Genomic DNA, 70,597 nt, shown 5'->3' with positions numbered 1-70,597 from the left:
TCTTGTTAAACATTTCATAAAGAAGAAAAATAATTCCTTATAACTGATGTTAATGCAAAAATTTTGAATACTATATTAACAAATTGTCTCACAACCAATTAAGAAAATGATAAATTGTGACCAGTTTCTGAAACAATTCAAGAATGTGGTAAATAACATAAAGTATCTTAATGTAATTTTTCACACTAATTAATGACAGAGAAAAAATCACAGAATTATTTCTATAGAAACAGAAAAATAATCAATACATTCAATAATAATTTGGATTTATTTCAGGTAACAAAGTAAGAATGGACCCATGTTTCTCTAACTTGGTAAAATATATCTTTTTCTGTTCAAAAATCACATAATGCTAAAAGAGGAAACAAACAAGTCTATTACAGGCCACACGACAAGAATACTCATTGTAACTAATTTTATTTAGCATCTTACAGGTGAGACTAGGCAACTAATTAAACAATTAAAACTTCTAAAAGTAAAACAATGAAACTTATGATTATACAGCTTAGAAACAGACATTTAAATGAAGAGCAGGTTGAACATTCCTGATCTGAACTGAAGAAATGTGCAATGCTCCACAATCTGACACTTTTCAGTTTCTATATGATTTCACAAATGAAAAATGTCACACCATGGGACTTTACTTTCTGCAGAAAATTAAACAGATAAAATTAATATAAAATAAACAATGCTGGGCCTGAGGATATAGCTAAATGTTGGAGTGCTTATTTAGCACATCAAAGATTCTGAGTTTGATTCCCAGCGCGGTAAAAGGACATTTTTACAGTAACTATATACAATGAGTAGAGTGTGTGTGTGTTTTAACTTATCCCTTAGCTCCATTGCAGCTACTTCTATAGTCTGTTCTGAATGCAAAGACTGAAGCTATCTTTTCTAAGCCTCTGGGCAGCTAGTTCCCATCTGGTTATGCAATAGATGGCCTGAGCACATTCCAGCTGTGAGAAGGAGAGGGGCAGACTGCCTCAAGTAGGTGCTCACAGGGTAGCAGCCTGGGAGGGCAGCCACGTCTCCTTTGTCATTATATAAATCAGTGAATATGCTTATTAATCCAGAAAGAACGAACATTATGATATATTAGTACATGTGTATCTCCTGAACCAACCTTCAAAGTATTAGGTGTGACATAAACGTAAGGTGAATGCCTGAATTTTAAAAATTATGATAGAGAAATTGTTATTAATTCCTCTCCAAATATACCCCCTTGCTTTGAGAACAGTCATTCCATCTTCCTTGCCACTTTCTGAAGCTATTCCAGATGTCCCCTTCCGTGACTGTCTTTAGTTGTGCTGTTGTGGCTCCCTTGATGTCCTGAATCAACTCAAAACATTTGACTTTGATGGTCATTTTGACTTTGGGGAAGAGCCGGAAGTCACCCAGGCCAGATCTGATGATTAAGGTGGACAAAGACACACCGTAGTATTTTTACGAGCCTGCCTTTTTGTTGGATGACACCGGGCTGCAGTGTTCACTGCATTTTTTTTTTTTTTTTTTTTTTTTTTTTGTCATTCCCAGTAGAAACACTGATGAAAGAGAACTTCCAGAACTGCTTCAGGAGCTGGAAGTGTAAGAAGTGTGTTTAAAGTAAGCAGGAGTATTTTGAAAGGAGTAATGATAATGTTTCTTTTATTGTAACTGTTTTAAATGTATGCATATTTTGATCATACCTAATATAACTCACCCTTGGTTAAATAGATTCCATAGCATAAAAATGCCAATTCTGTCTAGGATGATTTCTCAATTCAATATAATCTCAATAAAAATTGCAAGATTTTGCCCAGTGTGGTGGCGCATGCCTGTAATCCCAGCACTCGGGAAACTGAGGCAGAAGGATCGTTGTGAGTTTGAGGCTAGCCTCGGCTACAAAGTGAGCTCAAGGCCAGCCTGAACTGCACAGAGACACTCTGTTTCAAAAAGCCAAAAAAAAAATTGCAAGATTTTGCTTTTGTTTTGGAAGTAGATGCAATGATTCTCAAGATTATATTGAAAGAAAACAAGAAAACTATCTGGAAAAAGAATAATAAGGAAGTCTAGTCCTGTCAGATACTAAAATATGTTATGTTGAGCTCAAAAGTAATCAATTAGTTAGTCATTACTTAAGTTGTTTCCCTGATACACAAGTAGTATATTGGAACAGGCTAGACCATGAATAAATAGAACTAAAAACACATTCTATAATTTAGTATAAGATAAATAAGGCATCTCAAATCATCACGGGAAACATAATCAATAAGAGATAGTGAGAAAGGGGCTGGGGATTTAGCTCAGCGGCAAAGCGCCTGCCTAGCAAGCGCAAGGTCGTGAGTTCGGTTCCTGGTACCGGAGAAAAACCAAAAAAAAAAAAAAAAAAAAGAGATAGTGGGAAAACTGGCTAAGAGACTGAACATACTTTACTTCATATCCCAGAATAAATTCCAAATGGATAAACTTTTTAAATTTTAAAAATTGAAACATAAAAATTCTAAAAGAAAATCTGGAGTAAGAAGGCCTGTTGAATTGTGGTGCATGCATTAGTCTGGTTTTTGTTAATGTAATAAAATATATCAGGCAGGCTATTTAGAAAGCAAAAAGGGAGGCTGGGGATTTAGCTCAGCGGCACAGTGCCTGCCTGGCAAGAGCAAGGTAGTGAGTTCGATTCCTGGTGCCAGAAAACAAAACAAAACAAAATATATACATATACATATAAAGCAAAAACGTTCATTTAGCTTATAGTTTTGGATCCCAGGGAGCATAGCGCAGGCTGTGATAGGGTCTCACTGTAGGTAGCAGAAACTCAGGCAACAGAGAAAGATCACATGTCAAACAGGAAGCTCAGAGTAGGAGGGGGTAGGAGGGGCCTGGCTCAGGATCTTATAACCACATGCTCCTCTGAGAACTCTCTCAGGAAGATCAGTGTGACTTCTAAGACCAGTGCCCCCAATGATCTCAGGATCTCCCACTGTGATCACCTCTTAAGGGTTCCGTCATCTCCCATACTGCCATAATGGGGACAAAGTTCCCAGTACACAGACCTCAGGGGAGGGGAGACCCCTAAACTATATCCAAATCAAAGCAGCTTGAAATTCAATGTTCTTAAAACAGTTGATCAATTTTACTATATAAAAAGTTTCAGAAATTCTATGTGACAAAATAAAAACAGCACATTTGAGGGTAGAACACCAATTGAGGGGATATTTTTAATGCATATTATTTAGATAACCTTATAATATTCTTGATCTATAAAGAACTCTCAGAAATAGAAAGGAAAACAACAAATAATCCCAAAGAAAAATAGGCAGAAGATATGAATAGAAAGTTCACACAGCAATAGAAGAAATTGTTCACATAACAACTTCCAGATTTGTCGGAAGGCTCCAAAAGGATGTACGTAGAAAAACACAAAGGAAGCTAGTCCAGGTGATGCACGTCTGTAGCCCCAGCTACTTGGGAGGCTAAGACAAGAGACTTGCTTGAGCCCAGGAATTCAAAAGCGGCTTAAGCAATCTACCAAGACCATGTGTCAAGAATAAACAGCCATTACACATGTACAAAGATATATAGCTTGATGCAAGATAAATAAATAAAAACAATACTAAGACAGCATTTTTCAACTGTTAGATTAATTTCAAAAACCATATTAACAATATATTCTCTTGGTGAGGTTGGATAGAAGTGTAAATTACTAGGGAGAATATAATTTGATATACACTCTGTGAAAGGCATTCTGATAATATGGCTACTCTCTGACTTATGCTGGGGCCGTTTCCTTACAAACTTGTAAACTGGGACTATCTAAGGTCAAAAGCTCATTTTATCTCCTCCTGTGCTGAGCACTGAGACCAGTAGCACAGCACACTGAAGAGGCTGTGCTACGATCTTCCACTACGGAGTGTTACAAGAACAGATTGCATCATATTGGATATTGCTACCCTGAGAAAATATCAACATTCTAAATCTGAAGTACAGTTTCCATGGAACATGTATGCCTTTCACCTTAATAAGGCCAAACATCCAAGTCCAACGATAACACCAACAAAGGCATAAGTGTGTATACTCTTTGAACCAACAATCCTACTTCTAGGAACTTATCAAACTGGCAAATATGCTTGGTTACTAAAATGATCTAAATTACTGCAGCATTATTTGTAACAAAAAGTTAGAAACATGCACAATGTCCACCAAGAGAAGATTGATAATTCCAGTGCAGCTAATCTGTGGACTATCTTCTAATGCCTGAAGGACTGAAAACACGCTTTCCATGTTTTAAAGCTTTGGGATATACTGCTATTAAAATAAGGTAAAGAGGGTGTTTACCATGTGCAAGCTTTGGCATAGAAGTGGAGCTCTGTGTATACGTTCATACATATTTGTTTTCTGCCACATGCTCTGGAACAGCACACACAAAAGCAGAAGTGGCTATCAAGGTTGGGGGAGGAAACCCAACAGACGGGGGACAGGAATAGGAAGAAGATATTTTCTTGTGTACCTTTTTATATCATTTTTAAGCTGGCAAAATGTGACTTAACTGCCATGGAAACATTTGCAAAGTTAGAACAAAGACAAAGTGGGCTTAGGTCAGAGAGTGAGGTGTCCTGTATTCGAGCAGTGAACCTGTGCAGACCCCTGGGGTTCTTGGCCTGCAGGAAGGGGCTGACAGACACCGTCCCCATCATTCCCTGCTCTGCTGGAATAAGCAACTCTAGACAGCCCACAGCCCTGAGTCAGCTCTGGCCCTGCCTCTGCATGCACAGAAATTACTTTCTAAAGGTGAGTCCGTGTCAAACGTGCTCCTGGCCTAAGCTGACCCATCTGCAGCAAAACACAGCCTTTTCCAGCCGCCGTGGGAACCACCCAACTCTCTGTGGCCAAAGCCAAGGCTGTGTTCCAATCACAGCCAAGCAGACGCCCCGGGGAGATTTGCCTGGTCAGCTCAGCAAGGGAAGAGGAAGAAGAGAGTGCCCGTCACTTTCTAGTCAAGTGGGCCTTCTCTTCCCTTCCTGGGAACACAGTGTGGCTCAGGGAGGATAGTCAGGGCTTTGTGGTAGAGCTGGCAGCGTCCAGAGCTCTGGCAGGGCTGTGGTCCCACTAACACCTTCAAGGGTGCACCCGCAGTGACTGGAAGCCTGCCAAACTATACCATATCCCACAGTTTCTACCACCTCCCAATGGAGCCAAGGCTTCCACACACGGACCCGTGGGAACACCAGATCCCAGTGCGGGCAGTGAAGTGACTTGCACAGGGCATGACTTTGGTGAGGCACCTGAACATACAGCCTAAGCTCATGGCCAGTTCCATATGCAGCTGTTCTGCCAAATGGGTTTCTACATTAAGATCCCATTAACTCCCTTACTGTAGTTAAGCTGAAGTCCAATAGTGACAGAAAAATTCCAAAGTACTTTATGCAATATAAAAAAGTTTATTTCCCTCTGGTGTTCCAGGTTTCCAGAGGAGCCATTGTGCTCCTTGGCACCAATGAATCAGGTTCCTTCTTATGTTGCTTTGTATTGCACCAATGAATCAGGTTCCTTCTTATGTTGCTTTGTATTGCACTGGCTTACACTAAGGCCACTTTGTGGTCCATGTGCTATGGGAGCACCAGCCAGTGCCTTCCATTCTTGCCAGCATAAGGAAGAGGCAATTCATTTGTACGTGTATAAGAGTTATATTTCCTGGAAGGTTTCACTCCTTCTACCGTAATTAGATCCCATTAGTCAAAACTTAATCACAAGCACTTAGCCACTTAGGAAGGGGAACGGGAAACGTGTATTTTGGCTGGTTATGGCTTTAAGTGTAATATCCTTTTATGGAGGATGAAGAGGAGAATGAATGGATACCAGCCATTCTTTCTTAAGTGATATGGGCCTACAAGAAGGGTTCAGGCTAGGGATTCATCTGTTCATTGTTCATTCAGTTATTCATTAGTTGAGGCATTCAGATTAACTGAGACAAACAGTGTCTGCCCCAGGTGCCAGCTCCCAGGCCAAGTGGGTGTCTGCCCTTTTCCCAGCAGGGCCTTTATGACTTCAGTGAGCTGTACCTGTTCCCTGAAGTTTCTCATTGCAGAGCAGCTGGATTTTGTGATTAACAGGAACCTCAGCTAGAACATTCTCTGATGAGACGCTCTGAGCTTGGAGATGGAAATCTGGATTCTGTTTCCTGCTCTTAGGGACAGCAACCGTAAATTTGCAAGAAATCCCTTAAGTTGGAGACATTGCTGAGGAAATGCTCTGCTGATGCCTTCTGGGAATGAAGATATATTTCTTTAAATATCTGCCTGTCACTCTGCTAGGGAGAAGAATGCATCCTTGGCTGGGAGAGGCAAATTCACATGGGACTTTGGACCATCCAGATGATGTGGGGCGCCCAGAGTCACCAAAGGTCACTACCACTCACCCTCGTGGTATCCCAACTCCAGGCAACCTTCTCCAACCCCAGGATAAGTGTTTTTGTGGCTCTGTCATCCTGTGTGAGACTCTCTGCCCTCAGTTTCCTCAGGCTTAAAATTGCAATCACCACAACATTGCCCTCCTGAGTACATCTTGAGGGTTCAGGTATGGACAGCCCTTGGAGGGGCAGGGCGCAGAAAGTGCAGTTAGTGTAAGCTATAATTACAATGATTGTTCCTTTCTATCCTCTGAATCTCCTTAACTGGCCTGACTGTCCCGTCCCTCCCTCTAGCAGTCAGTAGGACAGGACCTGCTGCCTTGATAAAGAATGTCACTGGATGGACTGACAAGAGCAAATGTTGCTTCCCAGGCTTGTTGGAAGGAGCAGAGCTGAGGTACCCTGTGACAATGTTTTCTACCCACAGTGCAGCGAAGTCCAGTAGTAAAGATTTAAAGACAAAACTGAAACTATTAGTCTTGGGTACGTGAGTGCCCTAGTGTAAAAAAGGGAGACTTCCTTTGGTAGGGGGGGGAGGGGCAGTGACACTAACAGTCGCTCCACCCAGCAGGCAAGTTGGTCTAGAGACACCCGCCCCAGGCCAGAGGCTCCAAGTGTCTCTGCGTGCAGACTGCGTGAGGAACAGGGCAGACGAGGGGTACGTGACCCAACACACAGGCAAGCCCGTGCACGGCGGCTGGCTGTTGGAGGAGTCGGCAAGACACCTCGTTTACCAGGCTGCCAGGAGGACAGAGCCTGTTCCAGCTCTGCACAAGAGCAGCTTGGCCCCAGCTGAGAAGTACTGGAATGAAGAAATACCCTGGGCCTCCCTCTAGGGCGGGGATGACCTTAGGCTCCTATAGAGCCTGGCCTACCTTCCAGGATATGCCTGCTCCAGGGATGCCTGAGCTTAGGACCTTGCCAGAAGAGCCTCTCTCCAGACTCAGGGCTGGACCTGAGCTCTGGGCCTGCTCCTCCTCCCACTCCGCCACTGCTTCTCTATATAAAGGGTTTTTGCTGCACATATTTGCAAGCAGGTTCTCAGTTTCGTGGATAAAAGGCCCATATAGAATATTTCATTGTCTTTCTGGCACAGTGTAGAAAGGGGCTGAGCAACAAAATTAGGTGTTGTCCAGGGCTTGCTTCTAATCACTACCAGGAAACCCCTGGCACAGAAAAGCCTGCTCATTCCAAGTGCCTCGTGTCTGTTTTTCTCATTCCTTTTTTGTCTGTTGAGTTTCTACTGAACCCTCCCTCCGCCTTCCCATTTCCCTCTACCCTCCTCCCACCTGTAACACCAAAACTGGTTCTGCGAACCTAAGAAAACAATCCAGAAATAATGGAATGTGATTGTGCCCAGATTTGGGGATTGTAGTCAGCCAAGATTTCCTAGGAAAGATGAGGTTTAACCCAGTGGGCTGGAAACCAAAGACAGCGATCCAAGCCAGCTTCCCTCTGCCAATGCACCCACCCACCTGCAAACTTTTGCTAAGCCTCTGTTGCATGCAGCCAGGCTCAGGATGCTGGGGTGATACTGGCCACCCTGGGAGTCTGCCCAGAGAGCTGTCACTTAAGAAGAGAGCAGATCTGGAAGCAAAAAACAAGGTTTCAGTGTGAAATAATCATGCCAGAAAGCCTTCAGAATCACCATGGGACAGATGGAGGTTAGGGATGTCACTCACAATGGCAGGATGGAATGAGGGACTTGTATATGGGTCTCAAAGATCAAATGATCACAAAACTTCTATATGCGCATCAGGTAGAAGTGATTTGCACACACACTTTTCCTGCTTGCTTTTATCTACTCCCATGAATTTGCAGGCTTCTGCCACATGAGGAATGCATTGAAACTGCCCCTGAGAATGGAGTTTGGCCTTCCCCAGTTGTCCAGAGAAACAGAGAAAGATCTTGCCCAATGCTTCTTGGGAAATTGTCCTGTATCAATTAGCTTTGGTAGAACTTTCCAGGCTGATAAACTTATAGACAAATAGAACTTTCTCTGTTGATGGAAATATGTGCTGGCCAGGTCACATGAGTTATTAAGTATGTGAAATGAGGCTAATTGTTCACTGAGCTCCATTTTATTTAACATAAAGCCTGGCTGCATGTGGCTCTTGACTATTGTATGAGAGAGCAGCTGCTCCTCCTTGTCACTGTATTTCCCATCCATTTGCTGCACTGTAACGCCAAGCACCGGTGCTCAGCTCCTCTGGGGATGGGGCTGTTCTGCAGATGTGGTGGGTGGACACCTCAGACCCTGAAGTCAGGTGTGCAAGAAATACCTGCTATGGTTTGTATATGATTCTTCTCCACCAAAACTCAGGACATCCATAATTCCTCCATGCAGTGTTGGGAGGAGGGGCAGAGTGAAAGGTCTTTTGGTCATGGGGGTGGAGCCCACAGTAATAGATTATTGCACTTTTGTAGGAATGAATGAATCTCGCTCCTGTGGAACCAGATGAGTTACCTCTAAACCAAGTTGTTATAAAGCAAGATTGTTCCTCTTGCTCTTGCTCTTCCTTTCTTCTGAACATACCTGCTGCCCTCCCATTTTCAGCTGTAAATTGGAGCAGCAGGATGCTCTCACCAGATGCAGCCTCTTGACCTTGGACTTCCAGCCTCTAGAAACATAAGCCAAAATAATTATCTTTGCTTAGAAATTACCCAGTCTCAGGTGTTTAGTTACAGTGACAGAAAATGGACCAAGATAAACCCATTTCTTTATCCCCTTTAGATGAGTGAAGATGTGCAGCCCCCACTTTCCTGGCTCAGTGAGAAAGTCAGCCTCAGCCATGAATGAGAGCCCCTCTCCCTTGACCAGTGTGATGCATCCAGGCTTTGTTCTGGAGCAGTCAGCATTGAGCAATCATAGGTTCCCACAGGGTCGGGCTCTACTGCCTGTGCCCCCAGGGTGATTGGTGAGGACACTGCAGCCATCCAGCTCCCCAAGATACCCCAGACCCTGCCCCACCCTGGCACAGGGCTCCCCCCTCTCCACCTTCAGATTTTCCTCCTTCCCTTCTGGCACTGTTGGCACAAAACTTTCAACAAATGCTTGCTTTTAGCAAAAACAAAAGCCAGCAAGAGCCAGGTCTTGCTTTGGGCTCAATATCTGTGCTCTCTGGATGAGGCTTCTACAGGGCCCCCACTAAAAGCAGCAAGAGTACCACTGAGGCAAACATTCCCCTTCCTCAGAGGACTGCTCACCTGCACGTGGAGAATGTGGGGAGGGGCCAGAAAAAGACATCTGTAGTAAAAGAACAGAGTCCTTCCAGGATCCATGGCCATCAGCTTACTGTGCAGCCTCAATGACAAAACAGTGACATGGTTTCCCAAGAGCATGTTGTACAGTTACTTCTTAATGTATCCACTTTGAGAAAACGGAGGACTCAAAAAGTTAGGGATCAAGGTCTCCTAGGACTCAGCCCAGGTTTCTCTGTCTAGAAGCACCAGGGCCTGCAGCCAGCGTGGGAAGAGATGATGTCACTGAACAGGAAAAGGCAAGAGAAGCAGCCCTTTGCTTTGGAAGTGGGGAGTCCCAAAGGTGAGAAAGCCAGGCCTCAGCCAGAGGATGAGTCAAGGGAGAGGGCCTGGGGTCTGACTCATCAAGGTGGCTCCAGAAATCTAGAAACCAAGCCAGTTTGCTTCCTAACATTGGCCTATCACTGAACACGTACACCTCTTGGCTTCTATTAATAATCAGCCACAGGAAGTCTCCCATGGATACTCACTTAATGATTAAGCACATGATCACAGCTTTGGAGAGTCCAGGCCCACAGTGACCCACTGGGCAGGGAAGAGAGAAGGTCACTTGTCTCTCTTCCAGGAGGCGTATGTGAGCTGGCATGGTAGGTAGAACAGGATTCCAGGTCCTAAAACCTGAGAGGTCTCAGGTAGGGCCAAGTGCAATTTCTATGGGTGAGATTGTATTTGCTCCAAGCATTTTCCTGCTGACATTGCCTAAGAGAATTGTGCTGAGGGCCTTTTGGCACATAGTGGGAGTTACTACAGTTTTGGAAAAAGAATGTGGCTTTGGGGCAGAGGATCATCCAGATGTAGTGGACAGGAAAAATGGCAGAATGTAGGGATGCAAATCCCAGTTCTACTCACTTGTGAGGATATTTTAAATAAATGACTTAATTTTTTTCTGTGCTTTATTATTTCTGTTCATAAAGTGAAGATGCTAAACACAGTACCTACCTCTTGGAGATGGGTAAAGATTGTAAGTACATGCAAACACACAGGGAGGAATGATCCCCTATCCCAGATATGTGTGTGTGACAAACAGCAATGGCACCACTATGCGAAAGCATTTTTCTCCAAGGACATTTCTGGAATAACGTTCTTTCTCTAGACACCACTTAATGATAGTCATTCCATAGGACCATCCAGAGATGTTGATGGCACTGGATCTTGTCAAAAAAGGCAGTTTCTTGGGAATCACCTGAGCTTGTCAGTCTTCCCGGCAGTAAGACCTTGACCAAATCACCTCAACCCTCTGATTGCTTTGTTATGGTGAAAATGGAGATTGTAATACTTGCTTTGCAGAGTTTTTGCAAAATTCAGAAATAAAGTGCATAAAAATTATCTTATACAGAACTTGGCAAACAATACATGGTAAACAATTACTAGTTTTTAAACAGAGAGTTCATAATTCTTTTCCACTTTCATTATTCTTTCATTTGCTAAGTCCTTGTCAGCAGAGGGATAGAAGGCTTAGAGAAGGGAGCGACTTAGTATAGATCTCATGGCTCCTGAGTAGGAGAATCAAGGACTTTACAACCACGTCAAATTTGGCTTTAAGTCTGGGAGATGAAAAATGGTTCCAGACATGGAGTCAGAACAGGAGGGACTGGGATGAGAATTTCATTTCTCATAGCTAGGACCAGCCCTTGAGATGAGATATTTTGACAATAGGAACTCTCAGTTGTAATCCTTGGAGGCCAAGTATAAATATATGAAATCAATGATGTCATTTAGCTTCACCAGCAAAAAAACACAGATATTCCAAGATAACCGAGAGTCTAGTTTTCACCTGTCAGGTGGGCAGGAAACATGGAGGTTATACAAGCCTTGCACAGCGGTGTGTCCAGCCTGTCTACTGCGCTTTGGAAGGCAGCTTTCAACATTGTCTCAAAAGCCTTGAAAGTATGTATGCCCTTTGACCCAAAGATTTCCCTTCCATAACCTTACCCAAGGAAGCTCTTGAAAAACCATACACAGTGCTGTGCGATGCGATAGGACATTCACCCACTGAAGAAATGGAACTGCCCATAATGTCCAGCAATTTAAAATGCATTAAATAAACCGGTCCATCTGTGTGGTGGAATAAACACTGTGTATCCTTAGAAAAGACCCTATGGTCTCGGGGCTGGTGGTAGAGAGAGTTTCAGTGGTGGTGTGCTACTGCAGGAAGATGCTATACTCCTGGAGGTTTAATTTATAATTAATCCATTATTCTGTACACTGACATAGTATTCACTTTTGTTTTATGAATGTTATATTTTATAATAAGAAAATATAGATAGGTATTTTCTAAAAATTCAAAGACATTCATCATGTACATTTATGGAAAAAAGCATGCTTTAAATAAGTCAATATAGAAGGCTATGATCAAAAGATATATTTTAATTAAATATTATTTTAAAATTTCAATATACACACATACATGCACACTCACAGAAAATCATCTGGATGGACAAGCACAAAAATATTAATAAATATAATTTCTGGGTGGTGGTTTGTTTTGTTTTATTTTGCAGATGTATGTAGGTATCCACATGTCTATGTGAGGACTCAATGCTTATTTGGATTTTCCACTACAGTAGTTCTACATGAAGCATTTTTTTTTTTTAACAACTTTTCAAATTTATCATGATGAGTTTTTATGGCCTTTCTTGGTTTACAGTGTGCTAAGAATCAAATCATTGGTTGGTGCTCTGTGCCCACGTGCAGGAAGCAGTTACAATCTACTTGGACAAACAGAAATCCTGACCTGCAGTGAAGTGGGGAGTGTTTGTTGGCTTTAGGTGGATGGGGCAACTGACTTGGAGCTGCCTGCTTCTTGGATGGCGCTCTGCTTCCCTGGCCATCTCTGGCTGTGCCAGTCAAAGTCGCTTTCCTCTGGCATTCTCTGGCTTTGCTTCCTCTTCCCTGAACATAGCCATTGGTCACATGTCCTCATAAGGCCCTGGAGACTGATCCCATTACTGAATTCCTGCCCAGCAACTATAAAGTCCCTGCTGCCACCTTCCTGGGTCTGGCCCTTGGCTGTATTTCTCTGTGGCCTTGGTTTCTGCCTCTATGCACTCTCTTCACAGGCTCTGGAGCAGCGCTTCTCAGGAAGAAGACCAGGTTCCACATCTGCCCCCACGCAGAAAACCTTTGAGCCTAGCTGCTTCAAAGCGAGGTAGGGCCCGCTGCTTTCTGCTCTGTATCACCAACTCTTGCCTAGGAACAGAGCGATTATGCTTTAGCCTGTTTCGAAATGTGAAAACTATATGAACTGCCGTGTGTCCCAGCTACTGCCCCTGGGTGGCACACATTTGTTCTCTGAGTCCTTGAGCTGGCAGGGCGAGCACTCTGCCCATGTGGCCTAAGCTGCCTCTTCTCTGCCTTTGGTGCTCCTGGGAGTCAAAGGTATGTAGTGTGGGCCACCTGGATGGGGGGAACCTCACTCTGTCCAGAAGGAAGGAGCAGTGGTTCATGCAGAAACATAGTGGTCACCAAGCTGCAGGTTAGGAAGTTCTTAGCAAGCGGTGAAGCTGAGTCATTTATAGTTAGCTTCAGAATGCACTGCAAGTAAAGAAAAGTGGGGGCCCTGGACTTGTAACTGCAATAACATTAGGCAGAGCAACTTATTAACCAAGAAAGAACTTACCACCAGGTCCAGTGAAGGACCTGAATGTAATAGAACACAGGGCATGCAAAGTAGGGGACATACCTCCTGCAATCAGGCCAGAATAAGTTTTATGGTGGCTATGAACTCTCTCTATATTTCTTGGCCTAAGTCCCAGTGATGGTGGGTGAAGAACCTTCAGCCTAGAACCAGGTAGAAAATCCAGTCCAGAAGGTCTTACTGCTTTGCTAGCAAAGACAACCATTTGGTCTCGGAAAGTCAACAAGCACCTCCGTAGCTACTAAACCAGGGACAAAATAAGGGGCTAAATCATGAGAAGTATCAAAGAGCCATGTTATTTTTTCAACTTGGACCAGTGAGGGTAATTTTAAGATAATGTCTAAACATCCCTCCTTCTCTCCCTCCCATACTCCCTTCCTCTTCTTCCCTTCCTCCCTCCTTCCTTCTTTCTCCCTTGTCTCCCTCATACCTCTCTTGTTTTCCTCCTTTCCTCCCACCCAACCACCATAAATTAATGTCTACCTTGTGTGAGATGACACATTTCCAAGATGGAGGAGCCATTGCTCCTTGAGAGGGACTCCACCCTGCAGAGACACAAGCCCAGCACAGAGGGATGAGGTGCCAGCCTGACCCGGTGTACCAGGCAGGCAGGTTTGACTGGAAGGTACAGTTTTTGGTGGAGGTGGTGGAGGCAGATGGCCAGGTGGATCAGATGGCCAGGTAAGGTAAAAAAAAGAAAGGAAAAGAAAGAAGGAAGGAAGGAGGGAAAGAAGGAAGGAAGGAAGGAAGGAAGGAAGGAAGGAAGGAAAGAAGGAAGGAAGGAAGGAAGGAAGAAAGAAAGAAAGAAAGAAAGAAAGAAAGAAAGAAAGAAAGAAAGAAAGAAAGGAAAAGAAAGAAAAAAAAAGGTGGGCAGAGTATAAAGAGCTAACAATTTAGGAAGAATGACTGCCAGTCATAAGCAGGCTCCTCAAAGCTTACACAGCCCCTCAAAAAAAAGGAGGGAAACTTGTTAGGAGCCTGACTTCCACAGAAATAAGGAAATATCTGACTATTTGACCAAAAATTACTAGACAGCTTTATGATTTAATCTAGAAAGAATTTGCCTGAGAAAAAAGCCAATACCCAATAAAACTGATCGAGAACTGGAGCAGCAGAGGCCTGGTAATATAAGGTTTTAGTTCCAGCCATGCTTGAAGCCAACTCTCCTCTGAACTTTACTGCCACATAAGCCAATAAATACCACGCTCTCTTTATTGCTCAAGATATTTGAAATTATATTTATACCACGTATACTCTAAAGAGTTCTAAGTAATAAACAGAAAGGAGAACAGACCAGGCAGGGAGAGTAGAAGCTGGCAAGGTTGTGCTTACCCATGCTTATCCAAATGGGTCTCTGCATCTAATACCATTTTTATCCAGGGAACTTTGCCTGTCCTTACAGAGTAGTTAGATTCTTGGTCATTCAGTCTTCTAAGATCCTGTAGCCTTACTTTAAAATACTTCCAACAATTAGAGTCATGCCATTTTTTTTCCTTTTGTCATTTTCACGAGCACAGGAAATATACTTTTTTTGTTCATCTTACTATTTCTAGCACATCATACGGTGTGGTGGTAGGCTGCAAATTCTCAAAAATGTGTATCTGTATCGGTCAGGGTTTACTAGAGAAACAGATATAACACAAGATATACAAATGTACAAGAAATTATAAGTTTGGCTTACAGTGGTCAGCCACAGAGTTGGATGAGGAAGCATGCAGAGGGTGTCTGCACATTGGAGACTGAAGAGCCCAGCCAGGGCCTGGAGCTCACTGCAGTGTCCTTTCTAGTCCATATCAGGAGGTTGATGGGTCTGCGACAGAATGCTGAAGAATCTATGATGAGGGCCGGAGAGCCAACACCAGAAGGCTGAAGAGTCCCAGGCGGAAGCCAGTCTGCACCAGAAGCCAGGAGACGACCAAGCTGAAGGCGAAGGCTGGAGCTCCTCCGAAGAACCAGCAGCCAGTCCTTTCTCAGTTTCATTCTTTTGTGCTGCCTACCTGCCCTGGGGACATGGGGGTGGTCCTCTACACCCACAGCCCCTGCATGCCTTCCTCTCACACAGGCTCAGGATGAATACAAAGTAAGCACCCTGGCTCCCTGCTGAGTCACTTAGCCAAACCTCTAGACTCCCCAAGTTGACACAATGTATCAACCATAACAGTATCAAAATTTTTTAAAGACTCTAGTGGTTTACTAAAGAGTAGGCATTGTGTAGGACCCTGAATCAGCAGGGTTGGGCTGTGTTAGGTAAATCTTAGTGACATAAACTGGAGGTGGAGCTCAGTGGTGGAGTGCTTGCCTAATAGGAATGAGACCTCAGGTTAAACCTCAAAACTACAAGACAAAAATCTTAATCACCCATAGCAACAGGGCTACTTCTTCCCTGTCTTAGTTGTTTAGGCTGCTGTAAGGAAACACCATGAAAGGACCAGCTTATAAGCAACAGAAATGTATTGTTCATACTTTTGGAGGCTGCAGTCCAAGATTAAGGTCCCAGAAGATGTGGTATCAGGTCCTAGACAGCTGCCTTTTGCTGTAAAATCATAAGCTAGAGGGGCCATGTGGCTCTCTGGATTTTCTTTTATAATGTATCAGTCCCATAGGTACAAGCAGGGGCAGGGTCTTCCTGGAGGCTTTGCTGGAATGAGGGCCCTGCACCAACCCCATTCTTATGCACCCATGTACCTCTCAAAGGCCCCAACCCCTTCACATCTTCACATGGGAGACCGGGCTTCAACACATGAATCTGAGGATAGGGACACTCGCATTTAGATCACAGCGTAAGAACCATGTGACATGTCTTTGTCAGCTGGGACTCTACTAGGTCTCCTCCCTCTTCCTCCAGGTCCCAGGGAAGGAGCCTTCACCTTCAGATTCCTGGCCCCTGTGTCAGAATTAAGGAGGAGTGGTGCACTGAGGCTGCCTCTGAAAGTCCCATCTGGAAGGGACCGAGGTCATCTCCATGCACCAGTCAGGCCTGTATGCCTAATAGTGAAGGGCAGGAAGCAGAGACCCAAAATGGTAGGAATGACTCTTGATGTTTCCCACTGCAGGGTGGAGGGGACCAGCAAAGCCCCTGGACAGGGAAAGGACACAGTGTGCTGAAAGGTCAGCATAAGGGCGACAGTAGTATTTTCAAGGAAAGCAAACCCTGAGTAACTCAGGGGCAGAAGGAGAAAGTGGAGTGGATGAGAAAAGCTGTGCCCCTAGATGATGCCCACCCTGCCATCAAGAAGATGGCAGGCCACAGGAACTACAAAAGGTTTAATGAGGCAGAACACAGGATTTAAGTTTCTCAGGGTGACAGTAGCATGGCATACAGTAAACTGCCGGGGAAGAACACACAGTGGGGACAGTTGTAAGGGACCCAGCATGAGCGACTATAGTATCGCAAGATAGCAGCATCATCAAAGCTGCCCTGACAGGCCATGGAGGAGGTCTCCCTGCAAAGATATTGCAAATATTTGCTAAATACATGTTAGCCACGGACTGGGTTGACTCTGGGTTGAATGGCCCCCTCCAGTGTACATCCAACTAGAACTTCAAAGTATTACTGAACCTGGGAATAGTATTTTTGCAGGTGTAATAAGTGAGACAAGACAAGGTCACACTGGATTAGGGAGGACCTTCACCCAATAGGACAGAGAGCATTTCTTCTAGATTCTTCTCACCAGAATACCAGACACACAGTCATAAGATAAGGACACAGGTTGGCACAGGCAGAGCCTGGATCACTGCATCTGCACGCCATGGGACACCATGAACTGCCAGAACTGACAAAACCCCAGAAGCTGGAAGAGGCAGGGGCAGGCCTTCCTGGAGACTTGGCTGGGATCAGGGCCCTGCAGGCTCCTTGATGTTGGACTTGTAGACTCCAGAGCTAGGAAAGAATCAAGTCTGTGGTTTCTGAGACACCCAGCATGGAGGACTCTGTCATCACTGTCCTAGGAGGTACATGCAAATCAGGAGTGAGGAGAAACTGATTTCCTTTGGACCAAACATGGTCACCACTTCATTCCTGCTCAAATGGTTTTTCCACACCTTGCCTGGAATCTTACATCTCGCCTTGTTTAATACTGGTCTCCTTTCAGTAATGGTTTTTCCATTGCTGGTCTTATCCCAGAAGACTGGGATTATTTACCTGAGTATGAATCTTCAGGTGGAGAGCTACAGGTAGAGGCCTGAAAGTGCACTTGATAATAAAGCAAGCAGAAGGGCTTGAGTCCCTCTTGAGAGTCCAAGCAATAAGACTGAATAGGGGAGACCTGACAGAGAAACACTCGCATTGGCTTGCACCTCAACCAACACTGCCTGAAGACTGTATGCATGCGGTACTGTGCAAGACGCCAGGAGGGACAGAAGGAAACACTGCTGCTGCCTATGGCCAAGTAGTGGTGATGGTGACAGTGGTGATGGCAATATGGTGGTGATGGTAGTGCCTGTCTCACAATGACTCTGAAACACTATTACTATGAGTTCCTTGTAGATAAAGAGGCCCAGGCAAGAAATTAAATAGCTCACCCAGGAATAAATAGCTCTGCAAGTGGCAGAAGTAAAATACAAATAAGTCTCAGAGAGACGATATTAATGGCTTCAGGGGACAGGGTGGTAGGAGAGTAGGGGATGAAGGTTGTTGTTTTCCTGACAAATGCTACAGAATTATTCAACCAGGTCTAAGAGGAGCTGGCTAAATTACACACTGCAAAGGAAAGGAACAGAGAATGAGCAAAGGGGGCTGAGTGTGCAGATGCCTGTTCTGAGAAGTTTGGAGAAGAAAGGGTGGGAGGAGTGGGCCTTAGTAACTGGTAGGCACTTGGGATCCCCACACGGTGGTCTAGGATGAGTCGTTCCTTGCCGTGAATGTTTTCGCTGACTGGAATGATCTAAATAAGATAGAGAGATGGATGCTAGAGTAAGAAGGGGACCCTGAACAGCTGGGTTTGGGAGCTGGAGAGATACTGACTTTTCAGGAATAGTTTCTCATTTTATGAAGCAGGAAAGGCATATAAGACTACATCAGCTGGGTAACAAATTTTAGTCAAAGCATCTAATGATTTCTTGCACTGATAACCTTCATGTACAAAAAGGTGTGGTGACTTGCTCAAGTCAAGCTCACTGCATCAGTCAAGTGCTCAAGCCCAGTGCTCAAGTCAAGCCCACTGCTTATCCCAATCCTCTGGGATAAGACCAGCAATGGAAAAACCATTGCTGGAAGGAGACCAGTATTAAACAAGGTGAGATGTGAGATTCCAGGCAAGCTGCGGAAAAACCATTTGAGCACAAATGAAGTGGTGACCATGTTTGGTCCAAAGATCTGTACATTCTTCCCCATGGATTCAAAGTCCCCCTTGGGTCTCTCTGAACTCCCTAGTTCCCACAGATTACAAGAAAGAAGGCTGAGAATAGATTTTTCCTACAGGCAGTTTAAAATCTAAGGTGTTCCCAAATAGAAATTTCTGGTGGACATTAGTCTAGAAAATCTAATCTTTGTTCTGTTGATAGCTTTGCAGGGCATGTGCATTTACTGAGCAAATCTAATTCTGCTGACCAGTGAGAAAGAGAAATAATTTCAACAACTCATTGTGGCTGCACCCACTTTCAGCTCCAAGAGCTTCTGCTGCCTCAGCTGGCGGGGGCCAGGGATGTGGATGTGCAGGCAGTGCTCAGCTCCTGGAGCGGGGGACTTCTCCATGTAGTGAGCAGCCTTCCTCTAGTCCAGGGGGCATCACATCCAGTGGAGGAACTAAGTTGGTCTTTTTCCTGTGGTCTCCTTAGGCAGACATAAGACAACTGCTTCATCCAGGGCTCAGCGGAAGGGAAAATTGCAGGAGGAACAGGAACCTTGTTATATGTCCTCCTGAGAAGGGGAATGTGGGATCCAGCCACATTATCCTCAGGACTTTTCCAACATCATTTGGACTCTGCTTGTAGATGCCACTGTTCCAGGTCTTCCCTCCTCTCTCAGCTCTACTCTCTGCACTCTCCTTACCCTGGCTCCTGACCTATTCAAGGCTGAAGGTCATCTAAAAGGTTGACCTTTCTGGGTAAACCCAGCCTCTAACAGGGGACACCCTCAGCATCTCCAGCGGCAGGGCTGGTCTGCGTGCCCTGCTCCAAGGAAGACTTCCTCAAAGGAGCAAGAGCTGGCTTCTCCTGGCAATATGCGTTTCTCCAGCCCGCAAGCTAGGAGCTCTATTTGTAACTGAAGGAGTGAGTACCCTCCTCCATACTTTTGAACTGAACGCTCTGTACATTAAGTAGCAAACTATAGATGCTCAATGTTTCCTGAAGGTCAAAATGAGAGATTATAGAAAAGTGGATGTACGTAAGTGGGGTAACAGACTACTAGATCTGGGAGGTCTTTAGATAAACGGATGGCTCCCAAGGATATCAATTATTCATTTTTCTGTCTCCAAGGTGAAAATGCTGCCCATACGTAGTAGATGCTCAAGACAACTGTGGAATCAATCAGTTAAACCTTGTTGCATGATTGGTGAACCTGACTCACAGGGCTCTACTCTGCTATGCTCCGGGAGGAAAGGACTCGGCCTTATCAATCCTTTCCCAGTTGCTGAACACAGACTCAGCTCAGCCCATAGCAGTTGGTCAGTAAATATCCAACGAATAACAGAAGGGTCAGGGCCTTATGGAATCAAACAAGATGCAGAGAAAACTGCTGGATCCCTCCTTTGAGGACACCTTGGGTTGCTGTAGGAAAGAAGGTCACAAGTCAGTGGAACAGCGAGGGCATCTGAGCTATCCCTGGGTTTAGTGGCGAACTGCAGACCAGAAAGGTGGCTTTGGGACAATGATGCAGTGGGCTGTGAATCAGCCCTGCCAGAAGATGGTAAAGGTGATTCTTTATGCGGCTTCAGAACAGAGCCAACCTGGGACACAGTTCACAAACCCCAAAGTCCAGTCTGCACTCCTGGAGAGCCGATGGACCTGGTCTAGGGTGGAACCCTGGCCTCCACCTTTTTTAAGCTTCCAGGAGATTCTCAGATGCAGTTAGTGTTGAGCATGGCGGCTTTCTCTGGTCCTATGAGAACGTGGAGGTAGATGACATCTCCACAAAAAACAGCGCCAGCAGGGTAAGACTGAGTTTGGAAGGGGCGCGCCTTCCAAATTCTGGAAAACGGGGGGCGGGGGCAGGAGGGTGCTGGTCAAAGAGAAAAGGCACCACTTTAGACTGTCCATGCACTCAGAACCAGGAAGACACAGAGAAGGGCCGTGAAGCACCTCGGGATGAGGGAGGGCAAGAGGCAGAGTTCCAGTGGAGCAAGGATTTCAGCGGGGACCTGTAGCACATGGAAGCGCCTGGAGTGAACTCCCTGGCTAGAGGCAGCTGAATCCGGCTGGGGTGCCCAGATGCTGAGGCCGGAAGGAAGTGGGGGAATCGCCCAGAGGGATATGTGGGCCTGGCGCTAAAAAGGAGAAACTCCCAGGCAGAGATGGGGGCCACGCTGCCGCGCAGAGACACAAGGAACTCCACAAGCACCAGGAGCGCGCACGGGCACACGCGCACATGCACACGCGCCCACTGAGCCAGAGCTGGCCTCCGCCCCCAGGACACTGGAGGGGACAGCAGAGCTGAACCCCAGCCCCGCTGAGAGGCGCCTCCCCGCCGCGCCCCTACAGAGGCTTGCGCAACAGGCGGCGGCTGGGGCTGCACGGCGCGCCGAGGAGGAGGGAGCGGGGAAGGGGTGTGTCCCCGCTGCGCGCCGGGCGCCGAGGGTCGGGGAGGGGCGAGGCTGGAGGCGGGGCCGCGGCGCTTATAAAGTGGCCCTCCGCGGGGTCATAAACAAACGTCGCCTGGCTGCCAGCTCTGGCTTCGGAGCGCACGCCCATCGTCTCTGCTCTTCGTGGATCCCGCAGGCGCTGCCGGCCTCTCTAGCCACCGGCTCCTTTCCATTCTCCCAGTGCTTTCGGTAAGCTCTCCCGACGCAGGCCGAGGAGCAGCAGAAAGGGGTCTCCCGCAGGGTGCTGCTCGAGCGCCTGGCACACCCTTCGTGGCCCCGCTGGCCCCGGGAGTGAGCGCCCCTCAACTGCCAGTGCGCGGTGAGCCCGTGGCTCGGCTCGGCGTGGAGAGGGGACTTTGGGGAGCCGGCACTGCTGGGGCGGGGGTTCGAAAGCAGGTCTCCCTTCACTTTCCTACTAGCTGGGAAGTGGGGCTCCGAGGATGCGGAGGGACGTAAGCCTGCCCAGGAACCCTGGATGGCGCTTTCAGGTGTGCTTCTCGAGGAGTCACAGGTGGCACCGCTGCCTGTGGGCGAGGAGGGACCGGGGGTGTGCGTACGTGTGTGGCTGGGGTGAGGGTGTGTACGAGCGCCTGGGGACAGGAACATTGCGCCGCCTGTGTAGATGGGGGTGGGTAGGAGACAGCAACGCTGGGAAGAAGGACGAAGTGGGCATGGGTGTGCTTGGTTTCCAGACTGGACCGGGGCGGTGCCCATCCGGCCTAGGAGTGGGGCAGGGTGTGTGTGTGTGTGTGTGTGTGCATACGTGTGTGCATGTGCGCGCGCGTGCTGGGGGAGGATCCGGGGTGTGTCACGCGTGGCATGCGCAGGAGAGAGTGTCGCGGCCACAAGGGTAGGGTGCGTCCCGAGGTGCCCTGAAGCTGGCGCTGTGGCGACGACCACACGGAAGAGGGAAGAAGTGGCCTGGGGAGGAGGCATCTGGTGGGCCCCGCGCTCTCTGGCGCTAGGGGTGGTGTCATTTTCGCCTCTGCCTGTCCACTCTCCTTTGCTTTGCTTCCGGTCTCTCATCTCCCAGACCAGCCTCCCGCTGTCGGAGCAGCAGGCAAACAGCTGGAAAGGCTAAGCCATCCCAGGGGACCCACTGAGGTCTCTGATTCAGCCTGGGGAGGAGATTCCGGCAGGGTGTGTGGAATGCAGAGGCCAGGGGAAGCACACTGTCGCCGCCTCTGTCAGATTAATAGCTGAAGCTGGAGTTTAGCAATGGCTCCCTTATCCCAGCCACCTCCCCTACTCCCCCATCTGTCACAGGCTGGCTGGCAGCCTGCACTGCGGCCGAGCACCACCTCTCTGGCTTGAACTGGGAGGTACCTATCAGAGGCTGTGTAGGTAAGGGGGCCTTTCCTCCCAGATGCCCTGAGCACTTCAACTGGTTTGGTTCCTTTATTCGGAGGTCAGCCAGTGAGCCCTGGGGAGGCCTTAGACAACCTGGCAGTGCCCATCAGCCATGCTTCTCCTCCTCATTGCCCCAGTGAACCTGACACCTCTATCCCAGCCCGGTCCTTGCCGTGAAGGCGGGTTTCAAGGCAAAAATCCACCAGTCTCCTCCTGCAGGGACATTCTGGAGTGGACTGAGTTTACAGATGTGAATTGAAAGAAGCAGAGTCCCCAGAAGGGGACCTCACATCTGCGTGCTTTCAAGGGTTGGCCACTTGTTGGGGCAATAGCAGGGATCACACAGACCACTGACTGTGAGGTGGCTCAGCCAGTCCCTGGCAGGGATGGCAGCAGGTGCAGGAAAGGAAGGAGTGGAGACGTTCCTAAAGCATGTGCTTTTGTAGAAGTGGCCACACTGGGGTGTGACCTTGCCCTGTACCTTCTTAGCTTTGTGGGGCCTCTCTAATGGAGGGTAGGCTAAATCAGGGTGAGGACGAGAATTTTGCCTGCCTCAGCCCGGAGCCTGGCATCTGCCCCAGGACCTCGCATGGAGGAGGAGCTCGTACATGCACAGGATGGCTTGAACAGCTCCTTGTCTCTGCCTCTGGCCCCTGTGATCTACTAGGTAAAGTCCCAAGGAGGTTTAGTTGGTAGTGGTTGTAGGTGCCAGACTTGGCCCCTGGATCATATATGTAAAGGTCTCCTTTCCTGAAGGGGTTCTGCAGAGTGACACGAAGCTCCAAGATTGCTAACCATCGGGTGGATCATTTGGAATGGAATACAAAACTCACACAGCTCCTGGTCGAACCTCCTCCCATTTTACATACAGGAACTAAGACCTGGAGATGTGGAGACATGTGCCAGGCCAACTGAGAGCCAGCACACACGCTCCAGGCTCCTTGCCAGGAATTTCCTGGTGGGGAGTGAATGTGATCCCTGCTAATCTGCCTTGGAGGGGCAAATGTAGACTGGCATCTTTGCTAAGTTTCTGGTAAGGATACTTTGAGGCAGAAGCAGAGTGTGGGTGTCTCTTTTTTTTCCTTTTAACGTGTAAATCATGTATTTAGATTAGCAAAAGCATGTTGGTGAGAAAGGGACAAGGGTCACGGTGCCTGTTGAGTTTCTTTACTGGATTGAGCTGCCCGCTCCAGGGTGGTTGGCAGATTTAAGCAGACCTAGCACCCCTCAGGTGCACTAGAAGATCCAGTGGCCTGAGGTGACCTGAGCCACAAAGATGTCATTGTGTTTTCTGATGGCCTAAAGCTGGAGCTCTTCCGTGGGACCCAGCTGCAGGGTATCCACCCCAGGTGCAATTCAAAGGCCCTGTGGCTCTGTGAGAAAGCCAGCATGATGACTCTGCAGCTATGGCCGAGCAGTGAGCAGAGCCAAGAAGGAAGGACAGGAGGGGAAGACCACCTCTGTCTGCAGAACAGCTGCTGTCTGTCTTTGTCCCCTTTAGTGCTTGCAAGAACTCAGCCCCAGTGAGTGGGTGAAGAAACCGAGCCAGCAGAGTTTCAGGACTTGCCTATGGTCATGTGACTAAAAGCAGGCCAGCCAGCCAGATGTTGATCCTGAAGTGTCAGACTTCAAAGCCTTTGTGTTCCTGTATGACAGCAGGTTGAGGTGCATGAGAAAGAAGGTCAGGCAGGAATCAAAAGTGCAGAGAGTCGGTGAGGAGCTCTGGGCCTCAGTTTCCTGTTGTGTAAAATGAGAATAACAGACAGTTTCCTCAGGGTGTGCGGGTATCAACTGAGCTAATCCATGTAAACTGAAAATAGTGCCCAGCGTGTGGGGAGCACCTGAAGCTGTTGGCACAAAAGACATTTTCCAGCCACCTCCTTGGCAATCAGTGTCGGGGACTCTTTATCCTAAACCCCCAGGACTGTGAAAGGTTTGCTGTGTTTGGGAGTGCCGGGCAGAGAAGGGAGGGAGAGGCCGTGTGTGCTGTACCTGTATCCTTTGCACTGGTAATTAATAGATGTTCACTAGGTAGCTTTCATCTGCCTAGCATGCTTTGTGGTTCAGTGTATCAGCTTAGCTAATTGAAGCAGAAGCCACTCTTCTCATTCTCAGATTAGAAAACAGAGGCCCAGGCAGGAGACCTGTTTGTTCAAAATGGAGCAAGTGGGTCCAGATCAAAGTAAGGCATTTGCAACTCCAGTAGTGCCCTCTAAGGCCGCCCAGCGCCTTGGGGAAGGAACTTGTCTTCCTTCCTGGCAGCACCTGCTCTTCTCACTTGCTCTTTCTCTCCAGCTGGGCAAGCTGGGCTGGGCTGGCCTGCGGTCTTTGCTGTGGAGTTTGGCCTCCTACTGTGTGCAGGCAAAGCCTGGTGGAGATGGGTGTGTGCGGGCAGTGGGGACTCTGGGTCCCAACAGGAAGGGCACAGCACAAGGGGCGGGGCACTGGTGGATGTTGGTGTACAACCGAGTTCTCCATGGTTGGCACCAACTGAAGGAGAAAGCAGTCCCCGAGAAGAAGGTTGGGGAGTCTAACCTGGCTCCGTGGAGCAGGAGCTGATTACAAAATGGGGTCCACACACATCCTTTTTTGACCCAGAGTCTGCCTTTCTCATCTGACATTTATTGAAGACCTGCCTGGCTGGCTGCTGCCGCCCGGCCTTTTCGGTCTAGCAAAGCGTTCGTCCCCCTGAGGGGTAGAAAGCGAGGTAGAGGGCACAGTCAGGGGCCAAGCTCATCTTTTATCTTAGAGCTTTTATACAAGTGTGTATTTTAAGCGCACAGGAGCTCTGCTTGCAGCGGAGGTGGTGTGGGTATGCCGGCCTCCCCACCTTGTCCTCATCCCTGTCTCCACCGTCCTTAGCTTTGGGAGGGTGACTAGGATTCCTCAGAGGTAGACAGTTGTACACATCTCCCAGCTGGAAAACCCTGCCCTTCTGACTTTGTCCAAAAGGCCCTCCCTGGCTTCCGCTCCTGCTGGTGGCTGGGTTGGGTTCCCTCTGTAGTCCCATGTGTCCTGCTGGGGTCACACTGGGCTGTCCTTGTCTCTCTGCTTTTCCATGCTCTCTTGAGATCTAAGATCCTGGCATTTGATTCATGTGGATCAAAGGAAATCTCCCCATATGAGGGAAATAACATGGGCCACCTTGTGTAAGGCAGATGGGAGGCCCATTCCAGAGGGTGGGAGTGGCAAGGCCATTTTGGGAAAGAATCTCACTGTTGTGGCCAGTGTCCGATCTCTGGGACAAAGAGCTCTGTATGAGGAATCCATTTCCATGTCTTAAGCTAACACTAGCTCTGTTTGTGTGATTTCAACAAATTATCTCAGACCATTCAGGGCAGCTCCTCTGCCTGTTGTGCAGATTCACAGAACAACCTTCCAGCATGATCGGTGTCCTCCTTCGGACTTTCAGTCACTGTGTTTGGCCCTTTAGATGGTCGTCTTGCCAATGAATTATCCTGCCAAAACTCCACTGCCAAGATGCCACTGCAAACCTCCAGGAAGATCCTGTGTGTTGTTGAGAAGAGGCTGGGCCATGGCTGCGTCCCCACACCTCCCTCTTCCTGCTATTGTGTTTCAGCTATTCCTCGGTCCTCACAGTTCTGTGCTAGGTTGAACACACAAAAGTTCCCTGTCGTCTCCTGCAGGCACCCAGGGAGGCGAGGCACCTTTGGCAATCTGTGAGTGCAGTGGAGGCCACCTCAGCCTAGGAGTTCCTTTTCTGCTTTCTCTGTATTGCACAGTTCAGTAATGCCCATGCAGTATCCAGGGCCCTGCAGAGCTCTGGAGTACTTGAGAAATTTCTAGTCTGGAAGAAAGATTAAGATATGTGCTCCAGCATTCTTCTGATTTTTGCACCATTTTGACATGACATTTGCACCACTTTCCCCTTAATTTTCATCATGCTGAGACTTTGAAAACCCTCTTCATGGCTCCGCTACCCCTAAACTAGGGTACTTTCTTAAAAGTTCCGTCAGTTCTCCTGTGTGATTTGTTAGGTTGACTACATAAGAAGAAACACAAAGAACCAAGCTGCCAACTTCCTCACCCTTCCCAGTGCCTTGACTTTCAGAAGGTCCGGGAAATACCAAGAGAGCAGTGAACTGCTTTGCAGCTGGACTTCAGAGTCCCTTTGGCAGAGAACTGACAGAGAACCTCTTTCCCACAGCAAGACAGGGCATGGGGCATATCCAAAGGCAGTTTTGCTTGGGGTGAGCGTGGAAGTGGGACCATGCTCTGGCTTTGCTGGGGGCTGCTCTGCTGGGGAAGCTGCTATGTGGAACAGCAGCAGTACACATTGATTTTTCCCCCTTTAAAGATCTGTTCTGTAAAGAGCCCAGTGTGCTGGAAAGAACACTGGCTTTGATGTGCCTTTGGAACCAGGCATGCTGTGGATGGCTGGGGAAAAATCTGGGCCAGTGCACACAATGACAATCAGTGCTGAACTTGCCCCACAGGCACTCCTTCCTGCTATCCTTGCTCTGCGTCATCGAGGACTCTGTGAGGTTGTCACCTGCCACCCCGAAGCCCCACACTTGCCACCTGTGCCCACGACAAAGGAGTCATTTGACACCCTTCCCTTGGTGGCCTCTGGACGTGTGGCCCTTGGAAAATCCCATGGACATGTGATATGGAGCCTCTGGTTGCCTGTCTATAAAGTGGGCATGGTCACAGCCACATTCTCCCAGGGACACGTCAGGGAAGCAGATGGCACAGTTCAGTGAGTGAACACTTCTGGAATGTGACCTTCTCCAAATCAGAAAAGAGACCCAAAAACAGAAATCCTTCTGGGGATGGTACAGGGAAAATAGAAACATGTAAGACAATGGATTTTGCCCAAAGCTGGTACTAACTATGTATAGCAGCTCCATGGTGACTGTGCAGGATAGAGGAGAAATCTGTGACTGTCACTGCTGACTGATGTGTTCCCACAGCCCCATGTCACAGGGGCCATCCTTAGAACATTGTATGTGGATGAAGGAAGGAGGGGAGATCTGAGTGTGTACGTTACTGCCACCTTTCCCCTTTATGGTTTCTGTAGCCTGGATCAGCTTGTTACTTTCTGATTCAGCCGTATATCTTAACCTCTCTGTGCCTCCGTTTCCTGTCTGTTAAATGGTGAGCAGCTGGTGCCTTCCTCCTAGGGTTGTCTTGAGGGTTCCAGACAGCAGAACAGAGAGTATAGTGGAGCTGGAGAGGTGGTTCCTGGGTTGCTGTTATGGCTCTACACAGGGCATCGGGCTGCCTGCTGGGGCTACTCTTCCTGGGGTGTTGGGTGCAGAACTCCCAAAGCAGCTCATGGGTGTGTCTGCTGGATACCTGCAGTCTTGTGCCTTAGGAGTTCCAGGGGGCCCCAGCAGAGTTTGCTCAAGAAGGTGGACAGATGGGTCCCATGAGGTGGCTTAAGATAGAGGAGCGACAGAGCTGCGTGGAGGCTCCCAGGCTTGAGAGAAGTCAGATGCCTGGAGATGGAGAGGGTGCAGAACCAAGCTCTCTGGCCTCCGCACAGCCCGCTCCTGCCCTCAGCTTGTTATGCACTCGTGCCGTCCATTGGACAGACGCTGTTCATGCTTTCCAGATGGGGGAACTGAAGCCAGGTGTGCGGGAAAGGGAACGGCTTGCTTGGTGCCATGAGGCAGGAAGAGGGAGGTGTCAGAGTTCCCACACCCTGAACTCCTGAGCCTGTGCTCCTAAATCCTTGCACAGGCTAGGTGTCCCCTCAGCCCCAGCGACTGGTTCACAGGTCTCAGGTGGCCTCTTGTTGCCTGAGATGCTTCTTCTCACTGCCAACCCAGCCTCCCAGGGTCACATTCTTCCCTTCTTCCACCAGATCTTGTTCTCAGCTTGGCCTTTGCTAATCACTGACTGTCTCTGGGGTCTAGTGACCTTGAGTGGTATGTGCCCATCCATCTTGGGTCTCAGTTCCTCATCAGCCAGTGTGGGTGGTGAAAAGGACACTCAGTGGCATATTGGATCTGTAGGCTGTGGGTCTGTGTGGCATTTGCTGGATATCTTTTTGTGGGTCCCTCTGGGACTAACTGTGTAAAACACAGGCTGTCCTCCCAGAAGCCCCAGGGTCTCCAAGGCAACCAGGGGAGGAAAGTACACTGATGAATTAAGCAGCTCTTTGCCAGATTGAATGTGCAATTACTTAATGTGAGTCCTGGTGCTGCTTGGTGTGAGCAGAAGTTATGTTGCCCATTTTGCAGGTGAGTAAATAGAGGTAGAAGGGTCAGGTAACTTGTTCAGGATCACAAGGCTGGTATGTGGGGATGCTCAAGTCTGCCTGTGAGTCTTCTCCTGGCTCCAGGTTTCCTTTCCTGTCTTCTGCATAGGTTCGATGAATTCTTTGAGCAGGCGGATGGGAGAGGAAGAAGTGAGCCAGCAGCCAGGAGCTGGTGCTGTGCCCTGGAGGCCTGGTTTTGGACTGGGTTTCAGCAGGGGAAGACCTGGTCCAACCTAATTCCCTGTGGGGGTGGCCCCTCACTATTTCTTGTGCATCAAGGAGCCTTGGGGACACAAGTCACAGTTCCTGCCACCCTGGGGCTGTGTGTGGTCCTGCCTTGTCATCTTGGCCAGTTCTGGTCCTGATGTTCTGTGACTAGGCCTCCCTAGGAGGTGTTGGAGGGGCAGGGCCTAGGGTCAGCACAGGGCTGACACCTGGAAGAGGCGTGGCCTGTTCTTCCTGCTGAGCCAAACAGGCCTCCGGTTACCTGGGTGTTGACCCTGGTGGAAGGACTGGGCCCCAGATCAGGGCACAAGATCAAGTCCTGCAAAGCGGTGTCCTCTGTTGGATCTGAGTCTTTAAATGCACTGTCCACTCTCTGGGTAGGGACTAAATCCCCGAGGGGAAGCCATGTGCTGAGGAAGTGAGTGCAGCCGTAGCTTGGTGCCACTGGACAGCTCCTGCAGCTGGCCATATCCTCAGACGGTCCTCAGACCATGGGGCAGCCCAGTCCTCTGTGAGGAGATGGTGATAGGGTGGAGGGCTGTGCGACTGTGGGTGAGAGTGAGGGTGTGCATGTGTGTGAGAGTGAGAGTGAGTGTGAGTGTGCGTGAAGTAGATAAGCAAGGTGGTGACTGATGAACCGTTTCTGGATACCTGTTTCATCCCAGGAGCCTCTAAGAACCTCCCTTCCCAACCAGGGTGGATTTCGTACCCAGGGGATTTCTGCCATTGTCTGCAGGCATTTTCCATGCGCATAACTTGGGGGTGCTTGAGGGGGTAGGTGTGCTCCTGAACATTGTAGGACGCTGAGGGAAGGGCACAACACTAAGCGTGAGCCAGCAACAGGAAGGAAAAGTGGTGTGAGGCAAGGGGTTTCACCAGGAGCATTTAGGGAACCAGAGGCTGGACTGGTCTCCTGTTCTGAGGAGGGAGCGGGAGGAAGCTGACACCCCATTCACGTGTGACTGTAGTTCCTAGAAGCCAAGGAGAACTGAGCAGACTGGGTTGGACTACAGCATGTACGGGGTCCTTATACATTGGAGGGGTTTCAAGGTATTGTGCTCTTGTGGTTCATAATTTTAAGAGGAAATTTAAATAAATGCATTATTGTCTAATTAGGGAGGAAGCTGTACTGGACTCTGCCCTCGGGGGGTGCTGACAAAAAGAGGAAAAGTTGGGAACAGGCGGGTGAGCTGCCTGCACTCTGGAGCTCACCAGTGGGGCTGAGGAAGTCCAACTTGACCCACCGTTGGGATCGTGGGAAATCCCAGCTGCATGTTTGGAGGCCCCTGTGAACCGTGGAGCCCTTTCACTCTGTGGGTGAACAGGGTGCTGCCAGGCCGTTGGCTTCTGGAAGGCTCGCTAGGCTGTGTGGGTGCAGTGTCCCACAGCCAGGGTCTCGGGACCACGAACATGCTGAATAGGCAGGGCCATAGACCCTGGCTTTTCATGCCTCCTGTCTCCGAGTGGGCAGCAGCCCAGGAATGCTCACAGACATAAAACCGACTTTGTTTTCAGAATGTTCGGGAGCGTAGACTGCAAAGGCTGCATAAAGGCATTCTTGTGGGGTGGTTATCTACGGGGGGGAAAATCATGAGGAGGCCCCAGGCCAGAGCATCCAGGGGCGAGAGGGACCCTCCCACAGCATGGCGCGTGTTGCACAGGGTGTGGCGCTGGGTGGGAGAGGAGTGGGGCTCTGGGCTCAGGGAGCCGAGTCTGGGCTGCAGTTTCAGAGATTCTTACTTTCTCCCTGCCATGGTATCCAAAGGGCCTTGGGCAGCAGGACTCTGGGCTTTGCTCTGGAAGCAGCTTTGTGAGGGTCATGGCCAGCTGTTTTGCGGGGAATTGGTCCACTCTAGAGGCTGGAATCTGTGAACTGGACAGAAGTCTGGGATCCCCCTCTGTGGTTCACCCTTCTCTCAGGTTCTTTCTGTGCTGCCTGTAACAATTACCCTTCTCCTGGGATCCTTGAGCCTCACCCCTGGTATTGGTGAGTGTTTAACTTTTCGTACTTGACTATTGATCCATGAAAATGAATGTTCATCCCTCTAGCTCCAAGATTAAACTTTGGGAAGGTGTGCTCAGTAGGTTACCCAGCCCTTCTGAGGTTTCACCACCCAGGAGAACAGGAGGCCTGTTCCACACGCATCCCCACCTCTGTATGGTCTCCTTGCAGCTCCATCTCCTAGCCCCACAACACCTGCTGAGTTGCAGCCCAGGAGGAGGAAGGGACTCTCCTGCCTGCCCCTGCCTGCCCCAGCCCTGCTTTGGCTTACCCTTACTTCTACCCAGTGCTCAGCACCTGTCAGACCTTTGGCTTAAGGTTTCTTTTGCTGTTCCCTGTGCCTTGTCCCTCTCAGCAGGCAGCCTGGGGTCTTGCAGAGAGGCAGGTGTGTGTGTGTGTGTGTGTGTACAAGGTGAGGCTTACCATGCCTGCACATGCTGGGCACCAAGGCAGTGACCTTTTGTTCCCTTTCATTGCCAGTGTGAGGCTGCCTGATTTTGGGATCAGGAATGTGGGCCTGCTTCTGAAATGTAGTGAGAAGCATTCTGGGGATGGTGGGTGGGCCTGGACTTATGTTGGGCCTGTTTTTTCGTTCCATCCATCTGCTTTGTTGGAAGGGAAGTTGTATCTGTGAGACTAGTTTCCTGTTCCAGAAAATTTACTGCCAGCCCCAGGAGGAAGACTAGGACGAAGCTGTGGGGACAGGGCACTGGCTTGTGTTGCAATGTATGTGCCCGAGGGAAGAGCTGTGGGCCCAGTGAAGGCCTGGTCTTTTTACCTATCTTTTTATGTCCTGGCCTAGGATGTACTTCTGCCAGGAAACATCTCTTAGCAGGAAGTGCTGACCTCTTGGCATTTTTCTCCTTGCAGGCAGGTGACAGCAGGGACATGTCGCGAGAGCTTCAGGACGTGGATCTTGCTGAGGTGAAGCCTCTGGTGGAGAAAGGGGAGGTGAGTAGAGATGCTCCTGGCTCCTCCCATCGCATGCACAGGTATGCACACAGCATGCACATGTGGACACACACGTGTGTGTACATAGCATTGTATACCTTCGAACATGCACACCACACATATGCATGTGTACAAAGCATGCCCAAACCATGCACACACATATCTCACTGCTTCCTTGAGTGCACAGGGGTAAGAGGCATGGGTTTAAAACCCAACATGGCTAGGAAATGCTACAGTGCTGTGGGCTCACCTGTGTCTCGTTGCCTTCCTTGGTAATAAGGGTATCAGGCCAGGCTTCTCTAAGCATGTCTGATATCCTGTGGTTTTAGAACATGCAACGTGGAGTCCAGTGCCCATGGGGTCTACCTACCTCATAGCTTAGTGGGTAAAGCTACCTACTACGGGACTGGACTGCCTGGGTCAAGTTCTGGCTACAGTGCTTTGTAGCTATGTCCATGGCGAGTGCCTCTGTTCATGCTTTTGTCCTCCTCTGTAAGTAGAGGTGCAAGACGTCCTGTAGGAGGCTCATGAGGAGGGAGGGCAGTGATTTACACAGAGCAGTCAGAGCCGCCTCTCGTAGAGGAGATGAGCAAACTCATTAGTGACTGTGGTGTTTCCTCAGCTCTTCTTGGTGGAAACTTTTCTATGATCAGCGGTCCTGCTACTGGGAGCAAGAGCCCTGTGCTATAGCCCAGCTGGCTGATTGAGCTGATGGTAGACAAGGCTTTCTATCTGCACAGCTGACACTAGTGTGCTATGCTCCTCCGAGACTCATAACTGCCTGTGTCAATAACTCTTTTTAAAATTGTGGAAGCTTAGGATTAAAAATGAAGTCAGTCTAAGGCCAAGCTAGTGCTTTTTAGAATAATCATTAGCATGCATTGACCACTTCCTGGGTGCATGCCTCTTGGCTAAGCATAGTGGCTGGTGGCTGAACTAGCTTCTGTGGTTGTCCTCGTTAAACGAAGAGGGGATGGAATTTCAAGGAGTTCATTTTATCCTCAGTCATATATCTGCAAAATGTGAGGCATGGAATCAAACCCATGCCAGCTCCCTTTGGTGAATAGATTGGTCATTTCATTTCTGTAAATTTCCCTGCTTTGCAGATAAAGACACTGACCTCAGATAGGAACACAATTGCCCAAGTTCATGCTGGAGGTTGACACAGCTAGGATAAGAAGTCATGCCTGGGGAAACAACAGAAAGCTCATGATCATTCTGCACCCTAGGGTCTATGCACCCCTTCTGTGGGGGCTGAATGGGACCCTCCTAGGCCCTGTGGCCACTACTCAGCCCTCTGTGTCCACTGTTTCTACAGTTGAAGATCCAACCAGCATGGGTCCAAGCCATTTTAAAACATACTGTATCGGTACATATACAGAAATTGCTGTTGTCACTGTTCCCTAAGCAATACAGTCTAAGAACCACTGGCGCAATTTTATTCTGTCTTAGGTATACAAGTCATCGAGAGATGATGTACAGTATGTAGGAGGATATGTATAGGTTATGTGAAAATACTGCTTCCTTCTGTTTAAGGGATTTGAACAGCTGTGGATTTTGTACCCACGGGGTAGAAGTGGTTTGCTGGAACCAATTCCCTTCAGACACTGAGGGGATGACCGTACTCAGCTTTGCCATTACAGTGTGCGAGCAGCCATAAACATTCTGTAAGTGGATAGACTTTCAGTGTCCCAATAAAACTTTATTTACAAAAGCAGGTAGTGAACTGTCATCTACCAACTACATACTGTACTGTGTATGCTCCAAATCTACTCCTAAATCCTTATTCTAGGTCTACAACAGCCTTAAAAATTAAGCTGACAAAAGACCCATAGGAGGTACAACTACATATCAGCGTATTCCTCACACCCCCTTTTATAAACCATATGGAAAAAGCATTGTGCACCCTGCTTTGTCCACTTAACAATGTGTCTTTGAGATCTTTCCAAGAGCAGTGCGTGAATTTGGGTTTCCATTTCCAGCTACATAGTATTCCACCAATTTTTTGGCTAGTGCACAGTATGGGGATGGGGGGTCTCCTTAACCTTGTGCCTCTGCAGGTCATGATGTAGAATGTTTGCCCCTCACTCCACCAAAAATGTCTGTCACCATGTACCTGTGCAGGTGCATCTGGAGGAGATGCTCTCAGGGCTGGCACAGCTGGGCACAAGGGTACATGAATTTTAAAACATTATATTTTTCACACATCCTACTGTATATTTTATTTCTGAATCAGACCTTACAGAGCTTGTCAACTCTAGGTTGTACCCTCGTCCACCTCTCATTGTGGATTTACCTTTTCCTCCAAGGTTTGGGAGGAAATAAGAGCTTTACAGTTCTGTAGATATACTCAACAAAGATTTGCCATGGAGAAGTTCTTCCAGGTGTCTGTCTTCAACCTAGACTGTCCTTCCTGGAGCTGGTGCTGGGTTGGGTGGGCCTTGGATTGTAGGGGGTGTTTTCATTCCCATCTCTGGGTCAGGAGAATATCAGCAATATTTCTTTTTTTTTTTGCTGATATATGTATATATATATATACATATATATATATATTTTAATTCAAAGTGAATCAACAGTAATACACCATAAATTCTTATTTTGACATTCACCAAAATAGTCACCTGGAAAACCCACTTTTTATGACAAAGTACAGAAGGCTTGGTCACATTTAAATCACTGAGAACTAGAAAGAAATACTATCACAAACTATAATAGACATTACATACATAAAAATTTTCCCAGTCTTTATCGTAATATTCAGCAACATTTCTTGAAAAGTTTGGCCAAGCGGGGCTCCAGTCCTCCTCCGAGTCATACTTCCACAGCTCCACTGAGGACTAGGACATTTTCCCTGTCTTTCTGAACCTTTTCTGCCACTGAAAGGTCTGGTGGAAGATGGAATTTGGCTTGAAATTTACAATGTTTAGATTAAGGGAAATGCTTGGAGACTTCCATTCCCATCTTCCACTCATGAAAGATTGGGTTTTCATCCGGAATCCAGATGATGCCAGCCATTGAAAGAACTGGTGGATGATGACATGGTCAGGTTTGAGTTTTGAAAGTGTAGCATGTGGAAGGGACTGGGAGACCAGTTAATAGCCTTTCCCACTCCTGCATCACTCAGGCTTGAGGTCGGCTTAGACCGTCAGACCTTTTCCACCAAGGCTATTATCAAAAAGGAATCCAGCTAACATGTCTTTTTTTCTGCTGGACTGCTTTCATTTGAGATGAAAAGGAAAGCCTTTCTTTGCTTGAATAAGAGCGGTCCCCCAGGAGGGTAGATAGAGACCTGGTGCGGAGAGCCCCTGTGTTCCAGCAGTATTTCTCTAAGAAACCTGACTATCTGTCCTGTGTCTCGTTTTCTCCACAGACCATCACTGGCCTCCTGCACGAGTTTGATGTCCAGGCAAGTAGAAGACATGGGCTCCTTCCCTGCTCTGTCCCACTCCTCTCTTTCTTTCCTTCTGTTGGTTTGAAGTAGATCACTCTTCAAATGTGGGTGCCAGGGAAGGGGAAGAAGTGGGCTCAGTCAGGTCCCACACTGAGCCTGTCTCCTGGCAGGAAGTGGTGTGAGTTCCAGCCAGAGAAGCAGTAGTGTCACATCCTAGGAGAGGAGGGCCGATGCACAGCCCCTGGCCTGCAGAGCCCACAGCCTGGTGGGGCGCATATGGGGAAACGATGGGACATCAGGCAGGCTGGAGACCCTGTGACAGGGAGACTCTGGCTAGGAAAGTGAAATGATCCCTCCCTGGGGTTTGCTGTCCTGGAACTGAAGGAAGCACAACCATCCTGCTCAGAGTTGGCAGGAAAGTCAAGAACAGGCTCTCAGGACAGCAGCCCAGGGTACATAGGTGCTGGACTGGACTCAGCATCCTCATGCCTGAGTGGCCCCATGCTGTTCTGAGCCTGAGACAGAGTGGAGAAGGGGGATACAAAAAAGCCTGACACTTTGGGAGATCATGTATCCCTGGAAGAGGAGCAAAGTGCGCACAGGCAGCCACAGGCAGCTGAGATGCATCAGCCTGAACCTCTGCCTGCTCCTACACAGATGTCCCTGGCTTTGGGCCACTCTCCGCTGTGCTTCCTTTCTTCTGTTCCACCACTCCCCAGACCACTCTGCTCCCTCCTGAGGCTCCTGCCCCGTTGCCTGCTCCCTCAGCCATCCACAGGCAAGGTCTTGCACTATCTTTGGAAGGAAAAGAAAATTGCAGGCAGATAGAAGCATTGGATGACACAAGGCCGTGGAAGCCCCGAGTCCCTGCCATGGGCTGTGTGGGCCTTCTTGTGTTGGAGATCAGCATGGTGTGACCTTGAGGGCTCCCTGGAGCCACTGGGGAGGCAGTGACCAGTTCCATGGGTAGATCTTTCTCTCTATGCAGTGACTGTCCATCTTCTTCAGGATCAAAGCCAAATCCCAGAAGCAGAAAGAGATGGCTATAAGCCCCAGTGCCCTTTCTTGGTGACTGGGCCTGAGCACATTGCTTTGTCCCCCTCTAGCCTGTTTCATCATGTGGAAAGAGGATGAATGGCCCAGACTTGTTTAAGAGTAGTGTAGCGAGAACAGCAGAGGTGTGACCTCTCTATCATTGATGGGCCAACCGCAGCACATCCTACCCACTACCTGTTGTGGGCTGCCCCCATTTTTTTGTGATAAAATACACATAACATGAAATGTGCCATCTTCACATACGTGTACCACTCAGTGGAATTAAGTGTATTTGCACTGTTATGCAACTGACAGCAGTGTTCATTTCCAGGACTTTTCATTGTGTAAAACTGTGACTCTGCACCCATTAAAAAACTCTGCACTTCCCTTTCCCAGCCCCTGGGATACACTAGTCTGCTTTTTGCTGGTGGGTTTGACAGCTCTAACTGTCTCCTGTGAGTGTCACAGCTGTCCCTTTGTCTCTGGCTCATTTCACTGAGCTTCATGTCCTCAAGGCCCATCTGCATTGCCGAACGCGTCAGGGGGCTCCTTCCTTTTTAAGGCTGAGCCATATTCCCTTGCATGAGTACATCATGTTTTGCTTGGCTATTCATTCCTTCATGGATTCCTGGGTGGCTTCCACCTTTTGTGTGCTGTGACTAATACTGCTTTGAACATGAATGTACAAGAGCTATTTGTGACTCATGTCAATTTTTGGCGGGTCTATAAGTAGGAGTGGAGTTGTTGGATCATGTAGTCATTGTGGATATTTAAAATCTTGGTTATTGATTCTGGAAAACCTAGAAAGCATAGAGTGTCTTTTCCTGCAATTCTCACTTTTGTGTCACTCCTGATCCTTTGCAAACCGCTCGGACTGCCACAGCTCATAAAGCAGAAGACAGGAGCTGTGGTCCTACTGCTAGTTCAGTGATATCCATATGAGGTTCCTTCCGCTGATCCCAGCATCCTTTGGGCCCCCTTCCTGGAGAGGTTCTGGGGTCCTCAGGATATAGGGTTGGGCAGCTACTGGTCTAAAGTGCAGTAGCTGCAGGAAAGAGTTTCATCTGGGCTGGCTGAGAAGGTTCTGGTGTTAGGGGCCCAGAAGTTGTGTTTGCAAATTGAATGGTTGGAAGGGTAGGAGCATCTTGGGTTCCAGCTTATTTTCTTTGGCTAGAACTCTAGAGTCCAAGACTGTCAGAAGTGGTAGACGCTTTGAGATGGTCCAGCCATATCCCTTCTGCTGGACCTTCAGATGAGGAGGCTTTGAAAAGCTACTGGATGCTATCTTGTCTCAGGCCTTCCCCGACCAGAGCACCAGGTGTTACCTCTGTTTGCAGATAAGAGACCAGTTTCAAGATATGTAGGAACTTGCAAAAAGTGCTGTTGAGATAGTTCTAAATTTAGGTCAGACTGACACTGCAAATGTGACAATCATGAATTCACGATGGCTGCATTCTCTTGAGTATAAACCCTGTACCAGAAACTGCTGAGTGCTTTTGCGTGTCTTATCACTTGATCTTTGTACCCACCTCATAAGGGAAGCATCTGTGACCTTCTTTTTGTGCTCTTGGAGACCCACAGCCCAGGGAGGGCATAAGGCATTTACCCAGAGTCACACAGTGATGAGATGGATGGCAAACGCTGCCTCTATTCCCATGTCCAGAGCCGAAGTCCGTATAGGAAGCTTTGGAGAGAAGACGATAGAGTTGTGTCCATTACCCATAATGCCTAGGTCATACCCATAATGCCTGGGTAGCTCTCTGTGCCCCAAATTGCCTTTCCTGTTGGCTTTGCTGTTTCTAATTCCTAGATCTTTAGTTATTCAGCTGGTTTGATTTGATTTGGTTTCCATGGAAATCTGTTTGTGTGCTCACCAGGGCGCTCTGGGCAACAGGCTGCTGTTACCCACAGGACCTCCTAGGGGAGGGGGAGGGGAAGGGGAAGGGGGGAGGGGAAGGGGTGGTGGGTATATGGCCTCCTGGAGTCTGGCTCCTGGGTCCAGGGGAGCATGATCCCTCTCAGCAGGCTGACTTTTTTCCTGTCTCTTAGAAATCTCTCAGCTCAAGGGAAAATGGAGATGGTGGTGACCCTTCACTAATTCCTTTCTTTGCACACAATTGCTTCTTATTTTCCTGCGGCCTGACTGAGGTGAGAAGAATGCAGGCAAAAGCTTGGGGATCTTCAGCCCACCCTTACCCATCCTCGCCCTCTCCCCACTCCACTTCCTGGCAAAGCTGCTGGGATTCAGAGCAAATTAGGTGACAGATGGCAGGGTGCTCATCTGGATCAACACAGAGGCTGTGGGGTGTAATGTGGCTGCCTCATCTGCCCTTCTAGTGGGTTTCCTAGGAATGCCTGCCAGACGCAGGATGCCTCACCACTAGTGCCAGGGTGGGGTCAGAGTGGGTGTGTCCAGGCCAGGCTCCAAAACACCCAGTGTAGACCTCATCTCTCTGTGCCCCAAAAAAGTGCAGTAGATAGAAGTGGATCCAGATCCAGCCCTGTCATTTGCCAACCTTCCCAGGATTTAATGTTCTAATCTGTAAATGAGGAAGGTGTCACTGTCCTGGTGGGTGTCTCAGAGGTTAAACCCACTCCGCCTTGGATCAGCATGCAGGCCTCCCTCTGCCTTCCTCCCCTGCTCCTTGTGGGCTGTTGGTTCACTTTCTCTTTCTCTTTTTCCCACACCAAGAAAGACTTTCCTCCTAATTACTTTTCTGAGAAGAATCATGGTCCCCAGTGCAGGTCCCAGTTGCACAGAGTGAGCCTAGGCTGACATCCTCTTGTCCCATAGCAGCCCATTTCCTGATTGTGACTTCTTTTTGCTCTGTCCCTACACTGCATACTGCAGCTTTAGGTTGATGAGGGTGTAGTTCCGGAAGCCAGCCTTGAATCTTAACATCCCCAGGTGGGTGCCCTTGGGCATCTGTGCAGTAGCCCCAGAGGCCATCTGTCACATGGCTGTCCTAGCACAACTGCAAGGACCAGACTTGGCTTTAGGGCATTTGCTCTGTGAGTGAGTGGCTGTTAGTGGGATTGCGCCCCCCATCTGCCCTCCAGCCCTCCCTGGTCATCTTCCATGTGTTATTTGCTCCCTGATGTGAACACAGGAGATGAGCCAGGAAGGAGGGCGAGGTTGGTGAGGCAGGTTCTGGGCCCTGTCTTGCACCTCTGCTCTCCTGTGTACCCTCTCTTGCCTCCGGTCACCTTGACTTAGTGCTGGCTCTCACTGGCTACAGCAGCCTTCTGGGCCTATCATTCTGTGGTGTGACCTCCTACTCTGGGCGTGGTGTGCCCAGACCCCAATGCTGGCTGGCGTGGGGGAAGGGTGGCCCAAGGCACCTCAGACTTTGCACCTGAGTTAGCATCCTCCTCTTAGGCCCCTGTGTGGACAGCGCCTTCCCAGGGCCTATGAGAAGGAGAGATTATGGAGGGGCACAGGTGCTGGTCTCCAGTACCACCTTTTTTGTTTGTTTGTTTGTTTTTTCCGGTACCGGGAATCGAACTCATGACCTCGTGCTTGCCACTCATGCTTGCCAGGTGCTTGCCAGGTGCTGTGCCGCTGAGCTAAATCCCCAGCCCCTCAAAACCCCCTTCTACAGCCAGTTATCCAACCATGAACTGAGGGCTGCTGGACACAGCAATCACCTCTGGAACAGTTGCCTGTGACAACTGCTATGGAAGGGAACATTTTCAGGTCCATGAGATGTTTAGTGTTGGGAACAGCTCTGGAGAGCAGGCTGGCTTGTTACTGGCCTCAATTGACAGTTTATAGTTTAAGATAGAGAATCCCAGAGAAGGCTGATAATTTAGCCGAGAACACATGGCACATACATCACTAGGATGAGTATCACTCAACCACAAATAGTGCCCTAGGTGAAGAAATTGTCTTAGTTACTTTCCTTGTCCCTGAGATAAAATACCCGACACCTGCAAATGAAGAAGAAAGATTTATTTTGTTCCCCAGTTTGTAGAGGTTTTAGTGCATAGTCAACTGGCTCCAAGACAGGGTAGCATGGCAGAGGGACCTGGCAGGGGAGAAACAGCTCTTGGCATGGCAGCGGGAAGCAGAGAGAGATCAAGAGAGGGAGGAGATAGACCTTTCAGGCCACGCCCCCAGGAACCCACCTCCTCCAACCAAGCTTCACCTCCCAGCATCACATTTAACTATAAACTGATCAGCAGACTAATCCACCAATGAGTACAGCAGCCCTGTGATCTAATGGCCTCCCCAAAGCCCCACCTCTGAGCTCTTGTGGCTTTGGGAAGAGATCTAAATGCAAACCATTGGAAGCATTCACTCATTTTTGCTACCTGAAAGGCCTAAGTCCAGCAGGCAGTGAATGTTACACAGCCTCAGATCCCTTCCAACTTCCTGCTACGCCATCCTAAATGTATAATTTCTGTCTTTATGACTAGAAGACGACTACTGAATCCCTGAGCATCTCATCTGTGTTTCAGGTAGGAAGCAGGCAGAAGGGCTAGAGGAAAAAAAAATCAAAATTGCAAGGTTGATCCTTAAAAACAACACAAAACAAAACATACAAAACAAAGTCCTCTCCATGAAAGCCTAGCAAAGTCTGCTCACCTCTCATAGGCTAAGACCCATTCTCCTGACCAGCTTCTATACAAGAGAGATGGCAGGAAGAGAGTTTTACCAGCTGCACTGCTGCTTTGGGAAAAACTTGGAAATTTGTTGTTAAAGAAAGAAAAGAATAGCTGTTTGGGAGGCCAACCATCTGCTCTAGTTCATAAAGCCCCCAAGCCAGGGTGGGCAGCCACAGAGATGAAATCTTTCAGTTGTATGTAATGGTAGATACCATTTCTCCATCTGCCAGGTTACAAACAGTGTAGACTCTCCTGGCAGAAGCCAAGTTGACTGCTTGCTGGCTATACACAGTGGAAGCTGTATCAATCCCTAAGGCTTCCCTCATGACCAGACCCTGTCTATAGCAGCCATCCTTTCTCTCTGGGCACTGGCAGTCTGGTTGAGGAAGCAGTTGCGAAGCAGACAGTTCTAATTGTGGCTGCTGCGTGTTATCAAAAGGAGAGAGCAGGAACATGCTGTGTGTGTGGTGTGTGGCAGGAAAGGCCTGAGTCTTTTCTGCTTCTGACACTCCCATCCCCTGCGTGCAGTTTGGGGCCAAGGCACATCTCAGCGGGATGGGAGGAGCAGGCACTTGTCTCTGTTCTGTGTGTCGATGTGACCCTCTCTGCTGCGTGGTTAGCAGTGCTGGGAGCTGCTGGGGAGATACATTGATCAGCAGCTGCATAAGTGTGGGGACCTGACCTCCTGCGTCTGCCTTTAGGGAAGCACAGTGTACCTTGAATAACAAGGTTCCCTAAGTCCCTTCCTGTTATGCCTGGCATACAGTGTACAATGGGCTGTGAACTTAAACTGTCCAAATCTAAGATTGCTTCACACTGTGCTCTAACTTTCCACTTGTGTGAACTTGGGCGAGTTATTTAACCCCTCTCAGCCTCAGTTTCCTTGTCTGTATGGTGCGGATGGGCGTTACCCAAAGGGGTCATTTTGCAGTCAGTGAGAGGACACATTTTGGATGCTTAGGGCAGGGCTTCAAACGGGCTGGCTGATACCCTTCCTGCCACACCATCACGGCCATCACTCTCACCTGGAGAGTGAAGCTTCTAAACTCTTGCAGATGAGGGTAGAGAAGAATGAGAGTGGGCTTTTCTTCGGGTGTTTGTCTTTTGCATCTCCCTTGCTGGATGAGGTCCCTGCGAGGGTCTTCTGCAGGCTGCTTCTGAGCTGTGATGGGGCTGAGCAGAAGGTTCTGGGTGGTGGAGAAGCTGGGGCAGGATGGTCTCCTGATGAGCCCTGACACAGGGGGCTGTCCTCTGTCAGGAAGAGGCACACAGAGCACCAGGTGGTACTGACATTTTGGTTTCTGGTGCCCTGACTTCATGACTACGGGACAGGTCCTTTCTCCCAGGACACTGGGTGATTCATCCCCACAGGCACAGAAGGACAGACTGTTCCTTAGGAATCCAAAGAACACAATGGCATGTGTTTGTGTGTGTTAATTCTCCCATTCAGTCTCAGACAGTCTTTCTGACTTTGGCCAATGGAGAGAGCGAGCACAGGAGCTGGCTTAGCGGGATGTGTGTGTGTGTGTGTGTGTGTGTGTGTGTGTGTGTGTTTGCTTTGCCCCCTCTTTCCTGTGCAGGCTGATGGGTCTGGAGCTCAGAGAGGGCCTAGGGGTCCACAGACCTTGGCACAAGGGCACAGGGCCCCACAAAGCAGGACTGTAATCCTGGTTCTACCACATGAACCAGTGACCTGGGAAAGTCACCTGGGTTTCTTGGCCTCTACACTATCCTGTGGCTGTGTGTCAGGTACCCTGCTTGGCTGGGTAGATGCTTAGCACACCTTCTCCCTCACCTCAACCCCCTGGTGATGAGGAACAGTCTGTGTCTGTGTGCCATCACTTCCATTTCCTGACACTGGGGTCTTTGCCCCAGTAAGGCTGGGCACAGCAAAGGCAGGGACCTACTCAGGCTGAACTTCAGGGCAAGGCCAGGTACAGGCCATGAAGATGACTCCTACGTGCTGTCAGGGAGTGACTCAGGCTGGGTGATGTCAGAGGGAGGAGCCACCTGGGATGAGGCTGGGGTTGCTCAGTGCCATCGTGGTGAGCATGCTGTCCTGGGAGGTCACATGTCTGTGGCCCTGTATGTAGCTCTGAGTAGAATAGTCAGACACCTGGGTGGCCTTTCCTCTTGGACTGAGGGGTGGGCCATTCAAATTAAAAACTATATTTTGTAAGGCAGCCAGAGAAAGAAATGAGACTCATCCAATTCATGGACCTCCCAGGGACATTGTAGGTTGTCTTGGTTACTTTTCTCTCATTGCTGGGACAAAATACCTGATGCCCAAAATTAAGGAAGGAAAGGTTTATTTCGCTTATAGTTTGTGGAGGTTTTAGTCCATACTTGGCAGGTTACAAGGCAGAGTGGCACATGGCAGAGGGCTACAGCTCATGGCGGCAGAACACAGCAAAAGCAACAACCACCAAAAGGGAGGAATGGCCTCAAGCAGCCTCTTTCTCTCCCTTACATATGCAAACTATCCACCCCAGGGCGGGTGGAGCTGTCACACCCATAATCAATCAAACTCTAAAAGCCTGCACCATGACCGCATGAGGCTTTGGGGGGACACCCAGACACAAACCAAAACATAGGTACAGGCAAGCTGGGTATCCAGCCTCTGCCACCAGGTTAAACCCTATGTCTCATGTGCTGAGCATTACTTCCTGCCTTGGACCTGTGCAGATTCACACAGTAATTCTGCTCCTCAGGGGCTGGTAGAGCTGCTCTCTCCATCAGAGGCCAGGACTGCAGGCCTGGTAGAGGGGGAGTTGGTAGAGCATGCCCTTGAACCTGAGTGTGGGGGCAGAGGAGACACTGCCTGGCTTGGCCTATTTTTAGAGGGAGCCATGTGGGTCAGACAATAAAGATTGTGACCCCACAATGGGGCATTGTGGCTTCAGGGCCCAGCAGATGACCAGTGGCCCCATGGGGGCTGGGGCTGGGGTTGGGCCTGGTCATTGATGAATTCGGTTGTGGATTTTTCCAGTGCTTGTTGTGATGGGGTAAGAAATGTTGGTCCCGGAGGGCAGGAGATGGCAAACTGGTGAGCTCTGTATTCCAGGTGACTTGGCTTTGGGGTCTCAGAGGACCCTGTGCTGAGGGCGAGGGTTTTCTCCAAACTGTGCCTGTGTGTCAGCACCATTGTTCTGGACATACTTCATAGGTCTCTTCCTGTTCTCTGAAGGTGCAGCATGGCCCTGGCCTTGCGTGCTTCAGGGGTTTCTAGAATAGGGCCAGGACTCCCACTTACCTCTGCCCAGCTTGCGGAAATGTGGTTGTTGGTGAAATAGGATACTAATCGCAGATGTGTTTTTCTCTTCTTGGATCAGGCTCTCACTTGGGAGCCACTGGCTTTATGGGATTTGAGAGCCTCCTTTGGCCCTTCCCGCCAGCCCCCACTAGGGTAAGTCCTCTCAGAGAGCCTGCCCTCCGAGGGGACTCCTACCACTGCCCACTGGCTTGTGAGTTTTTAACCACACATCTCTCTGGGAAATTAGAGAGCCTGGCATTTAGTAGGTGCCTAATAAATGTTTGTTGGATAAAATAAAACTGGCCTGTCAGAGGTAGGAAGTAGTAACAGGTGATATCTGGACAGTATGGGTGTGGCTAGTCACTCTGACTGATAAGAGATGATTGGCTCGGGTCCTGGTGCAGCTGCCTGATGTGTTCCATAGGTCTCCAGTATTTTCAGGAGGTGGACAAACACCAGGCTTCTCCCGAGTTACAGATGGAGTGACTGGCCCAAGCCCATGGGGCCTTTGGCTGGGTGGTCACCTGTCCCTTCTCATGTGAGGTGGATTCAGGGAGTAGGTTCCTGGCACTGGTGTGTTCCCTGTCCCACTCCCACACCTCATCTGCTCTCAAGAGCTAACCAGAGTGGAGTGGTCCCTGCAGATGTAGGTGTGGGTTGACATTTTTGACCCTGCCTTGTGTGAGGAGAGGAGACACATGGGACCACTGAGGGTAGCTGTCTGAGAGTGCCACTCCTGTCACTTGCCTGTGTGGCTCTGACTGCAGCTTCCTGCCCCTGGACCAGAGTGAGTCACATGGGTTTTTGGGCTCTTAGAAGGGTGAAGGGCCTGGAAAGAAGTGGCTCAGCATTTACAGCAACAGGAAAGCCTCTGTGTCCCCTCTGGAGGGATGACATGTTGGAGGAAAGTCACTGCCCTCAGACACTCTAGAGAGACTGTGAGTGGGGTCTGCAGGAGCTTCTGGGTGACTCTGAGGGTCAGGAACCCAAGACAAGGAGGGTCCAAGGTCGAGGAGAAAGTGATTGATTGGGAAAGGTCCTTGACTGTCATCATTTTGGACAGTTTGGGTGACACCTGCAAGGGAAAGGGGGGTCTAGGCCTGAGTTGAGGTAGCTACAACCAAGATGAGGGACTTCTTTCTTTTAGGATGGGAGAAAGGTGAGTGTGACCTCCACACTTTGGGAGAGCCTTCAGGGCTTTGGTACCAGTGTGTGGGTGGGAGTGACTGGCTGTGTGAGCCAGCTTGAGGATGCAGGCTGGGGAATTGTTCTTAACCCGGGGAGGAGCCACCTCACCCTCCGAGAAGGAGACAGAAGGGAGGAGAGATACGGTGTCTAACCCAGATGGTATATATGGGGTGAGAAGTGGTTGGCCCAGTTGACTGAAAATCTCAGGTGGTAGATACCATCCCTGAGACCTCCTTTCTCTCTTTTCTGTCTTCTGAGCTGGCTGGATTTTCTCTAGGCAGGCTCTTGCCTCACAGTGACAATATGGCTGCCACTATCCAACCCTGGGTCCCCACCTTGCCAGGTCAAGTCCATTCTGCCCCCAGTAGCCAGAAGTGAGTGACGAGGGCTCTGAGTGGCCTCCCTGCACTCCCTGAAGTTGGGAGGTGAGACACAAGAACTAGTTTCAGCCTGTGGAATCTGAGGGAGAGCCAAGCGCCCACACTCCTGCTAGGACCGAGGGTGAGGGACAGATTCCCAAAGGACACTGGAGGCTCTTCTTGGAGTAGGACATGCACTCCAAGCACCCTGCATCCTCAGCTGTCCATCGCAGGGCTGATGAGCTGTGAGTTAGGTGGTGTGAGAGAAGGTGGCTCATTCTTTACTTCCACTCACACCTCTAAGGCCTCGCTTTGTGAACAGAGGAGACAGAGCTTTTGCAGAGGGGGCCCTGGGGTACTCTGGTGCTGTAGCTTTGTGAAGTGATGGTGCCATCCTCTCTGGGCCTCCCCCTGCCTCCTGGTGGGGCCCTTCTCCATTTCCTCCCTCCTTCCTTTTTCTGGATGCCCTTTCTGGCCAGAAAGACCTGCTGCCTAGAACTCTGGGCTCCCTGTGTACTTGGAACATCCTCATAGCATACGCAGCCCACCTGACAGGCCTCTGTGTGCTCTCTCCCCAGGAGCAGGACATCGAGACCTTACATGGCTCCCTGCACATCACCTTATGTGGGACCCCCAAGGGCAACCGGCCTGTCATCCTCACATACCATGACATCGGCATGAACCGTGAGTTCCCTGGAGCCCCGGGTCCCAGAGGCAGAGAGAAAAACCAGCTGGAAAGGGCTGGTCCCTTTTGGGATCTCTTGAAACTGTCCCAGTGCGGATTCTTGCTGTAGTCTGGAGAAGCCAGAGATGTGCCATGTTGGGTGTGTCATCATGGAGTTGTGCAGCCACCAAAACAGGCATTTTAGAATATTTTACACAGAAAGAAATCCTGTACCCTTTGCTCTGATGTTGACCACTCATCTACTTTTTGCCTCTATGGATTTGTCTGTTGTAGACCTTTCCATAAATGGAATCATATAATATGTCAGCTTTTATAATTGGTTTCCTTTACAACTTTTCACTCTGCATCCATGCTGGACCCTGGGTCGGTCCTTCAAGCCCCACTCCACAGTACTATTCCATTGTAGGGTGCACCTCACTTTGTCCATCCACTCTCAAGCTCAAGGACCCTTGGGTTGTTTCCACTTTTTGGCTGTTATGAATAGTGCTGTATAACTATTTAGACACTAAATTCTTTTGTTTGTTTGTTTTTGTTTTTCTCTGGTACCGGGAACCGAACTCATGACCTTGCGCTTGCCAGGCAGGCGCTTTTGCCACTGAGCTAAATCCCCAGCCCCTAGACACTAAATTCTTAACTGCCTAGTGCCTTGGTTTTTACAAGGGGACTGGAATAGATCTACCTACTGCTAGAGACACCCAGAGTACAGGAGAGTCTTCCTGTGGTGAATCAGGAGGCACTTCTTCATGAACATGAGAATTGCCAGGCTAGAGGTCTGTGTTATTTACATTTTTCCTACACTTATTAATACCTTGAGTGGGGATGATGTCAGTGACCGGAAACCACTTTCATTCCCAACTTCTTGTATCTCACATCTTGCCTATCTGTCCCTTGTATGCACTACATACCAGTTCCCATGCTAGGTACTTTCTAGACTTTGTCCTGTGTCATTGGACTCTGGTGAGGAGCTGGAGTCAATCACGTAAAGTGGCTCCTCCTTACTATTTTAGAAAGGCCATTGTGAATTGCAGCAGATTAAATGCTGTAGTGAAAGACTCAGGGCTGTGGCTTAACACAATAGCTGCTTTTCCTTGCTTGTGTAAATTCAGTGAGTATTGAATGGTATTTATTCAGTGTGGTGATTCAGGGACCCAGGTACTTCTGCCATTTCCTGGCTCCTCACAGGCTTCTGTTGCTCCTCTGTATCTAAAAGGTTGATGGGAAAAGAGAGAAATGCAGAGGATTGGCTGCAGATATGTGGAGAAAATGGTGACATCACATCCTATTGGTCAAAACCCAGTCATGTGACTGTCACTAGTTACCAGGGAACCTGGAAAACGTAGTCCAGTGGTTTGCACAGGAGGAAAAGGTGAAAGATTTGGTGACCAACAACTGGCCATTCTTGCCTCAGGCCCTCCACAAGTGGCAGATTTATCTAGGACATTCTTAGGTGGTTCATGCTTTATCTCCCATGTTCCTCCTTGTTTGAAAACTTTCTGTACTTTGGCCAATACCCCAGATATGATGGCCTAGGGGACCTAGTGAGAGAGTGGAAACAGACCACCCATCCACAAGTCAGCCAAGGCTGGGAAGGGGCGGGAGCTAGACTGGGAGTCCTCCCAGCACCAGTGCAAAACCAATCAATGTGCGTGGCCACACAGCCACCCAACACCCACTGTTTCCTCGCCTAACTTCTTTCTCACCCTCTCCTGGCCTGTTCTCCAGACAAAACCTGCTACAACCCCCTCTTCAACTCTGAGGACATGCAAGAGATCACACAGCACTTTGCTGTGTGCCACGTGGATGCCCCCGGGCAGCAGGATGGTGCTCCCTCCTTCCCAGCAGGGTAAGAGTGACGTGGTTACTTGTGCTGCAGGAGCCATGCAAGGGGAGATGAGGTGGGGAGGCACCAAGCTCACTTTAAAAAGTGTTTCTTAATTAGGGTAAAATTTTACTATTTCATATAATTTAGCATCTTAACCACTTTGAAGCTTACTGTTCTGGTTCTCTGGCATTAAGTGAGTTCAGACATTGCTGTGGAGCCATCTCCTGGATGTCTTAATCACCCTCCCCCACCACTGAAACCGCACTCATTAAACTCTCCTCTCTGGTGAGGCTGGCTTTATGACAGGTGCGTTCTGCCTGTGCAGGAGCGATAGAAGAGAGAGCCTTGGAGGAGAAAAGCTTCAGAAATTTAGAAGAAAGAGAGGGAGGGAGATAACACCACTATTGCACCTACTACAGGCCAGGCTTCAGTATTTTTATGTCAATGTCATTGTCATCTACTTGATAACTGGTGCTGCTGGCTCCATTTCCTAGAGGAAGTTGAGACACAAGGGTTTCACCACCTTGCTCAAGGGTACGCAGCTGGAAGTGGGGAGTGGGCTTTTGCTTCACTCTGCTGCTGACTCTAAGACTGATGTCCCTTTGGAGCATGAGGCTGCCTTGCTCCCACGTGTGTATTTCCTTGTCTTCAGTGTGGATGATGTGGCATTTCCATTTCCCACAGGCAGCTGTGATGAGGGCAGCCTATTGACCCCAGCAGCACTGCCTGGGGGAGCAGCCTTCAGAGATGCCCCCAGCATGCCCACGCTGCAGTGCACCAGGCCAGGCGGGCTGTCCCTGGGTGTACAGGCTTCCAGGAGGGCCCTTGGCTCTTTTATAGCTGGATATTTTTTTTTGGAGTCATTCTTAATTATTAACCTTTATCAGTGAAGGAAGGAAGGGACATTCAACCGCAGGAGGCCAGAAGCAGAGGTAATGAGCTTATTAAAACAGTGTGATAGAGTTAACAGTTAACCAGAAGCTAAAGCCCTGGAGTCCATCAGTAAGTCAGTCCTGGCTGGGACCAAATGTTTGAAAGACTCAGAGTGGAACAGAAGCTCTTAGTTCCCACTGCCTGGCCTCAGGAATTTTAACTCCCTTATCTAGGGAGCAGGATGCAGGCTAATGCAGCCAGGTAACCCAGGGTGCAGTGGTGGGAGCCAGTGTTGGACGGAGCTTGGCTTGCTCCTGCCCTGGAGCCAGGCTTGAGGGTCTCCCAGGCCCTGTAAGGGTGACATCCCTCAATCCTGAGGCTGAGTCAACAGGGTGGGGAGTCAGGACCCCTGGCTCATGCCTCGGCTCTGCAGTCTGCTCCTTGCGCAGGAATTGATCCCTCCTTGCCATGCAACTGGCCCTGGGTTGGGGAGAGCAGAGGAGCCCCTGAAGGTAGGTGGCTCCCCAGTACCACACATGGGGAGCTGCTGGCTAGGCACTGAGCCCTGGGTACTTTGAAGGAGCCTGACATTTTGGCCCCTTCTCTCCTCAGGCTCTCTTCAGATTGGTAGAGTCATAATATCCAGCTCTTCCTGGCTCTTTCCAGGGCTTCTGCTCATGCTGATCCCTTCCTCTGCTTCCTCCTTGGGCTTCCACACCCCGCAGCGTCACTTCCTCTAAAAGACCTTCCTGACCCCTTGGGCAGAACCATCTCCCTTTTGTGGTGTCCCCTCTCAGTCCCCTGGTGTCACTTCCTAGCCTCTATCATGGTCATGTTCACTCATTTCTGCTGACCTACCAGCCTGCTCCTGATCTGAACCACGTCTGCAGGGCCACTTGGTTCCCTCTTCAAGAGCCTGCGTGCATGGGGCCATAGTTTCTGTGTTGATGCAATTCAGGGTCCTGTTTCCTGTCCCTGAGGTCAGATTGTGAAATGCATCCAGGTCCGGAATCAGGCTTAAGGGTCTCCCAGGCCCTGCAAGGGTGACATCTTTCAATTCTGGGGTTGGTTCAGCAGGGCAGGAATCAGGACCCCTGGCTAGTGCCTCTGCGACTGCCATCGCCATCCTAGCCCCGCAGCCAGAGAGAAGACAGCTGCGCCATCCTCTGAGGTCTTGTATAGCCACATGACTCATTCTCAGCCTCAGTGGTGTTTATGAACTTGGTGCTGGGGAGCCATAGCAGCCTCACAGTCTGTATGAGACTTGAATGAGCTTTGAATCCCTTCATGGGGGCCTCTTCCACGGGGCCTTGAGCAGCGGCAGCAGTGGATCCACAGTCACTTTATAAAATGGAGGAGGGGATTAGGATGTGAGTGGCCCCGTGCAGCAGATGAGCAGGGTGAGCTAGTGTTTCTGTGTGCTGTGCTCGTGTTCCTGTTTCTATGTGCAACATAGCGTAGAAGGGCCAGGCTGGGCAGTCAGGGGCAGGGCATGCCAGTCTGCATCGCCTGTGTTGATGGGGACCCGACCTCTCACTGGCTGCTTCTCCATGTCTTCCCAGGTACATGTACCCCTCCATGGATCAGCTGGCTGAGATGCTTCCTGGAGTCCTTCGTCAGTTTGGGTAAGTATGCGGGACAGGTGGCTTCTGGCCTCCCTGTCTCCTGGCTGTCACCAGGCTGGTCCCTGGTTCACAGATTAGGGTTTAAGGATGGGGCCAGAGGAGATCACCGCAGTGTGCTCCCTGCCCCCTGCCCTTCCCAACCCTCGCTCCATGTTCCTCCCCAACTTCAGCGTTTCTTCTTAAGTGGCCACGTCATGTGATGGCAGCCACCCCTACCCTGTCTTCACCTTGTTGTTCCTCAATCCCCTTCCTTCCTCATGGGATGTTCTGGAATAGAGCTGCCAATACCTCAGCTCTTCCCTTCAGACCCTCAGTTCGCCTCTGGATTGAACCCAGAGCCTTTGAGTTGAATTACATCCCCAGCCCATTTTTATTTTTTATTTTGAGAAAGCGCCTTGCAGATTCACTAAGTTGCCCAGGCTGGGTTCAAACTCGCTGTCCTCCTGCCTCAGTCCCATGGAGCCTTTCCCATTAGGCAGATAACTCCTCACAGTTCTGGCCTGGTTGATTCAATTCCAAGACTGAAAATTAAATTACAGCTTGGGAGTGGGAAGAAGCGATTCCTTAATGGGCCTTCCTGTAAAAAGCAGGAATTAAGAGCTCTGGCAGCAGGGCAAGGAAAGTGAGGAGAAGGCCGAGTTCCTCCAAGGTCAAGGTCTCTGGTCCATGCTGAGTCGCATAGGCCGGGGGTTGTCCAGGGCATGAGCAGCTTCGTGCTCCGCTTAGCCTAGCTTGTCACCCACGCAGTGAGGAGCAAGGCAGATGTGGCGGGACGAGGCAAGGTGCGAGTTCTAGTGTCTCCCCGTGACGTGACTTCTCCATTCCTTCCAGGCTGAAGAGTGTCATCGGCATGGGCACAGGCGCTGGCGCCTATATCCTCACCCGCTTTGCTGTAAGTTCAAAATTGCATTTAGAGATCTGAAAAAGCATCTAGAAGCCCAAAAGAGGAAAAGCAAGGAGCGCTTCCATTTCCTGAGGGAGAGCAGGCTGGGAGCCCCAGTGACGTGTGCCCACAGCAGCCTGCGGGAGTGGGCACAAGTGTGTGCAAATGTGTGTGGCATGTGTTCCCATGCTCATGTGCCCGCAGCTTTGCCTTCTCCCTCACTAAAATATAGCACTGGACACACTGTCTGACCCAGCCTGGCCCTCGGCAGTCAGGGTGGACAGCTTTGTCACAGCTGGTTTTTATGCTCTTGAACCCTGATGATTCCAAATTCAACTCAGAAACCTGTGTTGTTCAATGACACGGTCGTTGCTGTTCTCACAGTGGACCCTAGTCGGAGGCTTCAGGTTCTTTGTTTCTTACCAGACTTCGCTCTGAATGCCAGAGCACTCACTGCATTCAGCTGCAGTGTTGTGATGCGCTGGTCAGGTTTGTGCGTTGCTGCAGGTTAGGGATGCCGAGTGCATGCTCTGGCCCAGCATTTCCGCTCAGAGCAGATGAATAAAAGGTTACAGCTGCATCCTAGGGGTCTCTGTGTTTCCTGGAAGTAACAAAGCAGCATCGAGCATGTGTGCACCCATCTAATTGTGCAGGGGATGAGGTGGATCCATGAGACAGCTGGGGAGGACAGCTGAGGCCCAGCAAGGCGGCAGAGCTTGCTCCGGGCAGGTCTCCAGAGTGTGCTCCTTGCTGTTCCTCCTGTGCTTCCTCATTCTGCTCTCTGGAGGCGCTTTGAAGGATCTGGAAGCCCAGTGTTGCATGGTGGAGTTTGGAGGTCTTCATGACCTTGAGCATGGTGGCCCACTGTGGCCCCACCCTGGCCCTTTTTCTGTTCTTCTCCCAAGTTTCCCTGTGATGGGAAGTTCCTAGGGTTTCGCATTCCTGTCTGTCTGTGCATCTGACCTTGTGTCTCCAACCCCAGCTGAACAACCCTGAGATGGTAGAAGGCCTCGTCCTCATCAACGTGAACCCTTGTGCAGAAGGCTGGATGGACTGGGCTGCTACCAAGGTGAGGCCAGGGGCAGGGTCCTTGCGTGTGGATGTGGATCGAGGGACAGGCACACAGCCCTGGGGCTCCCCTTGGCTCCACTCCTCCTTTACTCCTACTGCCCAGCCCAGTAAACAAAGCATCTTTCCTCTGTTCCACTGTAGGCTGCTCAGAATGTTTAGGTGAGATTTTGCTGCTTACACCACTGATGTCACAGGGATCACTTAGATTCCTGAGTATTTTCTGGGTGTCTACCATGTGCTGGACTTGTCCCTGAATACTGATGATCTCATTGAGTAAAACCCCATGAGATGAATAGGACAAAAGTCTCTCAGGAATCCTCACGTTGCTGATGAAAAATGAGTATGTTTTCAGTCCTGACTATGCCGCTGAGTTACCATAGTAACTAGCTCCCATGTTTGGGAGTTGCCTCGTCTGCCCTAGTTCCAGGCCGTATTGCTCTTTGTTACTCATTCCCACAGTCAGCCTAAGAGGTGGGGCTTTTTCTGAGCTTTACGCAGAGGAAGAAACCGAGGCTAAGGAAGCTGTCCAGGGTCACACAAAGATGGGCAACAAAACTGGACTAGACACACATCACTTTGACTCCAATGTCCATGGGCCTGTCTACCACTGGCTCTGGGCGGTTCTTCCTGGGTCAGAGACGGGCTACAGGGCAAAGAGCCTAGCTGCTGAGGAGGCACTGCCCAGCCGGGCTCCCGGGGCTCCTTGTTTATCTTTATAAATGATTATTATTTCTATTTTAATTTTTTTTCCCATCAACGCCCAGTGTTTGCCAAGGGGGCGGGAATCATTCCATTGGAAATAGGATGAAGCCTTTCAGGGTGGGGTGATCCAGCATCTCCTAGTGAATATGTTTTCTCCTGTTGGAAACAGCTGTGAGGGTGGAGGGCTTGGGGCACCACACCCACCCCTGCCCATCCCTGTTGTGGCACTCTGCTGTGTTCCTCCTTCGAGTGTTCCCCCCCAGAACCTGGAGCCCTGGCCTCCTGCCCACATGACATTCAGGAGCAGAGCACACTCCCCGTTTTTATTTGCTTTTCCAGCAAAGGAAGTGACATTCCAATCGGCCAGTTTGGCTCCTGAACAGATGTTCTGAACCAGGCATGGAGGGCTGGGGACACTGGCCCCTGGCTGCAGTGGAGCCTGAGGCATGCTGGGACTATATCTGTACCACGTCCTTGCTCTCCAGCCCAGCTGTGGAAAAAGACACCTGTGTGTCAGGCACAGGCATCAGATACTGTGACACCTATAGCATCCTCATGCAATCATCACCATGGCCCGTGACTCTGAAATTCTTGTCACCTGCAGTTACAGTGAGAGATCTGAGGCCCAGATGTCTCCTCTGGCCCAGTGCCACCCAACTGGGAGGTGGCAGTCAAGGGCCAGCCCCAGGCCCTACACCAAGAGCTTCTCCTGCACCAGTGCCAATTGATGCTGAAGTCAGTCAGCACATATTTCCGGAATTTGTGCTACAAAGAGCTCTTTTAGTGCACTTATGGAACTCCTATTACATATAGGCATTTATGCTGCTCCTGCTGTATACATAGGCTTGTTGGGGAGAAAGGGAGTAAGATAAAGTCATTAATGAATTTCATCAGTCCATAGGTATGTAGAAGGGAAACCGGCTTGAAGGGAGAAAGCTGCATGATGCATGAGGAGCTGCTGAGGGCTAAGCAGCCCCCGGGTGTGCACTGGGGGAGCTGAGGGCATTTAGAAGAGGGGTGCTGGGCCTCTCTGCTGAGGAACCGGGAGCTGTTGGAGTGGGTAAGCCAGGGGCCAGCTGGGTCTTGGTGCAGCCCAACCTGCCTTGCAACTCCTGGGCAGGGCCTCTGAGGAGGGAGACTTGGACCGAGACCCAGGCCAACCTGCCTGGGTGCGGGTGCCACAGGGGCCAGAGGCAGGAATGAGATCCCATTGAGGCAGGTCAGGTCCTCAGCTTTCCATCTCTGCAACCGATATGTGAAATCCTCACCTTTGCATTAGGAAAGGGTTATTTGGACTCACACTTTTGCAGGTTCCTATCCCTGCTCAGTTGGCTGTGTGCCATGGGCCTGTGGTGAAGGCAGCTCATCATGATGGGAACATGTGGCAGGCTAAAGCTGCTCACCTCATGGCTGGATAACAAAGTACAAACAGAAGTGACCAGGGTCCCACAGTCCCCTTGACCTGAAGACCTCCTGCTAGGCCTCATCTCCTAAGGCGTGCGCCGCCTCCCCAAAGTGCCGAGCTGGGAACCCAGGCTCTAACATATGGGCCCATTTGGGACATTCCAGATGCAAGCTCCAGCAGGGGTGTCCTCCAGAATGAAAGCCGGGGGCACAGAATGCCACTTTATCCCCAGGCAGTGGGGGTTGGCTGAGCTTGGCTCCCGGTGGTGGATCCTGGTTTCCGATACACTGGCTCTCTTCCCCGCAGATCTCTGGATGGACCCAGGCCCTGCCAGACATGGTGATGTCACACCTCTTTGGGAAGGTGAGTGGCCAACCTGGCACTGGGGTGTTCAGACCTTGTGGCTAACTGTGGTGCTTAGCAGGGAGTCTTGTGATTAGGGGGAGATGAACAAGACACAGTCAAGGGGGGGTCCTGTGCTGATGCCTGTGACACTGTGATAGGCTAGCAAGCCATTCACTCTGCCTTCTCCCTAAACATAGGTCCTCTTATTGAAGTCCAACACCTTGCACGTACTTTGACATAATTCGGTATATATCTGTAAAACCATCGCTAAAATCAAGATAATGGATATCTCCAGCACCCCCAAAGCTTCCTTGTACTCCTTGAGAATGCTCCCTTCTTCCTTCCTAGATACCTTCTGTGCTTCTTTCTGCTACTGCAGATCTCTTTGTAATTCCCAGTTTGAATATAAGGGCCTTGTGCAGTGTTCCTCTTTTTGGTCTGGCTTCTCCCACTCAGCTTCATTATTTTGAGGTCCCTCTGCGCTGTTGAGGGTTAGCCATAGCTCACTCCATTTCAGAGCCGAGCAGTGTTCAGGGGATGCTGTATCACAACTTTTCTTGTTCACCTGTATGCAGACCATGGGCTGTTCTCCATTGTGGAGTGTACAGATAAGGTCTGCAGCAAACCCCTCCCTGGGGTGAGCTGTGTGCTAGGTGCTGTCCTCATGGAGCCTGCTCAGCCCTGTGAGCCGTGCGATAAGCACTATTTGCATTCCCACTTTTGCACAAGGAATGAGGCCAACGCAGGCTGAGTGACCTGTGTGAGGTCTCACTGCGGGGAGAAGGGTCGTAAGGATTTGCACCAAGTCTGGAGCCAGAGTCCATGATGGTAGCTGCTGCGAGGCGCTGGTGCCTGGGCCTCGGCTCTCACTGGCTCTGAGGTGGGCTGTGCTTTGCAGAGCTGTCTTACCGTAGGGCCCTCCCTAGGCTGCAGGGCCAAGACTCTGCATGCTCCTGACAAGCTCTGGCCATTTTCTCTGCCTTTCACATCTCACCTGGGGCGGAGAGAGATTTGCAAAAGTTCAGAGCCTGTTTCCTTGAAGGAGATGTCAGGGGTAGCCTTGAAAGTCTGACCTGACTGCATTCCAAGTTCTTGGAGGCTGGGTGGGCAGACAGTGAGGTCCTCTGGTGCCCCCAAGTTTCTGCAGTTGTGTTCTGGTTAGAAATCCCACGATGATTCCTCAGATTATTTTCCCTAACTTTTTTCGTAATAGCCAGTTGGTCTCCTTGCTGCTTTCGTGACCATGGGCTGTTTTGAGGCGGCTCACCCTTGTTGTTGGCTCTGTTTGCTACCTCCACCCCTCCTCCCGGTGTCCCTGATCACACCAGGTCTTTGTGAGCCTGCCACTGTACAGAGCGGAGACAAAGCAAGCTCAAACCACATTCTAAAAGGCCCCCAGAGAGCAGGCGGGCTGAGGTCGACCTGCACAAAGGCTCTGGGGGCCCTGTGGGAACTGAGCTCTCCACTTCCCAGCAGCTTCCTGTTGCTTGAGTCGGTTTTGGCTTTCAAGCATAAAAAACATCAACTTTCTCCATTAAAAAATAATTGCTGACATTCGTATCTGATTTGGGCTGTTGGCAAAGGATTTTTGTGTGTACAGCCTCCTTAATCCTGTCAACATCCTCTTTGTATGAGGGACCTGAGGCCCAGAGAGGTCGTAGGATTAACCCACAGAAGGGGTGGCAGTGGGGCTGGGCTATCCATCCAGCAGCCCTTAGCCTACTTGTGACACTGTACCCAGGAGGCAGAGCCGTGCCCTCTGGGTGGGGCTTCTCCCCGCTTCCCACTGACTGGCACATGCCAGTCTGCCTTGGGCACTGCCATGGTACTGTCCCCAAACTTTCATCATGCTCCGTGACTGATTGTGTTACTTCAGAGAGCCAGGCCCCAGCACCGTAAAGAGCATTCTCTCTGCAGGAGGAGATGCAGAATAACGTGGAAGTGGTGCACACCTACCGCCAGCACATCCTTAATGACATGAACCCTGGCAACCTGCACCTGTTTATCAATGCTTACAACAGGTAAGGGGCTAGCAGGGCAGGCAGGGATGGTGGCACTGGGAAGAGGTGTAGGCCCTAGGTTTGAGCGGCAGATTGGTAGGACAGGTGCCTGGCAAGACCACTGGTGTATCAGTGGCTCCTGGTGTTTTGTGACCGCAGAACTGGACAGGAATGGCTGTAGTTAGGCTCTGCCGGTGGACAGTGAGTAGGTGCACATACTTGTGGGGGACCACAAGGGACAGCGGCAGTAAGCAGAGCAGTGCAGCACTAGTGGGTGGGAGGGGTCCCAGGAAGCTGCCTGGAAATAGTCTCTCCTGAATTCAGAAAGGGATGGGCTCAGGGGGCCCCTGGTGTCAGCCCAAGCTTCTGGGATCCTGCAGTGAGCTCACTCAGCCTGCGGACATAGCTCTGCCACACTCCCCATAAGGAGAGGCGTGGGCCTCAGAGGGGTGGTCTGGCCCACCTGATAATAACTTGATATCCAGGTATGCTAGTGTTTAGCACAGGGTCTGATGGCCATTTCCTCTCACATCCTTTGGTGTCTTAGCGTGGGCAGCACTGCTGAGGTTCTTGATGTAGCTGAAGTAGACTCTGAAGTTGGTTGACTCCCGACTGCTTACCAAGAACAGGAAGGAATTCTGGGGCTGGCAAGTGAGGGTGCCTGGGAGCCTAGCAGTGACCCCAAACCCCACGCTCTACCTCATCTCATGGAGGGCACGAGCAGTTATACTGGGAAGAGGTGCTATTGCTACTGCAGTCATTTCCTACTGGGGAAGCAAAGACTCAGAGAGGTTTGGTGATCTCCCCATGGTCACAAAACCAGGAAGTAGTGGAGCCTGATTTGAATCCTGCTTGTCTGGCTGCACACTGTGTGCAAAGGGCATCTGTTGGCAACTCGCACACAGTGGAGGGGGTGATGCAGACGTGTAGGGGAAGGTGGTCCTCTTGCTGTGCAGTGGGAAGCCAATGCGGGCCTGCCCCAGAGCTGGAGGGAGCTCAGGCCTGAGTTTGCAGAAGATCTTCAGCTGCTGTGTGGAGACTGTGCATTGGGGGGTGTTGAGGGTGGACTTAGGTCAAGAGTGACGGCCCCAGGCCATTGCGAGGGAGGTCCATCGGTCATGTGGGGAGATGTACAAACACCAGGGAGATGTAAGCACCCTTTGTGGTGAAGGACCATTTGTATCCCTGCAATAAAACAACAATGACAATACATTTGGGACACAAGGAGGCAGGCTCTGCTGGAAGAGCATGGGTCTTGCTGTCCCCTCACACTTCAGGGACCCAGGGAGGCTGTGTCGTCCCACAAGCCATGCGAGCTGGCATGGAGCATGGATCTGGGTGACTCTCCATTATGGCCAGTGGTGGATCTCTGGGGTTGGCTCGGTGGGAGAAGAGGCTGCCCAGGGCAGTGTCTGCTGATGCCAATGATGTGCTTGTCACCTACAGCCGACGGGACCTGGAGATTGAGCGGCCCATGCCTGGAACCCACACCGTGACGCTGCAGTGAGTCGCTTGTCCTTCCCCACCCTGCAGCCTATGGCCTGCTGAGTGAGGCCAGGGGTGGGACACTGTGGGCTCTGAGAACTGAGAACTGGCCGTCTGCTGCCTGGGCCAGCACAGTCTGTCGGCCTCGGCATCCCTCACCCTGTGTGGGCTGCGCCCTTGCCTAGCTGGAGCCCTGGATCTGGGCGATGTGGGAGGAGGCGCACTGACCGCACCCTCGACCCTTTCTGCAGCTCCACTGGGTCTGGAGCTGCGTTAGGCTTCACTGCACAAAGCCTGGCTGTGACTGCTGTGCGAGGAAAAGGCCGTTGCTCGCACGACAGCTGAGCGTCCGCAGCCCGTGACCGTGTCCTTGTGGCTCCTCGAGCGCACTGTATTGTCTGACCCCTGTGAATCTGGCAGGCTGTGTCCTTTGTTGTTCGTGCCATTCTTGTCTCTCTTGATTACCGACAAAGTCCTGCTCACACTTCCCGGATGAGAGAGGGGCCTTCAAATAAAAACATCAGGCCCAGAAATTCTCTGACTGAAGTTCAGACTGAGGCGTCAGTGACTACCAGCCCATTCATCCCAAGAGCAAAGCAGATGAGGGAGGAGGGGGAGTGGTGTAGAAGGAGCCAGAATAGCTTTCCTGGGGTCCCATGGCAGCCTGGCAGGTGTGAGAGCCTCGGAATGAGCCCCTGGTGCCTTCTCGCCCACCAGGTGCCCCGCTCTGCTGGTGGTTGGGGACAACTCTCCTGCTGTGGACACCGTGGTAAGTGGAGGCAAAGGGCCGGGCCGCCCTGCCCCATCTGTGCAGATGATACTGTTAACCCCCACACTGGCGCAGCCACACCCAGCTGCCCGCCCCTGCCCTGCCCTTCCCCCCACAATCTGCCTCTGCCCCCTCCGGCTCTTCCTCAGCGGGCTCCCCTGGCCATGCTCAGCGCCTGCCTGGCCAGGAGACACCGCCCCTTCCCTCTGGGGGCCAGACGCATCTCCCCAGCTGGTTTGGTACCCGGTTGGCTGGGAGGGAGAGAGGCAGCCAGGAGGCAGAACTCTGTGGTTCATCTCCCCCTGTATGCAGTGGAGGCAGAGAGAGGAGACTGTTTTCGTGGCCTCCCCACATTGGGGAGATGGGTGACCTAGGGAGCGCTGATCAGAGCCCCAGATGGGGCTACAGAGTAGACTTTGCAGATGTTCATGTAGTAAAGACCTGTAGTGTCTTAAGGAACCATGAGTTTCTTGAGTGACTCACTAGAGATAATCATGGGATGCATCCCTAGAGACATACTGCTCGAGCCAAAGGGGATAACAGTTCTACTTTAGGCATTTGAAACATCAGAGATGAGTTACGGATAATCTGGTTAATTCTGGATGCCACTTGTAAGAGGGCACTTCAGAATGAAGACAGACACTACCTTGGTGGGAGTGACTTACCATAAAGAGCAGTTGTTGGAACTGAGGTTGTTAAACTGTATGGTTCTGACAGCAGCTGACAAAATAAGGCCATACATTTAGCAGACATTTCTGGAATACCCTCTACCTTCCAGCTTTATAACAACCTTTAGAAAAGAGATTCAGTTCTCATTTAATGCACAGGGAAACTGAGGCCCAGAGAAATTATATAACTCACCCAGGGCCACGCAGCTGGTCACAGCAGACCTGGGATTTAAAGCCACCTCTGCCTGGCCCAGGAGCCCAGACTCTTTCCTCTGTGCCGAGGGAAGATCGCGGTTTCTGGTGCCAGTGCAGAGCAGGAGGGAAAGGCATGGAACTAACAGCTCTGCCCCTGCCCAGGTGGAGTGCAACTCGAAACTGGACCCCACGAAGACCACTCTGCTCAAGGTATGGGGTGAGCGCGGACGGTGGGCTTTGGTTTGCAGAAAGGCTGAGGTGCTGTGCGAAACTGGGCTCTTCCAGATGCAGGCAGAGCGGGTGGTCGGAGCTGGTGGAAGTAAGGGTTCACGTCTCTGTTTACAAACCCTGGCTAGGCGCTGGCTGCAGCTCAAGGCTGCAGAGATGAGTGATTCCCTCTCTAGGGTACTGGAGCTTATGGGCTGCTGGCCGTAGGGATCAGAAGGGCTGGACTGGGAGTGCTTGGCAAGGGCTCTGTGTCCCCAGGCTAAGGCCAGCATGCCTGCCAAGGGGCTCCAGCTATCCATGACAGCAAGCACCAGGCAGAGACCAGAGCACTGAGGCACTGCAGTGACCACAGAGCTAAAACAGCCAGCACCAAGCTTTTGGACTTCCGGCCTCCAGCACCAGGAGGGAGTGATTGCTGTTGTCTAAGCCACTAAGGCTGCAGGACTTCGTTATGGCGGTCCCTAAAGTTCAGCACTGAGAAGGCCCGAAGCCTAATCTTCCAGTCTCACAATCTCCTTTTGAAAGAATCTTAGAAAATGCATACCCTCCTTCTGCCCAAGGCTGCGGTCAGCCTGCACTTCCCCGGGGACAGTGTGTTCCTCTGTGTCTCCAGAGAATTCATTTTTTCTCTCTTTCTTTCCTTCTTTCTTCCTTCCTTCCTGCCTTCCTGCCTTTCTCTCTGTCTCTCTGTCTCTCTATCTCTCTCTCTCTCTTTCTTTTTCTTTCTTTCGTGCTGCTGGGGATGGAACTCAAGGCCTTCACACTGAACTATATCCCCAGCCCTTTTTATTTTTTTATTTTGAGAGAAGGTCTCACTAACTCACCAAGTTTGGGCTGGGCTCAAACAGGCAGTCTGTCTGCCTCAACCTCCCAGAGCGTTAAGATTTTGGGTGTGTGCCACCAACGCCTCTCTTCCCTTTTCTTTTATGGAAGTCAGTCATCAGATTTAGGGCCCACACTAATCTAGGCCTCCATTTTGACGACACCTGTAATGATCCGCTTTATTTCCAGTGAAGGTCTCCTTCAAGGTACCTGGAGCAGGAGCTGTGGTATGCTTGTTAGGGGGACACAGTTCACCCCATGGCCAAGAGTAGGTGGCCTCAGGTAGTCAGACAGCTGGTTTGATAACATCCAGTATCAGGTCCAGCTTCTGCCCGGGTCTCCCCAGATCCTACCAGGGCACCACCCAGCCCTGCTGAGTTGCATCCATGCTTAGAGCTTTGCCTGCATCCTTACAGAGCTGGAGGCTGCTGCTTCTGACCACATCCCTGTGGCTAGTGCTAAGGAGAAGGCCTTGAGCCCCTTGGGCTGTAAGATGGACACACCACACACCTTCTTCCTGGGCCTCCAGCCCTGTGTCCTTCTAGCCCCTCACCCCTTCCAGTGCTTCCTGGCCCCCTTCAGGATAAACACATGCACACACATGCCTGAATTGACTCCAGATAGATGGCAATGGCTTTAGTTTTGTGATTTAATAAAAACTTGGAAAGTCCCAGCATTTGCTAAGGACAGTCAGTGAGGAGCCCTATCAGGCCTGGACCCTTCCATCCACCAACTTCCTCTTGAGGGATTTCCAAAGAGAATAAGCAAACAGGGCCTTCTACATGGAAGCTTTGCAGGTCAGACAGATTCTAGCTACAATCTTGCATGTTTCTCTGGCTCTGTTTGGCCCAGTTTTTGCCTCTCAAATGGGACATTTGCATGCTCTTGGGGGAGGGCATGAAATGGCCTGTAAAGCCCAGCCCTGGGCTGACACTGTGGAAAGCTACAAGTAGATGTTGTCAGGGAGACAGTCTGACACTGAGATGCCCAACAGCAGCCTTGCTAGGTGGGGGAGGGGCGCCCCCCACCCACAGTTCACCTGTCACAGAGCAGGTCGCTGTGGCCCAGGGGTTAGGCACTAACCAGCTTCCCTCCCTCCTAGATGGCGGATTGTGGTGGCCTCCCACAGATCTCTCAGGTGAGTACCATCCACTCCCTGGTGGATGCCGCTCTGTGTGCCCCCAGTTACCTGCGTATGCCTCACTCCTTGCTGCTTCCCTATGACACCAGGTGATAGTTTGTGGGCATGTGAGGATTTACAAAATGTGCTTTCCCCCCAAGGCACACATGAGCCCCAGATAAGAACACATGGTAGAGTAGGTGGCCCTGGGGTTCACAGGCTTAAGGAAAGTGCCGAGTGGACACAGCTTGGTCACTGCAGATCAGAATGCAGGTCTCCCTAGGGACTGCAGGCTTCCACTGGAAACGGGACCCCCAGGACCTCAAGGCGGGATATGGAACCAAATCACATTTGCATGTGTGTGCGTGTGTGTGTGTTGCATCTGTGCATGTGTGTGCATACATGTCTGTGTGTACTGTGCACATAGATATATGTCAGTGATACAGCGCATTTGCGGCACCTGTCATAACTCACCTGTCATAATGCACCTCCCATAAACAGCCCACCCACCTATCAAATAGGTCTTTCCTCTATTTTCTTACCATTTTACATCAGAAGAGCTTTGAATGCTATCTTGAAATGGAATGTTCCATGAAGTGTTTGTCATCTTTTTCCCTCCAAACCCCGTCCCACCTCATTGCTTCTGTTCCCTACTTGAAATTAAAGCAGATCTCACACTGCCTGCGATTGAGGCTGTTTCTAAATGCCATGGCAGGAGTGAGCTGGCCCAGGCTTCCAGGAAACCGGTGGGGGAGGCCCAATTCCTATGCATGCTGCTGCTCCCTCCTTGAGCCCTCACAGGCTAGGGATATGTTAACAAACACCTGTCCCATCCTTGGTCACATTAGATCCTTGCAATTATTCTCAGAGGCAGGAAGAGCCAAGATTTGATCTCATTGTCATGGAAGAGGACACTGAGACTAGAATATGGGAGAGCTGACCCATGGGCACCCAGGGAAGCCCCATTGGGCCAGTGAGTCCCATTCTCAAGCCTGTCTTCCTGGTTCTGTCCCTTCTCTCTGAATCCCTGACGTGCTCCACTTGTCACTCTTTACATTGTCTAGAGGGCAGTTTTTGCATAACCAAATGTCATTTGCCTTCTTGTAGATTGGTGGGGATGTGGGGGGAGGGGGCCTCGGCCAGTGACTTCTCACTGTAGGAGAATGGGACCCAGGGCAATGGATATGAGCTCTGCAACTGATGGCAGATTGCAGGTGAGCTTGAGCATTCCTTCCTAGTCTAGGTTAAATGGACCATTTCAGAGGAAATGATCAGACCAAATGTGGTCTCAACATTCCCTCCTCATCTCAGTTAAAGTAACCAGTTAGTTAATCGAGCCTGTCTGTCCACCCAAGCATCCAGCCATCAGTTCTTTCCATCTTTTCCTGCTTTCATTTTCCTTTGCTCACCCAACTTTTCTTCTGCTATCAATCCTGTTTTATTTTTAGCCATCTAGTTATCTATGCAGAGTCTCACTCTTTCCTTCCTTCCTCCCACCTATCTTTTTTTTTTTGTATCCATTTATCCACTATCCATCATCCTTCTTCCCTCGCTCCTTCCTTCCTTCCTTCCGCCTATTCATTCATCCTTCTATTGAGGCTCACGGTGAATTACCTTGAGCATGTGGGTTCTGGGTTTGGAGGCCCTAGAACAAATCCACAGGAAGCACCCATGTTTAGCTGAGGATCTTGAGTGGGTAATATTACCCTCTGACTCTGTCTGCTGTGCCATGTACACACAGTAGCATAAATTTCACACTGTGCTTGGTGGGAGAAGATGAAATGATGCTGTGTTGTGGAGCCCTTGGTAGGCCGAGCAGCTCATGACGCTACTATGGCTCTTGTGTAGATGTGGGGAGCAGTGCTGTATCCAGCATGGTCCCCAGAAGCATTCAGCAATTAGTGTGACATTGCCCTGTCTTACAGGCCAGGAAACTAGTTCACATGGTCATGTGACTTATCCCAGTACCTACAGCTATGAAGTGACTTTGAACTCTTTCTCCCTGGCCAAAGCTAATGTTAGTCCTGTAATGGGCCCAGGGTTTTATCTGTCTTAGTTACTTTTCTCTCATTGCTGAGACAAAATACCTGATATCCAAAGTTAAATGGGCTCACAGTTTGTAAAGGTTCTGGTCCACAATCGGCTGGCTCCAAGGCAGGGTAGCTTGGCAGAGAAGAACAGTTCATAGCAGGCAGGATGTAGCAAAGCAACAGGAGACCTTAACATCTTTCTGCCCCTTTGACTGCTGGGATTAAGTTGGTGCCAGACCAATCAGAATCCCAGCATCTCACACTCTAGCTTCAGCCACCTGTGGAAAAGCCCCACCTATGACCACATGAGACTTTGGAAGGACATCTAGAAACAACTGTAACGTTATCTTTGCTTTTGTCTTCTACTATCAACACATGGCCTTTGCTCATCTCAGGCAAAGCTCCGGCATGAAGATGACCAAAGCCCCTACTGAGGTGGCCTGTGGCAATCTAGAACTCCCACTGCTGACTATACTTTCTCTCTTCTCTCTCACAGCCAGCCAAGCTCGCTGAGGCCTTCAAGTACTTCGTGCAGGGCATGGGATACAGTGAGTATGGTGTCTCCCAGCATGTGGTGGGCTGGGAAAGAGGGAGAAGGCAAATGCCATGCCCTAGTGGGGATTGGGTGAGAATTCTGTATCACACTGGCCAGTTTCCGAGTTCTGAACATTGAACAGGGCAGAGAAAGAAATGTTGCCATCATGCGCGACAATGATGGGAAGCATCTGAGAAATGCTTCTGTAGTCAGTTTCACAGTTAGGTGAACGTGATACGGTGTCTTGACAAAGCCCCAGGCAGCCATGAGGTCATTGGGCATCACTAAGCAGTATAGTCTTTTTTTTATGGAAAAAAAGGTAAAACAAAATTTCATAACAGAATAATAGGAGAATAACAATCATTAAATACATTACATTGCATATTGGTTTTTTCTTTTTGGCACTGGAACTCAAACTCGACCTCGTGCTTGCCAGGCAAGACACTGCGCTGCTGAGCTATATCCCTAACCCAACACTGCATATCAGAGTACAAGATATGGGCATAAAAATTTCTCCGATCGATATTAGCAAATCCCTTCCTTTTCAGTGAACTAAGAGACGCTAACTATCTTGAGTTTTTTTCCTTTTCCCTTCCTTCCTTTCTTCTTTCCCCCATCCTAGTTCCTTTTTTCTTTTGAACAATTTTCCCATTTTCCTTTTGAACTATTTCTTTCCTTTTGAGCAGTTTCTTCCCATTTCACAGTATGTTTTGTACACTTTAGACCTTATTTACTTTTTCAGTTTCTCACACCAGGGAGACACTACAATGTTTACATATGTAAGTCTGATTTATTTCACTTACAAGTATGGTCTCTAGTTGCATCCATTTACCTGTAAAGGTCTCCAGTTTATCCTTTTTCATGGCTGAGTACTACTCCTTTGTATAAAAACACTACATCTTTTTTTTAATCCGTTCTTCAGTCGATGGGCATTTGTGTTGTTTCCAAGATCTAGCTATGACAAATTGTGATAAGCAGTATAATGTTATGGCTCCATTGTCATATATACACACTCAGTCATTGACTGAAATGTCATTGTGTGGCACAGGCAAAGTTTGGTTGAACAGAAATTGCTTCACATCTGGAACTGTTTTAGGTTTAGGTGAGGACTATCCCTTTAAGTGCTTAAAAGACTATCCCTTTAAGATGGCAGACAACAAGCAATGAATGTCTGTTTAATTTGGATTGTATGCTTTCTTAAGAGCCTGCCCTTTGAACTGAAGATGATGAAGGTAGTGGTGGATGACTGATAAATCCTGTGTTCTTCACATTTGACCATCATAATAGTTTTACAAGATATTCTTGACCTCGCTGACACATGAGGACATTGTAACTTGGAGAGGTTTAGCAAGCTGAGAGAGGTGGTCTGTGGAATTTCTATGCTCTGCGTGAGTGGGTGATAAAGCTACTTAGACTCAAGACACTGCCAGTCTTTGCTAAATTATTAGATTCTGCAACAGATGGACAGATAAAAGCTTAATTCAGGAGCTTGCTACCCCTGCTTTATTTTTAGCTTTTGGGTAGTCACCCACATATAGCCACACTCCGAGTGGGGCACACAAGAGACAGTCTAAGCTCTTAGCCGAGGGGGAGCCCTGCCAGGGCTGGTGGCCATTAACGTGGCCCTCTCAGTTCTTCTTGCCCATGCTTAGAACTGTAATTCATGTGCCCTTCTTTGCCAGAAAGGCCTTGAACTTCTAATCTCAGTTTTTCCTGAAACCTTTCACCTCTGTAAGAGAGAACAGTGTATTTGACAAACCAGTGCAATTCTAAGCTCAGCCTCAGCCACGATTGGCTTCTAGTAGGGCCGGGAGCGAGGGAGTGTGATTTCCATGCTCGGCAGCATCCCTGTCCCCAGGTGCCCCCTGGCAGCCGAACACATTTGCTCACAGACCTCCTGCCCGTCTGCCTGCTTTCCCTGTGGGGACGGGGCAGGCAAAGGTCGAAAGCAGAGAGCCGCTGCGGCTCAGGCCTTGTTTACCTTGCAGGGCGTGAATCACGGCTCGTTTGCCTTGGATCTGACATGGATTTGGATTTCTGCTTCCACTGTGTATTCTGGGGAAGAAGGAAGTGAAAGCAAGGCCTTGCATTTTCCCTCAAATCAGCTTCTATTTCAGCACGCCCCCATCACACATAATTCAGCTTCTCACACCCAAAGCATCCTGCAGGTCTTAGAGAAGTAGCAGGTAGAGCTTAGGTCCCAGAGGGGTTGCCCAGAGGGGCAGAGAGGAACCATTCATCACCTGCTCACGATGATGGCCGTGTGACTGACCCTGTGTGTGTGTGCCTGGCATCGCTGGTGTTGGGGAAACTCCCAGATTTGGAGTGCAGAAGTACAGATTCAGGGAAAATATGTGAGCCACAGATGTGGGATTGATGATGATTCTTTCTCTGGATTCAATACTAGCTTTTTCAGGGGGGATTTACTATGTGGGAATATCTGCCATAGAAAACCAACCATCAGGCGACTGTGGACCCCTCTGTGGGCTCATCCATGTCGTCTGCTTTGGTGGCTGATGTGTGTTATTCAGCGCAGCCTTTGCAGACTACTTTAGCTGGGTGAGATTTTAGTCTTACTGCACTTCCGTGGCAAACTGTCACAAATGAGGTAGCTCAAAGCAAGAGGAACTCCTTGTACCTTTTAGGAGGCTGAAAGTGTGACATCAAGGTGTTGGCAGTGCTGTGCCCCCAGAAGGCTATAGGAAGATGCTTTTCTTGCCCCTTCCTGGCCTCTCCTGGAGGCAGCAATCAATCACTGGCCTCCCAAGCCTTGTAGCAGCCTTGCTTCAGTCTCTGCCTCCCTCTGCCCACCACCCTCTGCCCTATGTCTGTATCTCTGTCTTATTAAGGACGCCAGCCCTGGAATTATGGAGCACCCTAATCTACAATAGCCTCATCTTAGCTAATTATCTCTTCAAAGACCCTGTTGCTAAACAAGGTCATGTTCTGAGGTTCCGGGTGGGCATGAGTTCGGGACGGGACATAGTGCAATCCAGCAGAGGTGGGAAGGATCGTTAGTCATTCTGCTCATCAGCCACATGACTTCTGGGCACTTGAAGTCTTGGAGAAGATCTCAAAGGATGGCGAGCACCATTGCTAGTGTGGGGAGGCTGACAGGCTCTTTGAGGGAAACATAGACAACTAATGTCACTGCTGAACACTTGCCATGGGGCCCTTGTCTCCCACCTGTGAGGTGCAAGGGTCAGCCTGCCTGCCCTCGAACAACCTCCCTGCTCCATTGACATCTGCCAGCATGGGCAGTAGGCACGCTCATATGAGGAGTCATGTTATGTCCTTATTTCACAGATAGGGACATGGAGGCTCAGAGAGGCACTCTCCTAAAGTCACGTAGCTATGAAGCAAGTGGCAGAATTGAGTCTCACACCATGATTTGGGCTCAGGTCACTTGCTACAAGTCCTTCTCCCTTCTGGGCCTCACTATCCCACTGTGAGTGGACAGAGAAACAGGAACCTGTGGCTAGACTGCTGCAGGACTGAGATGGGGTAGGAAGGGCACTCTGCCAGGATAGGCCTGAAGGAAGGAAGGCAGTCAGGTGCGTATGATCTGTCCCTGGTAGCCATCTCCTGTCCCTTATATCCTGTCTTTTGTTTTTCCAGTGCCTTCCGCCAGCATGACCCGCCTGATGAGGTCCCGCACGGCCTCTGGCTCCAGCGCCACATCCCAAGAAGGGTCCCGCAGCCGCTCCCACACCAGCGAGGGCCCCCGCAGCCGCTCCCACACAAGTGAAGGACCCCGCAGCCGTTCCCACACCAGCGAGGGAGCCCACCTGGACATCACCCCCAACTCGGGAGCGAGCGGAAGCAACACTGGGCCCAAGTCCATGGAGGTGTCCTGCTAGGCAGCCTGTGCCAGCCACCCTGGACTCAGATCTCTGTAGCGGCCTCCCCTCCTGCCCTCCCTGCCCAGGCCTGCCACCCTGCGCTAACTCGGTATTAATCCAAAAGCTTATTTTGAGAGTGAACTCTGGCGATGATAGATTGGGTCTTTCCAAGGCCCCTTGTTGAACGAGGGTGAGGTGGCAGGGGACCAAAGGACAGAAGCAGCTCAGTGTCCTGTTTTCATTAACTAGTGGCCTGGTTGCCACTCTCTTACCTGCCCTCAGAGACACCAAACTGCCAAAAACAAGAAACACAGAGCAGTAAACACTTCCCCACCCTGGCCCGAGCATCCTGATGCACTGGCATCTTGCCAGCCACCTACTTCCTGTTTCCTGTCTGACTGAAGCCGAGCTGACTGGGTTCCTGGAAGTGAAACCATCTCTAACCAGGGAGGGCCAGAGCAGTGAACTGTGGGTACATCTTTTAAGTACATAAAACAGGAAGAGGGGAGAAAGGGGTAGAACTTAAGTGGAGGCTAGAAGTATTTGGAAAAACAAACCCAGGTAGTTCACTTTCTTCAAATCAGTTCTTAAATGTGGTGCATCTATGAGCTTTTGAGGGCCGGAGTACATGTGCCTGACATCCTTTAATGTACAGTGAAATCAGGCAGCATGCTCTGCCAGCTTTACAAAAAGATGGCTTTGGCAGACTTTGGTGTCACAGTATTCTCAGGCTTTAGCTCTGCTGTTGACCTCCTCCACCACCCCTACCTCCCACCCCACATCCTGAAGCGAGTGATTAGCTTTGTCCATGGGGAAGATCATTAGATCTATAGTTGCTTTCTTTGAAATGGAGGCAAACATTCCAGCCAGCTGTCCCAGGCCTTGATGAGTCTCCCTGCAGGGGAGCAGGCAAGGGGGCTGGGAATGGGATTTGGATGACCTGGCTAAGTGGTTTCCATGGAATCCAGTGTAATGATTTCAGTGGGCCCCACCCTTTTCCCCAGGAATCTTGTATGATTAAGTTAGATCCAGTCTCCCCTTGTTCACTTCTGAGGTTGACTTTGAACTTGATAGCTCAGTGTCTCTGACCCAAGACTATGATGGGGTTTTCAGAGAGAACTTTCTGGTCTAACGAGGGATGGGAATTTATGCGGGTCATGGGCTGAGAAAATGTGGGTTCTGGGATCTCTGTTCCATGGGGATGCCTTTCCCTGGGCTGCCTTCCTGCCCCTCTAACCTCCTGCTGACCGGGCTGCACCACTGACACTCCTGAACGATGCCTGCGCAGCTGTCGAGTTCCTGTACTACTGCCTTCTGATTTCCACTTTGGCTAACCTTGGATTTTCTTAGAGCGATTTTGATCAGAGTGAATCGAACATTTGTGCATCAGCCACTGGGGTTTGGTGATTCCCAGGACCCTAGAGTTGGTAGAAGGAAGTAGTCATGCCATCTAGGTGGCCGAGAGGCAATAATTCAGTTTACCTGCCTGTCATCACCTTGGAGGCGTCCTCTGACCTTGTGCCAAAAAGATCAGGGACCCAGGAGAGAGCGGCTGAGTGCGGACCAGAAGCTATTGTACAAGTCTTTCCAGAGGAGTTTCTTAATGAGATATTTGTATTTATTTCCAGACCAATAAATTTGTAACTTTGCAGTGCCTTGTTTCCTTTTCCTCTATCCGAGGGATGGTGTGGAGACACCAAGGTTTGGGAATGGGTCTCTGAATGAGAGCATTGCTTGTCCTGGACACCCACGGCCCTCACCACTGGATTTTTTTTTTTTTTTTAAATAAAAGGAGGAAAATATTAACAGATAGACAACATTTTACAAAATAGCAAAGGAGCAGTACAGACAGTACGGAGTTACAAACAGAGTAGTAGGGAGTTAA

General features: G+C 49.8%; 1 protein-coding gene across 2 annotated transcripts; it reads left to right on the top strand.

Annotated features, from left to right (window-relative positions):
* Nucleotides 1-21,050: 21,050 nt before the first annotated feature.
* Nucleotides 21,051-70,363, top strand: Ndrg1 (N-myc downstream regulated 1). Of its 2 annotated transcripts, XM_005398027.2 has the most exons (16): nucleotides 21,051-21,208; nucleotides 31,693-31,773; nucleotides 35,144-35,179; nucleotides 46,186-46,291; nucleotides 48,015-48,135; nucleotides 50,550-50,612; nucleotides 51,444-51,504; nucleotides 52,478-52,564; nucleotides 54,980-55,036; nucleotides 56,936-57,039; nucleotides 58,465-58,521; nucleotides 59,221-59,272; nucleotides 60,298-60,345; nucleotides 62,288-62,323; nucleotides 64,832-64,883; nucleotides 68,489-70,363. In XM_005398027.2, exons 2-16 carry the CDS (start codon nucleotides 31,711-31,713, stop codon nucleotides 68,728-68,730), a joined length of 1,185 nt encoding a protein of 394 aa, XP_005398084.1. In that variant the 5' UTR covers nucleotides 21,051-21,208; nucleotides 31,693-31,710; the 3' UTR covers nucleotides 68,731-70,363. The 2 variants fall into 2 exon arrangements, with proteins under 2 accessions (XP_005398084.1, XP_013376801.1); XM_013521347.1 differs by lacking the exons at nucleotides 21,051-21,208; nucleotides 31,693-31,773; nucleotides 35,144-35,179 and adding an exon at nucleotides 43,721-43,812.
* The last annotated feature ends 234 nt before the right edge of the window (nucleotides 70,364-70,597 follow it).

This window comes from Chinchilla lanigera, unplaced genomic scaffold (assembly GCF_000276665.1).
Source record: "Chinchilla lanigera isolate Chin_1 unplaced genomic scaffold, ChiLan1.0 scaffold00060, whole genome shotgun sequence".
Taxonomy (NCBI): Eukaryota; Metazoa; Chordata; class Mammalia; order Rodentia; family Chinchillidae; genus Chinchilla; species Chinchilla lanigera.
Note: the sequence above shows the minus strand (reverse complement) of the source record. Positions and strands in the feature narration are given on the sequence as shown.

Coding starts and splice junctions, on each gene's coding strand:
- Ndrg1 (XM_005398027.2), top strand. CDS start 31,711: ATGTCGCGAGAGCTTCAGGACGTGGATCTTGCTGAGGTGAAGCCTCTG. Junction 48,136..50,549: donor GCTCCCTCCTTCCCAGCAGG/GTAAGAGTGACG, acceptor ATGTCTTCCCAG/GTACATGTACCCCTCCATGG. Junction 64,884..68,488: donor CGTGCAGGGCATGGGATACA/GTGAGTATGGTG, acceptor TTGTTTTTCCAG/TGCCTTCCGCCAGCATGACC.